Source organism: Equus asinus, chromosome 26 (assembly GCF_041296235.1).
Source record: "Equus asinus isolate D_3611 breed Donkey chromosome 26, EquAss-T2T_v2, whole genome shotgun sequence".
NCBI lineage: Eukaryota > Metazoa > Chordata > Mammalia > Perissodactyla > Equidae > Equus > Equus asinus.
The window spans coordinates 39,607,974-39,679,219 of record NC_091815.1 but is presented as its reverse complement, the minus strand read 5'-3'; the positions used below and the strand labels follow the sequence as shown (position 1 = coordinate 39,679,219).

General features: G+C 48.3%; 2 protein-coding genes across 7 annotated transcripts in view; one reads left to right on the top strand and one right to left on the bottom strand.

The window, feature by feature from the left end:
• The window catches only part of ZNF787 (zinc finger protein 787), a 29,419-nt gene extending 9,893 nt beyond the window's left edge, over positions 1-19,526 (top strand). For 3 of the 6 annotated variants that reach the window (XM_044759273.2, XM_070499585.1, XM_070499586.1), the window contains 3 exons: positions 6,334-6,452; positions 6,762-6,850; positions 18,321-19,526. In XM_044759273.2, coding sequence (XP_044615208.2) covers positions 6,772-6,850; positions 18,321-19,384 — 1,143 coding nt within the window. In that variant the 5' untranslated portion in view covers positions 6,334-6,452; positions 6,762-6,771 and the 3' untranslated portion in view covers positions 19,385-19,526. Of the gene's footprint in view, positions 1-1,438; positions 1,459-6,333; positions 6,453-6,761; positions 6,851-17,912; positions 18,168-18,320 lie in introns of those variants that run through there. The other 3 variants (XM_070499587.1, XM_070499584.1, XM_044759272.2) reach the window with 3 other exon arrangements.
• Positions 19,527-35,451: 15,925 nt separating this feature from the next.
• Positions 35,452-67,273, bottom strand: NLRP5 (NLR family pyrin domain containing 5). The gene is made up of 12 exons (XM_070498773.1): positions 66,943-67,273; positions 64,340-64,414; positions 61,762-61,818; positions 56,834-58,433; positions 52,724-52,894; positions 51,225-51,392; positions 48,604-48,774; positions 46,615-46,785; positions 44,298-44,468; positions 42,194-42,364; positions 38,875-39,045; positions 35,452-36,609 (listed from the first exon to the last, which is right to left on the bottom strand). The coding sequence occupies exons 1-12, from the start codon at positions 67,229-67,231 to the stop codon at positions 36,477-36,479; spliced, it is 3,348 nt and encodes a 1,115-aa protein (XP_070354874.1). The 5' UTR covers positions 67,232-67,273; the 3' UTR covers positions 35,452-36,476.
• Between the last annotated feature and the right edge of the window lie 3,973 nt (positions 67,274-71,246).

Below are 71,246 nucleotides of genomic sequence, written 5' to 3'. Positions count from 1 at the left end.
GAAGCAGAGGGCAGGTCAGAGCGCCCTCCCTGTACCTGCGGGTTTAACTTAGGAACATCGACATGCACAGCGGCTTGCTTTGGGGAGTGTCCTGCGCCCCTCCACCTCTGGCCAGGACTGGCCCCTCCTCCCTTGTGCCGGTGTCTCTGTGTGGTTGCCTCCCTGCCTTGTTTGGGACAGCGGGCTCCTGGTTCTCAGCACCTGCTGGGTGACAGGCACTCTTATTTGGCCACACGGCAGGCCGGCTGACACCTTGCCGTCCTGCGGACAAGGAGGAGCACCTCCATCCCGAGGTCTGGCCCAGGACTGCCCCAGAGCCTGCGGGTTCCTGGGAGGGAGGATGAGGACAAGGAGGGGGATGAGGACGGCATGGGGAGTGGAGGCTGACCCACCCGCAGCCTGGCCCGTGCCATCTCACTTCAGGAAGCCAGGACTGGGAAGTCCCTGCTTTTATTGCGTTCCACCTTAGTCGTTTTGGTGGAAACACATCACAGCCACTTGGCAAACGAGGTCGGACACAGAGAAGAGGGCAAAGGAGAGTCTCCTGCCCACCTCCTCAATCCGCAGACCTTATTCTGGGTGGCTCTCTTCTTTTTCTTACACATTTTTAATGTTTACAGTGTTGTAATCAGAGGGCCCTGTACAACTTTTTTCTTCTTGGTGAGAAAAATTGGCCCTGAGCTACCATCTGTTGCCAGTCTTTCCTCTTCTTTGCTTGAGGAAGATCGTCCCTGAGCTAACATCTGTGCCAACCTTCTTCTATCTTTTGTATGTGGGACACAGCCACAGTGTGGCTTGATGAGTGGTGTGTAGATCCATGCCCAGGATCTGAACCTGTGAACCCCGGGCTGCTGAAGCAGAGTGCATGAACTTAACCACTACACCACTGGGCCAGCCCCTGTAGGTCCCTGTGCAATTTTTAAAAATCTGTTTACTTTTTAATTCATATAATTCAAATACTGTGTAATTTGCCCTTTTACTATGTACAACTCAGTGGTTTTTTTTTTTTTTTTTGAGGAAGATTAGCCCTGAGCTAACATCTGCCACCAGTCCTCTTTTTGCTGAGGAAGATTGGCCTAGAGCTAACATCCGTGCCCATTTTCCTCTACTTTATATGTGGGATGCCTGCCACAGCATGGCTTGCCAAGTGGTGCCATGTCGGCACCCGGGATTGGAACTGGCAAACCCTGGGCTGCCGAAGCGGAATGTGCGAATTTAACTGCCATGCCACTGGGCCGGCCCTCAGTGGGTTTTTAACATGTTTGCAAAGTTGTGCAACCATCACCATTATCTGGTTCCAGAACATTTTCATCACTCTAAAGAGAACTCTGTACCCATTGGCATTCCCCCCCACCCCAGCCTGGCAGCCGCTTATCTCTGTCCCAGACGGTTCAGATCGGTGGGCTTGTGCTGGGTGGCGCTTTGTGACTGGCTTCTTCCACCGGGCCTTTGGCTGCTGTGAGTAAGGGTGCTATGAATGTCTGTGTACAGGTCTGCGGAGCCCTGTGTTTTGTTTCTCTTGGTGTACCTGGGACTGGAATCACTGGACTGTAGGGTGGCTCTGTCATTTGAGGAACTGACTGCGGCTGCGCTGTTTTCAGTGCCTGCCAGCCATGTGTGAGGTTCTCCTCCTGCGGTTTGCGTGTTGTGGGTGTAATCTGAGGGCCCGTACACCTCTGTATCCTGCTTCGCCCACTTAGCACCCAGTGAGTTCACCCACTGTGACACCTAGTTCTTATGGACATCCAAGAAAGGTCAACTTTTTTCTCTCATTGCAGAAGTAATTATCCATTAATGTAAAAAAAAAAAAACTGGGAAAATGAAGATAAACAAAAGGAAGAAACTTAAAGTCACTCTTCCTGTTATCAGCATGGGTGGCCACTGTCCACAGCATCATGACTGCTGTTTCTGAGGCCGTGTGACACCCGTGGACCCCTTCCCACGTGGTTCACACACTGTCCTCCAGTGGGGCCGATGGGTTCTCTTCAGTTCTTCCCCTGCTCTGAATCATGCTGTGATGAACTCTTTTTTCCTGCAAGAAGCATTTTATGAGGTTTGGGTTTTCCCCTCAGACCACTGTCTGGGGAAGCGGGGTTCCCCGGTCTGGGGCTGCACGCGCTTGTCCTTGGCTCTCATGCCATCGTGCTGGGTGGTGCCCGCAGAACCAGGACTGTGCGGTGTTACCCGAACCGCTGCACCGGCTCTTGGCCCTCTGGGTGTTGGGGGGCTCGCGGGGGCCCTTCCTGTGTGGTTCTCACTGCGTCCTGAAGTGAGTCCCACGTGGTGGGCTGGGCCAGGGGGACAGAGTTTGAGTACATCGCGTTCTGTCTCTCGAGTCTCCGTTTCATTCAGACCTGTTCATCTGTGCTTCACCCACCTGTTCTCAGCACCTGTCGGTGCCTGGCGCTCTTAGAGAGCTGGGCCCCCAGCGGGCTTAGGGCAGGGTGCGACATCATGGGGACCTGGGAGGGTAGATCTGGTGCGAGGAGGCCTCTGAGGAGGTGACCCTCCAGCAGACTGGGAGGAAGATGGCTGCAGGCATGGTACATCCCTCCCTCCATGGGTCCTCGGTTGGCAGAGAGGCTGTGGTCTGGGCAGGGAGGCAGGGCGGCAGTGGGCCTTCAGTGGGGTTTGGTCAGTCCCGTCTGTGTCCTGATGCTGGTCTCCCGGGAGTCGCCACTGCCTTGAGCCCAGCATTGCCGCGTAGAGTCCATTCTGCTCTGCTGTCGTTGCTGCTGTCCTAGTGCTCCTTGCCGTTGCTGCAAGAGACCCCCAGGACGTGCCACACCTGTGTCTGTGAGCCCCAGTTTCTACATCTGTGATGGGGCCTCCCTCAAAGGGACTGCTTGCTGCATGTCAAATGACTCCACAGTCCTCCGCCTGGCCTGCGGCCCTGCGGGAGGGTCTGCCCACTCCTGCGTCTCCAGCCTCTCCCCGCTGTCTGCGCTGTGCCTGGCCCGGCCTGCCTGCATCCCTCCCCTCCAGGCTTCTCATCCAGGCCCCTCCTGTGGTGCCTCCTGCTTGGAGATCCTCCCCAGGCCTCCCTGAGGGAGCTGTCCGTCCCTCCCCGTGTGTGTCTTCACGGCACTCCCACTGTCTGAAAGCACCTTTTTCATTCATGTGCTTGTGTGTTGTCTCCCACTTCACTGCCAGGGACCTCCCACCAGCTGGGGGCTGTGCCTCATCACCACGATGTTCTCCAGTCTCAGCAACGCCTGGCCCTTGGGGAGACCCCTGTGCCCGTGGGGGTGGGAGTGACAGGGAGAGGTGGGGAGTAAAGGGTTACATCACCTTCGCTGAGCGCAGTGCCCCTTGCCAGCCCCTGTGGAACTAATGTTCCTGCCTTACTGTCCATTAGGTTGCGATAAAGATCCGGTCAGAGAGCAGGTGGGGCAGGCCGTGGATCTGGAGCCTCTGATCCGTCAGGCCAGTCCCCGCCGCTCCCGTGTCACAGGGAGAAGCTTAGGTCAGTGAGACCCAAAGCAGCTGGTACAGCTCTGAGGCTGTGCTCGGAGTGAGAAACAGCCCAGGGAAGCCCTCTGGGCCTTTTCCTCACTGAGCCTGGGTGTCGACCCCACGTCAGCTCCCCATCCGGCTGTGATCACTCACATGGATGCTGGCAGGGCTGGGAGTGACGGCCCAGGAGCTGCCTGGCCTGGTCTGGCTCCTGAGGGCAGGCCCTGCGCTGACCGGCTCTGAGGAGGCTTGGATCTCGGTGTGGGGCCGACGGGGCCGCCCCAGGGGACTCCGACCGGAGCTTGTCCACTTGGCTGCTAGCCTCACCTCCGTCCACTGCTTCCTTCCCACCAGGCCTGCTTGTAGCCCTCCCTCACCTGCCCGTCTGGATCCCAGCACCACCTCCGGGGCAGCCACCTCCCCTCCCCTCACTCAGCATCCGCCTTACTCGCCTCCCTCACAATGGCCTGTTCACTGCTGCCATGCCCACTTCCCCTCCCTGGGGTCCCGGGGGCGCTTGCACAGCCCCGCTCAGAGGTGGCGCCCAGGCCCTGGCAGGCTTCCTGCAGGAGGTGCCCCTTCCCTCCCCTCCCATCCCAGCAGACAGGCTCATCATGCCCTTTGATGGGCGCCTGCTCTGTCACGGGGTCCCAGTGACGATTTGTTAAGTGTCCAGATGGCAGAGCAGTGAGAGCAAGGACTCTGCAACCACACTGCCTGTGTCCTTGTCCCTGCCCCTCGGTGGCTTTACCTCTCTGTGGGAGGTAGGGGAGGTAGTCGCACAGAGCCCGTGGGTGCGGGTCAGCGCCGGGCCGGGCCTGGCAGCTAGAAGGCTGGAGCCGGGTTCAGGCCAGCTCGCCCTGGGCACTGGAGATGCTGCCACATGAGCGATCGCCGGGCTCGCCTGCCGGTCTGCGGGCTCCACGGGCAGGGCTGGGCTCCCCTGTCACTGCCACGTCCCTGGTTTCGCAGGACGCGGTAAATGAGCACCGTGGGGGGACCGGGCCTGTGGGTAGCTGTGGTCTGCGTGCGTTGGAGAGGGGCTCCCCCTGGGGTGGGCCGGGTTGGGGCACCAGGCCGCTGCTGTGTGGGTTCTGGACAGCGACTTGAAGCTGCGACGATCTGCTTTCAGATCTCAGCTCTGCACTCCTGCCTCAGTTTCGTCATCTGCACAATGGGGGCGACAGTAATACCACCCAAAGGGCAGTGGTGGAATTGAGTGAGTTCTTGGCTTGTTAACCATCTAGACCAGTGCCTGGAACCTGTGAAATGGCGTGTCTGTGTGTCGCCTGAGTGAACGACATGGCACCTCTGGGAATGTTTGTTTACGTAACTGAACAGGCAGGTTCTCTGAGTTCAGGCAGACGTTTGCAGAGGTTACTGAGGGGCAGCGGCGTGGCTCCCTTTGGTGCCTGTATAGTGGTAAGCCCCTTGTCACTGGTCGGATTCAGGAGAATAGGGTCTGGCATGTTGCACCCAGGTGTGTGATGCTTTGGCGGGTGGATGGCCACCCTTCTGCATGCTGAGCTGCGGGTGCAGACCTGTGGCGAGGTTCCCGCATGTGGTATGGGAGGTGGAAGGACTCTGGGGCGAGATTTTCTCTGAACTGCATGCATTCAACTTAAGGGCCAAGTGGCCTTGGTTTGGAGCCTGAAGGGGGCTGAGCAGCACGAGAGGACGAAGGCCCCTTCAAGTCCCAGTCTGTTGTGTCTGGGATGCCACGCTGATTCTATCAGAAGTCCTGCTCACCTGCAGACTTCCTGCCGAGGAGTGATGGTTCACCTAGGAATAGGCCCAGAGGGACCAGAACGCCTGTGCCCCCAGCGCCAGGCTCTGGTGAGAATGAGCTGAGGAGCCCGCCTGGGGCTGGGCACCTGCCTGTCTCCCCTCCTGCACTGAGTCCAAGACACAGGGCAGAGCCCTACCCAGCTCCTCTCCTCTGTGCATCCTGGAGGCCAGGCCTGCAGCTCCTGGGCTGACTACCATGCAGAGGCTGAGTCGGGGGAAAGAGGGCTGCTGGGCCGTCTGTCCCAGGGGCCAGGCCCTGCCACATGGCCTGCCCCCTGGCGGCGGCGGGAAGTAGACAAGAGCCTGACCCTTGAGGCCGGTCAGGGGTCGGGGGCTTGGGAAGGGGAGGTTTTCTCCCCAGCACGGCACACTCGCGTGGGGTTAAGGGTGGGCTCTGGAGAAGTTCCACTCCAAGAGAATTGAAAACATTATTCACACAAGTACACGTACTCAGCTGTTCCTAGCAGCCTCACGCATCGTAGCCCTGAAGTGGAAACAACTCGGATGGCCATCAACTGACAAACAGATAAACCAAATGTGGGCCACCCACATGGTGGAATCTTACATAGCCATGGAAGGGAAGGGAATTCTGACACATGCTACATTGTGATGAACCTTGGAAACATGATATGAGTGAAAGAAGCCAGACACGAAAGTCCATGTGCTGTGCAATTGCCATTATGTGAAATGTCCAGAACCGGCAAATCCACGGAGACAGAGGCAGACAGGAGGGGGTCAGGGACCAGGGAAAGCAGAATGGACAGTCTCTGTGCTCTACCTGGCCCTGCCGTTCCTTGACCCCTGGCAGGTGGCCCCTGTTCCCTCCATCCCCAAACATCTGAGTGCAGGTGGCCTGGAGGGCCAGCTACCTTCCTTTCCCAGGGCCCCAATGTGGAGTCTGGCTTGACTCGAGCACATTTGAAAAGAGCCCTCAGAATGTGAACTCCTTAGATGACTTGTGTGCCTGCATCGGCTGTGGGTTCGTGGTGTTGTGGGATGCCATGAGAGGCCTGGCCCACCCTGTGATTGGCGGGGCGGGCCCTGTTGGGGCCTGGCTCCCAGGGCACTGACGCAGGGATGTGGATTTAGGGTTCCTTCGCTCTGGAGTGAGAGCTTCATCTGTGCTTCATCTCGTGGAAGCTTCATGGCACATCTGCAGGTGCTGTTGTCGTCCTCCATCTTACTGGAGAGGAAACTGAGGCACAGAGGTGGGTCTCACCCGGGCCCCAGCTGGTAAGTGGTGGAGCTGGGACACGAGCACCAGCCGGTGGCTGCAGCCTGTGCGCGTTCTCCTCCCCAAGGTCGTGTGTGGCCTTGGGCCAGTCCCTTGTCCAGTGGGGAGAAGAGGGCCACTTCTCTGTCATCCCTCAGGGACCTGTTGCCGCGTGCCTTCTCTCTGCCAGGGCTGTGCCGGGTGCTCAGAGCTCCAGCGCCGATTGGAGCCCACATGGTGCCCGCCCTCCATCCAGTCTGGCATCCTGTAAACTCTATCTTTCTGTCTTGTCCCCTTCTAACAGGGACCCAGACATGGAGCTGCGGGAAGAGGCCTGGTCTCCGGGGCCGCTGGATTCCGAGGACCAGCAGATGGCCAGTCATGAGAATCCAGGTGAGCTGGCCTCAGGCAGTTCTCTCAGTGGACCCTGAGCCCTCTCCCTGGACCCTAGCTTCCTTTGTCTCCCCCTCCCATGGCTCTGGGATCACCCATCCTTCCTTCAGAGGGCCCTGGGCACCATTAGCCTGGCTCGGCCTCGGCCAGGCCACCTCCTGGGCCTCTGTAGCGTCTCTGGGTTTCCTTGCAGCTCTATGTCCCTGGTGGCCCTTGGGGACCATCTTCTCACGGTCCATGTTGAGGGCACCCCCTTCTGCCTGTCCCTCCTGGCCAGGCCCCCTCACTCCCCCAGCATTCTGGCCGTTCTGCTGCCCTGTTTCTAGGTGGCCCTGTGATTTTCTCAAGAAGGAAACTCTTGACACCATGGTGACAAACCCAGATGCTGGCGGTCCCTGCACACTGGGGCTGGGGACAAACTGTGTGGGGAGTGACAGGCTACAGAGGAGGGTGTGTGCTGATTTTTTGGGGAAAGCTGGGTATCTGGGTTTTTGTGGGAAATCTTTCATTTTTTTAAATACTGGCGATGTGCTTTATATAATAAAGCATTATTTGAGTTGACTAACACTCATCTTTGAGCACAGGGGCCCAAGGTTTACTCGCCCAGACCCCACTCTAGCCCCCGCGTTCTCCATTCCCAGGGCTTTCACAGGCCACCTGAGAAGTAAAGGATGGCCTTTCCTTTGTGCTGCTTTTGCTGTGTCTCCACAGTGGGCATCACGATGGCACGAAGTCTGCAGACGTTTCTACTGTAAAAGGGCTGGAGGGAAGTGTTTGGGGCTTGGCAGGCCGAGTGCCCTTGCAACGCAAGAGCGGCCACAGGCAGTATGGAAACAGGTGGCATGGCCGTGTGCCAATGAAACTTTATTTACAAAACAGGCACCGAGTTTGCAGCCCCTGTGCCAACACACTGTCGTTGTCCAAGAGAAGGGTTGTGAGGACCTGGATGGAAGTGGGGGTAGATTTTGTAAGGCACCTCAGCCGCCTTCCACTTGGTTATTTCTAAGATCTGCCGAAGGAGAAGGAAGAGAAGCTCTCTGCGGGCAGGCCTGAGGCGGCCCAAGTTGCAGAGCAGGACACTAAGACGTGGGTTGAGTGCTTTGCCAAGGGCTCACGGCCACTGGGTGCAGCCCCTTGGCGCCTCGTTGCCTCAGTGGTGAGGACCCATCGCCCATCCCTGCCCGTGTTAACCCTCTGGGCGTCCCCCCTCCTCCTCCATCATTCCTCCTTGGCCTTTTAGCCTTTTTAAACATCAACTTTAAAATCTGTTTCATTGTGAAACGTCAAACATCAGTAAACAGTGTGGCGACTCTCTCCCGCGTGGGCCCAGCTTCGGCGATTGGCAGCACTCTCCTGGTCTGGTCGTCTTCATTTGTGCCCATTGTGGTTTTTTTTCCCCCCTGGTGTGTTTAAAGAAATTCCCAGACTTTATATCATTATCATTTCACCCATAAATTCTCTAACAGAGAAGGACCCTTTAATATACAACAAGAACAGCTGCAAAATGCTGACCTCACCTAACAAAGTGTTATTCCTTAGTTCCATCTAACGCCCAGCCTGTGTTAAAGTGTCCCCAAAATGGATGTTTGCCTTTGAGTAAGTTAATTGTTAATTTTACAAATCATCTGTTAATTCATTCCCCTCGTAAAACCTTTCAAAAGTACAAGTGCGTTCTCACGTCCTCCTTGTCCATCGGGCTCTCCCCAGCCCCTCCTGCCCCCTGGGAATTTGTTGGAAATCTCTGCTCTGGCCACTCCCAGCTGCAGTGCCGTCACTTGTGACATCCTCTTCATTCAGCTAATGAGCCATGTGGCCTGAATGCTTCTAAGCTGCTGTGCGTCCCATTGTTCTGGGCCCGCCCTGCCGGGCCCTGCCCATGTGCAGTGCCTCCTGTGAGGTGACATTGTGGCTCCTGCCCTGAGACCCCCAGATGACGTCCGGTGGGAGAGCAGCAGGGTTTGGCCCAGCCTGTCCTCCCACAGTCCATTTGCCTGTGGCCTGTTGGTGAGGGACATGGGATCCACGGGGCAGGGCAGGCGTGTGGAGGGGGCGCATTGGGGCACAGCCTGGGCTCCATGGAGAGGATCGCAGCCTCGATTGGCGAGCAAGCGCCACTCACATGGAGCAAGGTCAACCTGCGGGGCTGCCAGCCCAGCACAGTGGAGGAGCCTGGTCTTCAGCCGCCCCCAGCACTGTCAGCTGAGGAGAGTCCGGCTCCAAGGCCCTGCAGAAGGGCAGCTGGATGCACTTGCCCTGCCTCTGCGAGGAGGAATGCCTGAGGCGGAAGGAGAGGATTCGGATGGTGGAGATGGGAGGTGCCGGTTGGAGCTCCGAGGAGAAGGTGGACCTGATCCCCAGCAAGTCACCGCCATGTGGTACAGATGACCCTGGAGAGCACAGACAGCCCTGGAGGCAGAATGTGGGAGTCTCCTGGGGTCTCTGGAGTCTCCCTGGGCTCCTTCCTCCTACGCCTGACGTCGGTCCATCAGTGCATCCACTCCAGATGCATCCAGAATGTGGTCACTTGGCTCCAGTGGCGGCCATCGTCGTGTATCCAGATCGCCGGCTGCACTGACCTGCCTGCGTCCACCCTTGTCCAGTTGCCAGCGTGAGCCTTGTGAAATGGAGGTGAAGTCTTGGATCACTCCCAAGTGATACCTGCAGCCTGCACTGCTCACCTGCCTGCACCCACCTGGCACGTCTTCCCCAGCACGGAGATGCGCTCCTGTCTTCAGCAGGCTGGGCACGCGCTGCCTCACACCCTCTCAGCTCCTGCCCTGCCTGGGGCGTTCCTCCCCGGAGCTGCTCCCTCCCGTCATCCACTTCTGTTCTGGTGTCCTCGTGTCGCCTCCTCTGTGAGTGAGGGGCCGGGGAGAGGAGACTCACAGCCAGGTGGGGAGCCCTAACTCGTTCACGGTCACGGAGGGGATTCCAGTGAAGACTGCCTCACCAGAGGGTCCCACCTTGTTGGGGGCAGGGTAGGCTCCGCTGAGGAAGGGGCTGCTAGCTGGAGGAGATGCGGGTCACCGGATGGAGAGGGCAGTGGCCGGCCATGCCCCAAGGCCTCTGGAGAGCTTGAGTAAGGAGATGGCAGCATGGCAGGACCGGCAGGGACCCCCTCAGCTGCCCGGAGCAGGGAACCCACCCGATAGTGCCTTCAACTGCAGGGATGTTTAATGTTCTGGGGCAGCTGGCCAGAGGTGGGCTGGTTCCAGGGTTGGTTAATACAACCGTTGCCTGGAGCCCCTGATGTCCAGGCCCGGGGTGGCCTTCTCTGTGGCGTCCTGGCTGCCCCCACACTCCTGAGATGGTGCCTCAGCTCTGGTGGTCACGTCTTCATAGGAAACTGGAGGAAGGACAGGGCGGGGTGGAGGGGGATGCAGGGCTTCTCTTCGGCCGTCTCGCTCTCTGTCAGCCCCCAGCTTGGGTCTCACTGGCCAGACTGGGGACACATGACATAGGGAGGTGGCCTGGGGGTCACCATGACTGGCTTATCCTGGCTCAGCCCCGATAGGGGTTTTCAGGCGAGGGAGAGTTGGGGCTGACTGTGGGCAGCACCCAGCAGTGGCCCCCGTACAGAGAAGGGCGTCCCGGGGGCTCAGGAGTGCTTTAGAAAGCTTTCTCTGGCCGTTGTAGGGGACAGGGCCCTGAGCCCTGGGGCCCGTTGTCCTTCCCTGGAGGCCGTGGGCACACTTTGCCCAGGCCAGGGGCTGTCCTGGGCCGAGGCTCCTTCCCCATTGCCGTGCTTCGGTCTTCTTGGAGACCCTGGGCCAGGTGGTCGGGCCTCAGGGCTGGACGAGGAGTTGGCTTGGTGGGCTCCAGCAAATTGGGCTCCAGCATAAGACGTTGTCTGAAGAAGATCCCAGTCCTCTCTGCCCCCAAAAGTTTGACCCTCCCCACCCCAATGGCAGGAAGGCACCTTGAGAGACGTGGTGCAGAGGGCCACCCTGTCTGTCACCTGGGGCAGGCCTCGGCTCCCTCTCTTCTGCTCGGTTGACTCTAGAACACCCACGGCATGTTCTTCCCACTGCTGTCAAGGCCGGAAGTTGTTTATATGGCCACTTCCCAGGCCTGCACACACCCACAGCCCCATGTATTTATTTATATGGGACCAAAATAAAAGTTTCACAGAACAGTCCTCACTGTACCGACAGCACGTGCCATGTTTTCTTTTCTCCTCCCATCCTCTGTTCCCTTCTTCTGAATGCTGGTCACCACCCACTGAATCGAGGTGACCCCCACTGCTGGGCTCTGACCCACAGTTGGAAGCCTGCTGCTTGCGGGGAGGGGGCATGGTCAGTTGCCTGGCAGGCGCATCTCAGACAGTTCAGTGACTGAGACTGCAGAGAACTACGAGGTCCATTTTTCTTTCAGATGAGATCAGCTTGCCCAGGGTGTTTGTGGGACCTCAGAAGTTTTATAGTTTTTTTTATGTATTTGAATATTTGTGGGAAGGAGATCCAGATTCTCCATGCTAGTGCTGTTGCTAACAATGGCTGGTGCTCCATAAGCGCTTCCTGTGTGCCGTCCCGTGGAATTCTTGTGACACCCTGCAAGGTTGGGATGCTGATCAGAGGGTGCTGGGGCAGAGAGAGGCTGGGCCACACTCCCGGGGAGGCAGCCAGGAGCCAGTGTAGGGAGGAGGGGACAGCCAGAATCTCCTATACGGATTCACGGGTGAATTGATGATCCCAAGGAGGCGAGACTCTCTGCCCCAGCGTCAGGGCAACGCTTCCCGACCTGCTGCCTCCAGGGAGCCCCTTCTCCTGATGGCCCTGGCCTGGAGTTCCCAGAGTGGGATGGAGAGAGGCGTAGGCTTGGTGGTGCGTTGGGCACTGGGGTCTTGCCATGGTGGAGAGGGAGAGCCATCCAGGCTGGTCCTGGAACCTTAGCTATGGGGCATTCAGAAAGAGAAGCTGTCCAAACACAGAATACATAAAGAAGACGTCCTGAGCCTGAGAAGAGAGTTCTCCCAACAAGAAAGAGAGTTTTCAGCTGGTGTCCTGGAACTCCCCCGCGGGATGGGGTTCTGGCCTCCCTCTGGCTTTCACATGCCAGTGCGCTTTAGAGTCATCCTGGAGAGTTTGCCAAAAATGCCCCATCTGAACCTGGGACGACAGCAGCCCCTGAATCTCCCAGACCCCCATGTAGGAACACGGCAACTGTGACAAACCCACATCCCCGGGACCACACTGATGACAAGATGCCTTAGGTGCAAAGCTGTCCCCGTGAGCCCCAGATACAGCTGGATGGGGACAAACCAACAGCCGCGTGCCAGTGTGGTGTTGGCGTTGGGTTGGAGGGGAGCGAGGAAGAGCCCTGAATCGCCCTCAGGTGTGCCCTGGAAGGCTGGGGGGTGGTCACACTGAGGCCAGCACTGAAGATGGAGATGTTCTGTCCCAACCAGGAGCAGGGGGTGAGGGGCAGCAGGAAGGTCTGAGGGGCTGGAGTGGCCTGGGGCCCATGGGCCCTTGACACCAACCAGGTAGAGTGCCCTGCCAGGGTAGGACCCACGTGGAGCAGAGCCTGCCAGGAAGGCACTAACGATTGAGCAAGCCCCCGTCCTTGACCACAGGGAGGAGGGGAAGAAAAGGTCCAGATAAAAACAGGGTTGGCCGCAGAGCCAGGAGCCCTGGGAGGGCAGGTCACATGTTAACCATGATGTGAGGATGTGGGAGGAGGGGCCCTGAGAAGTCAGAAACGCTCCCCGGAACCCAGCCTCCTCCTGAAAGTTCAGGAAACTCACACTAATGAGCCACAGGAGGACACTGAGTTCAACCCCCCCAGAAAAATTACTAGAACAGCAAAGCGGGCAGAATGGCATCTCCACAGACAGGGCGGCCGGTCAGAGATACGCCCGAGACAGGTCAGTGTTGCTCAGAGTGACCAAGAGATGACAGCCTGTGAAGAGCCACGTAATCAGAATGGCTCAGAGAAGGAGGCAGAAGTCGGGGTGGAGAATTAGGAATATGAAATAAGTCATTTCAAATGGAAGACGGAAAGAGAAGGGACTCGACTGAAAACAGCACATCATTCCTTAGGAAGAATCGGAGGTGAAGAGCTGGGACATTTTAAAATCAAGAAGAAATGAAGAAAGATTAAAATGGAGTAAAAAAATACTGAAGTTAGGCAAAGAAAATCCAGCATACGAGTAAGGGGAATCCTGAGAGAAGTCCAGAGCAGAGGAAGAGAATGTGTAGTGAGAACTACAAATCCAGAGAACACTGCTGAAATTGAACAACAGGGATTGAAAGAGAAGTCAGAGATCTGAGAATATCAGCTCAGATGAACAAGGCACTCCATTCAGGTCACTGGACGTCAGAAAAAGGAGCAAATCTTGGGGCATCTGGGCAAAAAGTGCAAATGACTCGTAAGGCAAAGGAGCTGCGGTTGCCGTCAGCCTTTGTCACAACAGTTTTTGCTGGAAGAAGATGGAGTGATAGGCGTGATTCCCAAGGAGAAAAGGTGAGCCAAGGGTCTCATCTTCGGAAACCCTGACCTCCAGGTCTGAAGGGCACAGCAGGAGCTCAGTCAGTGGCTTTCTTGTGGGCCCTTGCTGAGCAATGTTAGCATGTGAGCCTCGGGTGGCCACGATGGCTGGGGAGAGCGGACGGTGAGCTGAGATGGGCTTAGAGAGGCTGAGAGGTGAAGTAGGTCAGGACTGTGCACCCGGGCGGTGGGGCATGGCCGTGAGTCTGAGGGAGCGGGAGTGTGCAAGACAGTTCTTTATTTGTGGCTCAGGAATCACAATTGGCCGTCGTGGAATTAGAATGGTTATCTGGAAACTGCACTGTGGGGTCAGCGGATGAATAATTATGGGATATTCAAACACTCTCCTCCCCTTTGGAAGAAGGGAGATGCAGATGTCCCATGGATAGGCTAAATAAAAACCTGAATTTGTATGGGTGTGTCAGTGTGAAGTCATTGGCATTTTATCTTTTTTTTTTTTTTAAAGATTTTATCTTTCCTTTTTCTCCCAAAGTCCCCCAGTACATATTTGTGTATTTTTAGTTATGGGTCCTTCTAGTTGTGGCACGTGGGACGCTGTCTCAGCATGGCCTGATGAGCAGTGCCATGTCTGTGCCCAGGATTCCAACCAGTGAAACCCTGGGCCGCTGAAGCAGAGCATGCGAATTTAACTGCTCCACCACAGGGCCGGCCCTGGAACGTTTTTTTTTTTTTTTTGAGGAAGATTAGCCCTGAGCTAACATCTGTGCCCATCTTCCTCCACTTTATATGTGGACCTACCACAGTATGGCTTGCCAAGCGGTGCCTTGTCTGCAGCCAGGATCTGAACTGGTGAACCCCGGGCCGCCGAAGTGGAACGTGTGAACTTAACCGCTGTGCCACTGGGCCGGCTATGGGGATTTTATCTTTAAAAAAAAAAAAGTCGTTTCCAGGTTTTGGTCTTGAAATTCATTTCCCACTGAAAGGAACCAGGGCGTCTTGGAGAAGTGGCTGGTTGTGGGTCTGGGGTAGGACGTGGAGGTCCCTGGAGCACCTTGTGACACTGGGTCGCTGGGAAGTTGTCAGGGTTCACCAGGGTCCTGGGCAGGACTCGGAGGCACTGGAAGAGGCTCCCGCTAGCTGAAGATGGGACACTTGGCTTCAGTAACCATAGTGATGGCAGTGGATTGAAACCCACCAAGTGTGTTTAAATCCAGAAGTTCGTAATGATGTTAAGAAACTAAAGACTATTTGGTTTTCTTTGAGGAAAGTAGGGAACCAGTTCATTATCTTGAAAACTAGGCAACTAAGGGAAACGAGCATTTGTCCTGCCATAACTATGAGATTTGCCACCTGGTACCAACTAGCAGATGATGACACGTCTGGAAATTATTCCCCTACTGAATGCAGAGGAAACAGCAGCCCCATGTTGCACCCCTCAGTGAATCAGTAGGTCTGAGCACTGTCTCTGGCTGTTGACATCACAGAAAGAGACACAACGAGGTGTCATGTGCCTTGAAAGCAGAGGATGGCACCTTCAGAATGACTGCAGGGGTCTGGCAGAGCCTGAGCAAGCCTCGGGGTCCAGTCACCAAGGGGCAGCAGATACAGGGGACAGAGGCACGTGCTGGACGTTCTAGGAGTGCGCAGTCGGCAACAGCCAGAAGGCCATGTGGCCCGGGTTCTTCAACAGAAAAATTGTAAGGAAGGGCAAGAAACGGGGTGGGGGGACACAGGACGACACGACACGACATGGACGGACTTGTGGATCGAAAGAGAATTAAAGACATACCGAATTAAAAAATAATGGACCAAACTGTAGTGTCTGGGGGTGCACACTTGGGTGACACAACCATGAAGACATGCGAGGGAATGGTTACTGCACAAGTCCGAAGGGCGGTTCCTTGGGGGGTCGGGAGGTGGTGCACTTGGGACGGGCGTGGAGGAGCTCCCGGTGGGCGGCCAAGGCCTGGGTCCTGACCTGATCGCTTATCTTACTGTGATTATTGTATTCAGCTCTGCATTCCACTTGTGGTGTTCTCTGCATCTGCCGTGTGTTTTACAACAGAAAAGTTACAGTGGAATAAAACAGCAGGTCCCCATGGCCGCAGAGGTTCTGCTTGGGTGGGGGGGATCCTGCGGCTGCATGGGTGGCAGGACACTTCCCGCCCAGCGGTGCAGGACCCCGCACGCCCTCGAGGCCTGAGCTGAGACCTCCTTCAGCGAGAGGGACAGTGTTGGTGTCTGCTGTGGGGTCGCACCAGCACGGGGCCTCCTGTCCCTGGAAGGGTAGCTGTTACGTCATCGAAGCGCTCAGTCATTTATGTCATTTTTATTGACCGAGTGCTTTGTGCTGGCTCACTGCTCTTCTCTTTCTGGGAATTTTTTTAGTCCTTTGAAAGGATAAACCAGGAGGCGGCGGAGTTGCTAGCCTCATATCCCTCGTGACTGCTGACCTGGTCCCAGGCCCGCGGCCGGCCCGGGGCGTCAGCGCGAGGCCGGACTCGCAGCCCAGTGCGCCCCGGAGCCCACCGCGCCTGCGCAGATCCCTGCACACCCGCGCGGAGGCCGCGGAACCTGCCTCCTCCCTTGAAAAAATAAGCAGTCTGTGCGATAACCAGCCACCGCCAGAAAGTCAGACGGCCTGAGGCTGGGAAAACCGGGCGCCCGGTCGTGCCCCCCTCGCCTCCAGGCCTGGGGACTTTCTCTCCCCGATTCCGGACGAGCCCTCTCCCTGCTTGGCCAGTTGCAGCTCTGATCAGCCGCTCGCTGCTCCCGGAGCTGAGGATGCGGGTTCAGCCCCCGCAGTGCCCCTGACTTAGTCACGGGTGTTTGACAAGTTTTGGTGGTCTCTATTCAGAATTTGTGTCCTCTGACTGTAGTTGAATCACATGATCTATGGTTAAACGTTCTTTGCTGACAAGTTTGAAAACGAAATGTTTATTTTAACTAAGGGACTACAGCACTAGGAGTGAGCCGGGTGGAAGGGCTGTTTCCCACGGAGCCCACCACCTTGCTGCCCGGCCACGCTGCCCAAGGCAGGCAGCTCCCCAGGCCGCAGCCTTTTCCTCTTGGCTGTCTCTACATCTCTACGTAATGTGCTTTCATCTCCGTTTCTTCGTGTACATTGACACCAAAATGGGCTCCCTGCCGTTTCTTCAGAAGCCCCTCCCCCGTGCCTTCCTGGATTTCTGCCTGGATTTTTTCGTCTGCCCCGAATGATTGCACATCCCAGTACGTTTCCAGTACAGGCCAGATGCCTTAGAATAGTGGATCCTAAAGTTCAGGTGCGTCCGAGTCACTTGGGGGGCTTGTTAAAGCTCGGAGGGCTGCCCGCCCCCTCCGCCCCGGGCCGAACAAGAGCTGCTCTGAGGGCCGGTTGGAGGAGTGCTACCCTAGGAGCGTGGGTGCTTTGTGGGACGGGGGGCTCCGGGTGGCCGGTCCGGGACCCAGACTCCCAAGTACACCTCGGTTTTGCTGCTTCCAGGTGCTGATTCCTCTTCCCAGTGCCTCGGTGTCCTCGCTTGTGAAGACCCGAATTCCATAGCGCCCACCTCACGGGACTTAAAGGCATTGAGGCTTATTAAGTTCATAGCGCCGCCCTCGTGCATGACAACCCTTCTTTGCACATTTGCCAGCGTTATAGCAGGGACAGCGTGAGCGCTGTGTGCTGCTCCTGTGGGGCCTACGGTCTAGTGATGGGGGGAGTGGGAAGACTGTTGGTGGTTCACGCTTGGAGAGAAACGAACCTGTCGGGTTCTCCTGGAGCGCCCGAGCCAGGGGCTGGGGCGGAAACCGAGGGGGCGGGGCTGTGTCCTAGGGGAGGGGCCTCGGCGGTGGGGCGGGACCGGAGGCCGAGGGGTGGGGCTGGGGCCCAGGGGCGGGGCCGGGGCCAGGCGAGCATCCCGGGTTGAGGCTGCACAGTTATCTGCTTCTGTAGTTCAGGCCCAGCGGGATGGGGAGACCAAAAGTCATGGCAGGTGCACACAGTCCAGTCTCGGAGTTGGGCAAGTTGGCGAGGAGGCAGGCTCTCGTTTAGCCTGGGAAACCGCTCAGGGCCAGGAAGTGGCGCAGACGTGTGAAAGGCTTTGTTGGGCAGCCCCGAAGTGGTGGTGTCCTCAGTTTGCAGACAGCAAGGGCACAGCCCCACTGGGCAGACAGGACCCACAAAACCAGAGACCAGTGCGTGGACGTCTGTAGTGGAGGCTACGTCGTGTGGGGGTTGCACTCCCGCTTGGTGGGGTCAGGACTCTCCCGCTGGCCTGTGATCCCGTTAAGCAGTGGGTTCCTCCTCGGCTCCACCTTACAGTCAGTATAGTCTTCCTAGAGCCCAAATGTGACCTCATCACTCTGGCTTGTACACCTTCAGGGCGCTGCAGCCCGTTGTCCCTGGGCGGGGGTCTGACGCCCAGCCTGCGTTCAGGTCTGGCCCTGCGCCCTCTCCCGGCCAGTGGAGCCCTTGCCTGTGGGCCTGGGCCGTCGTCCTCTCCCGGAACCTCCCAGCCCCCAGCCTGGTGCTTTGGGTTTCAGGTGTCATTTCTTCCTAGGAGCCTTCCCTAGACGTCTGTCCCTCACCACGTTCGTTTATGTTGATTCCTTTATTTAACAGACATTTCTGGAGTTCCTCCTGTGTCTCAGGCATTGTTCTGGATGTGGGGGAGACGGCCGTGAAGGAAAGTCCTAAGGAGTGGGTAGTGAGCAGACGAATGTGTAGTAAAGTGCCAGGGAGTGGTGGCGAATAGGACGAGTAAGGGGATGGAGACTGAGGATACATCCGCCGAGGGCCAGGTCTGTGCAGAGAGCGCGGTGCTGACTCGGCCCAGCCGCCACCCCCGAGGTGTCGCAGGGGAGCCTGAGCAGGCGCACAGAGGTGAGAGCTCCCCGAGGCCGTGCACTGTAGCAGGGGGAAGAGCCGGTGAAGACCCCAGCGCGGCTGGCCCTAGACCGCCCTCGCGCCTGGGGGCGCGCTCTGTGGAGTCTGGCCTCTCTGACTCGCCTCCCCTCCCACCCTCTTGCCTTCCAGTGGACATTCTCATCATGGATGACGACGACGTCCCCAGCTGGCCCCCGACCAAGCTGTCCCCACCCCAGTCGGCGCCCCCGGCCGGCCCCCCGCCCCGACCGCGGCCGCCTGCCCCCTACATCTGCAACGAGTGCGGCAAGAGCTTCAGCCACTGGTCCAAGCTGACGCGGCACCAGCGCACGCACACGGGCGAGCGGCCCAACGCCTGCAGCGACTGCGGCAAGACCTTCTCGCAGAGCTCGCACCTGGTGCAGCACCGGCGCATCCACACGGGCGAGAAGCCCTACGCGTGCTCCGAGTGCGGCAAGCGCTTCAGCTGGAGCTCCAACCTCATGCAGCACCAGCGCATCCACACGGGCGAGAAGCCCTACGCCTGCCCCGACTGCGGCCGCAGCTTCACGCAGAGCAAGAGCCTGGCCAAGCACCGGCGCTCGCACAGCGGCCTCAAGCCCTTCGTGTGCCCGCGCTGCGGCCGCGGCTTCAGCCAGCCCAAGAGCCTGGCGCGCCACCTGCGGCTGCACCCTGAGCTGTCGGGGCCCGGCGTGGCGGCCAAGGTGCTGGCGGCCAGCGTGCGCCGGGCCAAGGCGCCCGAGGAGGCGGCGGCGGCGGACGGCGAGATCGCCATCCCGGTGGGCGACGGCGAGGGCATCATCGTGGTGGGCGCTCCGGGCGAGGGGGCCGCGGCGGCCGCAGCAGTGACGGGCGCGGGGGCCAAGGCGCCGGGGCCCCGCTCGCGGCGCGCGCCGGCCCCCAAGCCGTACGTGTGCGTGGAGTGTGGGAAGGGCTTCGGGCACGGGGCCGGGCTCCTGGCCCACCAGCGCGCCCAGCACGGGGACGGGCTCGGGGCGGCGGGGGCCGAGGAGCCGGCGCACATCTGTGTGGAGTGCGGCGAGGGCTTCGTGCAGGGCGCTGCGCTGCGGAGACACAAGAAGGTCCACGCCGTGGGCGCGCCTTCGGTCTGCAGCGGCTGCGGACAGAGCTACTACCGGGCCGGCGGGGAGGACGAGGACGACGACGAGGCGGGTGGCCGGTGCAGCGAGTGCCGCGGCGGGGAGGGCCGGTAGGGGCGGGGGCCCGGGGGGGCAGAGCCCCTCGGGCTTGGCGGGGACGACGGCAGGACCCAGAGACCCGGGGAGACACGGACAGGGGGGTGCCGCGGGCCGGCGGCGGCGTGCGGGCTCCTTCCCTTCCCCGGGGCGCGCGGTCCGCGGGGCCGGGTGGGCCTGGGGAGGGGCGCCGCGCAGCTCCCTTGGCGCCCAGGCCACGCCCGCCCGCGTCCCGGCCCCGCCCTGCGCTTGGCCTGCCCCTTGTAGGTTCTCGGCCGAGCCCGAGATAGACAATGTGTGACAACTAGAGACCAAGACACGACAAAACCCACGAGCGAAAGCCCACTTGTCCTCTTTCTCTTCCCCCACCGGCTGGGGGAGTTGCAAGGATGGAGCGAAATCGGGCCCTTTCCATTTAGAGGGGCCCCAGGGAGGGAAGGGAAAGAGGGGTCCCTTCCTCTTTTAGAGTTTTCTTTTAATCCTACCCGCCCCCTGACCCCTCCCACCCATTATGTTTTCTCTTCCCCACGAGTCCCTTCGTTTCTCTTCGCCCAAGCCCTTCCTCCTCCTCCTGGATCTGGGGTAGGGGAGCAGTGATGGAGCAGAACTCGCCCCTGTTACAGGCGTACCCCGCAGAGAATGGGGTGCCCGCCTCTATTTGCTGGCCTGGGCGTGGTAGAAGGAGGGGTGCCGGGGGCAATAAATGGCACTATCCGATTGTCCCTGTTGTGCGTGGTTCTTGAGTTCGAGGGAGATGGGCAGGCGCATAAACGGAGGGATTTCCACGCAGCAGGTGCTTCGAGGGGACGCGGGCCAAGGGCTAGGCCCACCAAGAGAGGCAGCGGCCCCAGCGGCTGAGTCAGGCCGCGCTCATGCCTGGGTGCAGACTGAGCTGTTGTCCCGGAAGAGTGACCTGACCAGGTCACCGGCCCAGGTTCTGGGCTGCCGCAGAGGTGGCCATCACGTGTCCAGGCTTGCGAGGAACTGGGGCCGGTGGTTTAGAGTAAGGCCAGCTTACTGTTGCTGTTCAAGGGCACCCCACAGCGTCAAGAGCTTAACACGGGTGCTTCCTGGCTCACGGGACAGTGGCAGGTAGCTTTCCTCCACACAGTGAGTGAGGAGCCCACACTCCTATCTGTGGCTTGCTCCACCAGCCCCTGAGGCCCCTTCCAGCATCCAGGTTCCTGGAAGACTGGCCTGGAAATGCACACATCGCTCCTGCTCACATCCCACCAAGGGGGTGGGCTGTCTCAGGGTCACATCTCACTGCAGAGCGGCTTGAGACGTCTCTGGCAGGGCTGCTACTTCTCAGCGACAGAACTGTACCGTAGAGGGAGGAAGAGGGACTTTCGGGGGCAGATAGTTGTCTCTGCTACAGGGGTCCAACTGGAGGAGCTAGCTGAGGGGCTAGGGGACAAGGACAGGGGTTTTGACAGTTGTCAAGTGCTTCTTGTGTTCTAGGCACTGCTATGTGTCCGGTGGACATGGTCCCATAGAGTCATTGCAGCAGCCCTGCGAGGTGAGCACTGCTGGTGGGGCGTCCGTCAGGATGGGGCCCTCTGAGGCCAGTTTCCTGGGACCCACAGCCAGTCCTGGGGAACCGTGTCCCTGGGGCCTTGGGAGGCTGCGGTGGGCTTTCCTATGGGAAAAAGAGCCCTGCCAAGGGGTACGCATTTTCAACCTGGCTAAACAGCCATGATTCTGCAGAAGGAGGTTGGAGGAGGGGACCTTGTGTTCCCCTGACCTCCGCAGAAAAAGAGAGAGGAGTTAGTGGCAGAGGGGCAGTCAGAGGAGGAAGCGAGATTTCCAGTTGGAGCCCTGAATCTGCTGTCTGTGCTCTGCTGTCCTTGAGCAGATTACCCTCCCCACCTGGGAGCCTCAGGTTATCACCTGGAGAATTCGAGGCTCAAAACCAAGGTCACAGATGGATGGCCACCTGGCAGGCGGGGGCATGACTCCCTGGGAGGATTTATTAGAGCGTCTTGGGCCTGACTAGGTCAGAAAAGCACGTTCTCAAGTGGCCATCGCCTGGCTTGGAAATTGGTTGACGTGGTTCAGTTGATTCTGAGGTCTCAGATCACTTTAAAGGAGGGAGGGAGGAAGGGGCAAAACTGTGCAGAGAGGGCACGGTAAGCAGAGACATTGCCCAATGCCCACAGGTCCCCTGTGTTCAGCACTGACCTTGGGCACTGTTGGAGGTGGGGGAGGGAGGGAGGAGGAGGAGGAGTTGTGGGAGCCTGGGTGTCGGGGAGGTGCCCTGTCACTCAGAAGCCAGCGGTTGGGTTTCCTGCACCAGCTCCCGAGGGAGTCTGCTCACACCTGCCACATCCTCTCCCTGCCTCAGGAGGCGGTGGCAGGAGCTGACACCTGGAGCAAGGAAAATTTAGGGCCAATTTCCACTCTGCCTCGTTTAGGCTGTGTGACCCCGGGCAAGCAAACTAACCCCTCTGACCCTTGGTTCCTCTCTGCAAAGAAGAGCTTTCCCGTCTCATGTGACAGTTTCAAGGGCTACCCGGGGGTATCTGTGCGTGCCTGGTGCTCAGTCACTGATGGCTAATGCCTCTCCCAGGAGGGAGTGTAATGCAGTGTAGAGGAGCGGGGGGCTCAAATCTTGGCTTTACCAGGGAGCGCTGCTCACCCTCTCTGAGCCTCAGTTTACCTCACTTAATATAGGGGTTTACTTTGCTTAATAAACAATACAGAATTCAATGAGCTAACATGACCATGTAGTTAGACAAATGTCCCTTAGTGATTGTTAGTTAGTCTTATCATTACTGATGTCCTGATGCTTTCCAGAAAGACTGGAGTGAGACCGTAGATACGCCCGTTTACCCACAATGTCACAATTATACACAATGATAATAATAATAGTTCACACTCCGGGAGCACTTACCATTTGTGAGGCTCTGTTCTCAGCCCTTCCCAACTTTTACTATCTGTCTCCATTTATGCATGGGGAAACCAAGCAACAGAGAGGTTAATTAAATTGCCCCAAGTCACACAGCTCGTATGTGGAGCTGGGATCTAAACTCTGAACTCCCGTCCTTTCGGTCCCCACGCAGGGCTGCCCAGCCAGCCTTTGCTGTGTTGCAAGGTGCCAATTCAATGTCTCTTCATCCCAGGAAACTGTGCTCATCCACATCACCCTTGTTCATTTGCTTCACACACACATACTGTCAGACGTTAACAGCGGTGTGGGTACGCCCACGTGGAGAACCGACGCCCTGCACGAGGGAGACCAGGCTCTCTCACCTTCAGCACTATTGACATTTGGGGCTGGATCGTTCTTTGGTGTGGCGGCTGTCCTGTGCACTGTGGGATGTTGAGCATCCCTGGCCTCCACCCGCTAGATGCCAATAGCCCCCCTCCCCACCAGAGACAACGAAACATGTCTCTAGACATTGTCCAATGTCCCCTGGGTAGGGAGCAAAATTACCGCCGCTGAGAACAACCGAGTTAAACTGAAGAAGCGTCTACAGCCCTTGACAGCTTTCTCTTCTCACTGTGTGAACACTCCCCGTTCTTTCCTGCGGCAAAGCTGTGTTTCTGGCCCCTCTGCCACATGACTGATTTCCCGGCTTCATCTCGTGCTGGTGCCACGGTGTTTGTGTCCTCCTGGCCTCCTACCAGCTTCACCTGTGAACCTCAAGCTCAGGTTCTCCCAGGGGCCAGGCGGAGGACGGAGACGAGCGAGCGGTCAGTCTGCAGCGGGCAGCTGCTGCTCGGCTCAGCCGGCTCTGCCCCGCGGACTGCGGACCGGGCCCTGCTAGGTCTTCTGATTCTCCAGGAGAGATCAGAAATTAGGATTTTTTAAAATGGAAAATCCCCATTTTTTTTTAAGGTTGGCAACTGACTCAAAAACATTTTAAAGCCCTGAGTAAACCACCCTAAACACGTCTGTGGCCAATTTTGGTGTGTAGGGCTCCTGTTTCCAATTCTCTCTTTAGCGTTGATTAAAGAGAATTAAGTTGTCACCAAAAAAACAAAGTAAATGAAATAAATATGTGAGGTGATGGCTGCGTTAGTTGTTAACTAGATGGGGGAATCATTGCACACTGTATACGTATATCCACTCACCGTGATGTACACTTTAAATATCTTACAGTTTCTCAATGACACCTCAATAAAGCTGAAAAAAATAAAGAGAGAATTAAAGTTTTGGACGCCCACATCAGTAAGCTTTGTCTGCTTTTCATGATCTTGAGCCAGAATTTTATTTTTTCTCCCCAAAGCCCTAATACATAGTTGAATATCCTAGTTGTAAGTCATTCTAGTTCTGTGTGGGCCACGGCTACAGGACGGCTTGGTGAGCAGTGTGTGGGTCTGCACCCAGGATCCGAACTGGCGAACCCTGGGCTGCCAAAGCGGAGTGTGCAAACTTAACCTCTATGCCACCAGGCCGGCCCCCGGAATTTTAAATTGGAAGATGTTACATTAAAAAAATCCAGATTTCTGGCTTGTCTTGGGACAATGAGAAGTTCTGGCAACACTGGGGCTTCATGTTGCAGGAGACAGTTGGCTGGAGGGGTGTGTGTGTGTGTGTGTGTGTGTTACCTTCAGAGTTGGATGTACACCTGAAACCCAGAGGTAGGGACCTCTATTATGTTTGGTTACAGGACCCCCAAGTGGGTCTTTACAACTTATAGACCCACTACGTTTTAGGTTTCCCCTCTCAGCTGGTGGAGTTGGTTCTGGAGGGCAAACTGTGGGACAGAGCTGCCTGTGGGATAAACACTCCTGATTGCAACTGGGGAAGGCTGGAGTGGCCCACGATGCCCAAGACGTCTGCCAATGAACCAGGTCAATAAAGAATGTCTCTGATCGTCCCTCAAGAACTTGTGAAAATGCAGGTTCCCGGGTGGACTCTGTCACCTGTATTCTGATTCTCTAAGTTGAGGGTGGAAGCTGGGAACGTGCCTGTTAATGAGCTTTTCAGGTGAATTTGATGACTGCCCTGGTGTGGAAGGCGCCTGCTCCAGAATAAACTCAAGATGGAGAGGTGAGCCGGGACAGTTCCTTCTCCACTGGGAAGGGAGAGAAAAGGAGGGAGCAGTTGCTCTGCGTTGGGGCCTGCTGTTCTTGAGCTTTGATGGACAGAGGATGTAGGGGGCATTGCTGAGCAATCCCCATGGACCTTCCCCGGGGTTCTCATCCAGTGCCCCTGCAGCAGGGCTCCCCCATGCGCACGTATAGCAAGCACTGGAATCTGGGTCAACCTGGTGGATGGCGCTGGAAACACACCAGCCTATGCCAGGCCAGGCACTTGACATCTGCATTCACGCCACATTGAGCGTTTTATCCATTTATTCGTGTACACATGCATTCATTCACTTTCCCCTTCACTTATTCATCCAGCAAATATTCATTGGATACCGCCAGGCACTGCTTTGGGTGCTCGGGTAAAAAGAGAAATGCATGTTCTCTTCTCATGGCAGCTGCATGTAGTCCTCATAACGAGCCTATGCTGCAGCGATCCAGCCATCGCAAAGATGAATAAATCAAAGGCAAGCCACATTGGCGACCTTTCCATTCTGCTGAACGCATGGCGATTTTGGTGGTAGGAATTATGCTCCCTACCATTTATTTAGTCCTTGATTTGGCGCAAGGCACTGTGCTGGCTTCCTCATTCCCTTACTTAATCTGGCCCTCACAACAGCCCCTTGTCTCTAGCAATACTCCTTCTTTGCTGGTGATGAAATTAGTACAAGGAGATGATGCAATTCGCCCAAGAGCACCGTTTGTAGAGTGGTAGAACTGAGATCTGAACCCAAAGTCCCAAAGTTCATGCTCTTTCCATTGTGTCCACCAGCCACATCCTTATTCATGTTTATTGAGCGCGACTATGTGCCAGGGACCCTGGCAAGCCCTGGGGATGCAACGGTGAACACGACAGGCGTGGTCTGCCCCCCCAGAACTCACCCTCTAATATGTGAGGCAGGAGGGGAGTGACATACAGTCAGGGATCGATGTGGCGAAAGTCCTGGGGGTGGGGAAGGTGAAACGGGCAGTCGTCTGGAGAGGTGGGGTCTCAAGGGAGTGGAAGCCAGACAGACATGGACAAGAGAGAGGGAGACAAGAGGGGATTCTCCACCCAACTCACTTCCCATTCTGAATGCAGTGTTTATCTGAGGTGTCTTCCATATCTCCTCACGTCGACTCTGTTAAACGAACACATGTTAAGTGGAGCACAGGGTGCTGGATGGTGAGTCATGGCTCAACAAGACCACAAGAGAAATGGAAACAGAGAAGTTTATGACTCACAGGTCCTGGAGGAAGTCCCAGCATGCCTCGAGGGGCCACACGGGAGGTCAAGGTAGAGTGCAGAAAGAGAGGCAGGACCTGGGGCACATGCCTTTTTAGGGTCCACGGGTGGAGTGCTTTGGGGTTCCTGGGCTAGGGCTGGATTGGCCAATTCAAACCAAAAGAGTGAGGTTTTGGTGAGCCCCATGGGGGGTCTCATCTAGGGGTAGGATAGGGCATACAGGCGCTGGGAGGAGGGGGAGACTTGCTCACAAGGGTGTCAAGCAGGGAGTCATAGCAGGAATTTACATTTGCTTGTCACTCTTGGGACCTCTGTGTAGTGCATGTGCTTATATGAGGGGGCCACTGTCAGCTCAGGCCCCTACAAGGCACTTGGCCAAATAAAATGGATGCCAAGGCAGCGAAACCACAGAGTAGCTTAGCTAAACTCTTGACACCCCATTTCCCAAAGCATGCCCTGGAGAATATGGGTTCCAGGGAATATTGATAAGGTGCTTGGAGAAAACAGGGTCCCTTGTTCAAATACCTTGGGAAATGCTGGTTTCCAATTTTCTATCACATGGAAGACTGCTGGGTACGTGGTAGGCACCGAGTCAAGATTTTGTTCACTGAGTAAATGATAAAACAAGTGTTTTTGTTTGTTTGTTTCCTTTCAGGAGCCTTTAATTGCAAAGGTGGGGGCTGGGGGTAGGTTATAACATGCAGTATTTTCTGAACTTGTTCGATCATGAAATCTTCCATTCATAGAGCATCTTAGGGGCTGGTGTGTCCCAAGCCATCCTTAGAGAAGTGAATATTGTGTGTGTGTCCCTGTATGTCTGTGTGTCATGTGTGTTTCTGTATCTCAGTGTGTCTGTGTGTATCTTTGTGTGCATGTTATATGTGCATGTATGTCTCTGTGTATGTGTCTGTGTCTGTATCTGTGTGTGTATATGTGCCTCTGTGTGTTTGTGTATTTGTGTGTGTGTATTATACATCCACTCATCTTTTCCCTTCCACTTACCTCCCAAAGAAGTTGTGGGTAGGGAGGGGGTTGTTTCTGGCCTCATTGATTTCACCTCCTCTGCTACCTTGATGCGCAAATCTCCCACCTTCCCAGGCCTCTGGGGCAAGTCCTTCAGTACCATGGACAGAACCCCATAGCTGGGTCTCCGGTGATGGAGCTCAGCTTCATCCACAAGCATCACCTTCTAAAGCCCCCAACCATCTCATGAGGAGGTGTTACCGCATTTTACAGATGAGGAAACAGAGGCTGGGGAGCTGAAGAGTTTTCCCCAGGCTTTCTCAGCCAGTAATTAGCAGAGCTTAATGGTCAGATTAGAATGCCCACACTCGCACTGGTCTATACTTCATGGAGTACTTGTGACATGGATGTGGCCACCAGCTAGCAAAGCAAAAGACTATTTTGATGGATAAAGTCATTATGATCAACGGGGGCTATGCTAGGGGAATTTGGGTCAGAAATCCATATGTTTGGTCACAAGATTTTTAAAAAGAGGAATAGATATTTGGAGGAAAAGGTTACTTACCGAGTCTCTTTTATACCAATTCCCAGATTCCTCATTCCTCTCCCTACATTATACTTTGAGATACTCAGTGAATATACAAGTGCCTTTTAAAATTAATTTATCCAATGGGAGCATACCATGCACATTATTCTGCCATTTGCCTATGTATGTATGTATCTATAACGTATGTATGTATCTATCATTTATCTATCCTTGTATCTTTCTGTGTATATATGTATGTATCTATCATCTCTTCACCTATTTATCCAAGATTTTTCCCAAGAGGCTCAGATACATCATCTTATTCCTTTTAATATTTTCAAAACATTTCCTTGTGGATATAACGTCTTATTTATCTAGTCCCAGTCCTATGCACAGATTGTTTCTTGCCTTCTGCTACTATAACAACAAGACTCTTTATTCGGCATTTATACAAAAAAACTCTTTCTTCTTATCCTGGCATCTGGGAGCCGCATGGAGGGGGATCTGTATTTGAATTCTGACAGATAAGGTCTCTCTCCAGAGGTGAGACTGATTGATTGTGTCCCCAACAGTGTACGAAGTGAGTACCTCCATCTGCCTTTGGCAGTGAGGGGACACACGAGTGAGGGTTTTGAGATGGCCGGTATCTGAGAGACTCTGGGAAGGCAGATCCAACTTAATGTGCACCTACTATGTGCCCAGCGTCTCATGGATATTATCTTGTCTAATCCACACACTATGAAGTAGCAACTATTTCCTCCACTTGACAGAGGGAGAAGCAGCCTCAGAGAGGTGAGGCCACACTTCAAAGATTTACAAGGAGACACAGTACTGCAGGGATTCAGCCCCTGGATTCTGCTGGAGGCTGGATAGATGTGACTGGACTGTGTTAATTGGTTAAGTGAAGCCACTCGCCCAAGATCTGTTGATGGATTGTGGTTCCCAATGGGATGGAAACACGGCCCATGACCCCGTCTCATTCAGCAGCTTCTTCCATCCCGCCCCTTGGTCCTGGACCTCAGCAGCCCCTCCCTCTCCTTAGCTTCATTCCCTGCTGTGGATAAACCCAGAACAGTTTCGCGATAGCCTTCTGTTTGTCGACTCTGTGATCGGTGCAGAGCAGAAACGCTCCCTGCAACCTGGTAAGCTGGATCATCCCATTCTGGAGCCTCCTCAGGGGCCCGCTAGGAAAACATTGTCTCTGCTGCCACCATCCGGATTTTTTTTTTTAAGATTTTACTTTTCCTTTTTCTCCCCAAAGTTCCCTGGTACATAGTTGTATATTTTTAGTTGTGGGTCTTTCTAGCTGTGCCATGTGGGACGCCGCCTCAGCATGGCTTGATGAGTGGTGCCATGTCTGCACCCAGGATCCGAACCAGCAAAAACCCAGGCCAGTGGAAGTGGAGGGAGCGAACCTAACCACTCGACCATGGAGCCAACACCTACCATGTGGATTTCTGAGAACAGCAGTGTCCACGAAATAATGAAAAGATACACTTTGGGATGAGGGGCAGTAGAGTATCTTACAGTCACACGCTGCCCAACAACTTTTTGGTCAGTGATGGACCGCATGTTTGACAGTAGTCCCATAAGATTAGTACCACAAAGCCTGGGTGTGTAGCCGGCCATACCACCCAGATTTGTGCAAGTGCACTCTGTGATGTTCACACAAAGACAAAATCACCTAATGATGCGTTTCTCAGAAGGAAGCCCTGTCGCTAAGTGATGCATGACTAGTATATGGCGTATTACTCAAACGCAGGGTCTGAGTTAGAGCTTGTTTTTTTTGCTTATTGAGGTAAAATGCACAAACATAAAATTAACTAATTTTTTCACTTGTTAAATTGTTTTTTAATAAAAAAATTAGAACAATATCCTAGACCATACTATTTTTTTCTACTTTATAAAAAGTATAAAGGATCTCGTCATGACCTCATCTAATCCTAATCGCCTCCCAAAGGCCCCACCTCCTAATACCATCATCTTAGGAGTAGGGTTTCAACATGTGGATTTTATTTTTGAGGAAGATTAGCCCTGAACTAACATCCGTGCCCATCTTCCTCTACTTTATATGTGGGACGCCTGCCACAGCATGGCTTGCCAAGCAGTGCATAGGTCTGCGCCTGGGATCCGAACTGGCGAACCCGGATTACCGAAGCAGAGTGTGCGAACCGCTGCGCTACCGGGCTGGCCCCAACATATGAGTTTTTGCTGGGACACCAACATTCAGTTCATAACAGTTGCGGAAGGAGGTTTTTTTTTGTTTTAAATTGCTCTCTGAATTCTTCTCCCTCCCCTCCCTCTCAGCGTTTAATCATGGTCCCTAATAATCTGGGGCAAAAAATGAAGAAAAATCATTTGATTGACACAGGCATTCTCAGGCCATAGAAATTAAGGAGGGGTCCACTCCCAACCCGACTTGGTTTTCACCAAAATTTAAGACCCCTGCAGTTATACTCTTTTCTTTTTTAAAATACTTTATTTTTTTCAGAGTACTTTTAAGTTCACAGTAAAATTGAGAAAAAAGTACAGAGATTCCTGGTATACCTGCTGCCCCCACACATGCCCAGCCTCCTCCTTCTCCACACCCCCACCAGACTGGCACCCTTGTTACACTGATGAACCTGCACTGACATGTCATCATCACCCAAAGTCCATAGTCTACCTTAGGGTTCACCATTTTTTTTTTTTAGTTTACAGAGCTTATTATCAAAAGTGCAAAGATATTGACAGCTATGGAAATAATTGTTAAAAGCTTTTCTTACACAGAATTTGCATTGTAGGGTTCGTTCTTGGTGTCGTACATTCTGTGGGTTTGGACAAATGTATAATGACAGGTATCGGCCATTATGTATCATTCAGAGTGGTTTTACCATCCTAAAAATCCTCTGTGCTCGCCTGTTCATTCATTCCCTCTTCCTCTCCAACCTCTGGCACCAACTGATCTTTTTATTGTTTCCATAATTTTTCCTTTTCCAGAATGAGTCAGAATCCTACAGTATGTAGACTTTTCATATTGGCTTCTTTGACATAGTAATATGCATTTAAGTTTCCTTGATGTCTTTTCATGGCCTAATAGCTCATTTCTTTTCTTTTCTTTGTTTTTGAGGAAGACTAGGCCTGAGCTGACATCCTCTGCCAATCCTCCTCTTTTTGCTGAGGAAGACTGGCCGTGAGCTAACATCCGTGCCTATGTTCCTCTACTTTATTTGTGGGATGCCTGCCACAGCATGGCTTGATAAGTGGTGCATATGTCCATGCCCTGGATCTGAACCAGCAAACCCTGGCTGCCGAACTGGAGCACTCACACATAATCCTATGCCACCGGTGGCTCCCAGCTCATTTCTTTTTAGTGCTGAATAATATTGCATTGTCTGGATGAACCACAGTTTATTTCTCCATTCAGCTCCTGAAGGGCATCTTGGTTGCTTCCAGGTTTTGGCAGTTCTTGGGTGTCTACTAAACAGCTGTCCCTTTCCTACAGAAGAAACAAAGAGTGGCCACGTGCCGCTATGGGATTGCCTGTGAACCAGTCCCGTTCAGTAGGGGATGGGGAAAGCCCCGGGGGTGCTTCTGAGGGAGCTTTCCCCTCTTAATGCAGAGCCGTGGATCTCAGGCAGAGGCAATTGTATCCTGCACGTAACATCTGGCAATGTCTGGAGCCACTTTTAGTTGTCACGAGTGGGAGCCCGGGGGTGCTACTGTTATCCAGTGGGTAGAAGCCAGGGATGCTGCTCAACATGCTACAATGCATAGGACAACCCCTCCCCTGACAGCAAAAGATTATTCAGCCCCAGGTCAGCAGCACTGAGGATGGAAAACCTGCCACAGACACGGGAGCGGATCCTTTCTTCTCCATCTGCGCATGAATGAAGACAAGGATGACACTCTACTGCCACCTAGTGAGCATCAGGGGAAGTCCAAGGGAATTGCGAGAGGTGGGGTCAGAATCCTGGCCTCCCAGGGCTGCTGAATTAACTAAACCTGGAATTACCCACCCACGGACTCGTTACTGTGTGAGACGGGAAACTTCTATTCAGTGCCTGCAGGTCAGGGGTTCTGTTATTTGTCGTTGAAAGTATCAGAATTGATGTGGCTTCACCCACCGCACACACACATCCCGTTTTACCCATCTGCAGAGTGTGGCAGGGCGGGTAGAAGTGGAGTCCGTATCATATGACATGAGGAAAATGTCCCAGTGGAGAAAATGGCAAGTGAAGTTTCCAGAGTCAGCAAGGAGGCAGCATCCCCCAGCCCCCGGCCAGATTTACAAGGTCAGGGCAATACTGCTGGATTCGTCAAGGGTCGTGATTCAGGAGAGGGTCCTTGCCCTCTAGCTGCTTTGCATTCCATGGTGCAAATATAAAAATAAACGTGCACGTGGAGAATGAACAATCGGGATGTGAGCACCAGGCTCTTTGAGTATAAATATCAGCTCTTTGGGAGATAATCTGAGAACCCCTGTTACTTTTCAGAAGTCGGTTTTGGCTGCCAAGGTAAAGCACTCCTGTTCCCGTGGTGGGGGCACTGAGGCTCCCTGGATCTGGTCAGTTTGCTGTCAGGCTGAAAGCCTGATAGTGACTTCCCACTATGCTCAGAATAACACCCAGGGTCCTTGAACTGGCCTCGCCTGTCCTTACAGGATCTGGGTCGCACCCCTCCCTGACCACATGCCACTGTGTCCCATCCTTCTTATATACTGGCTCTGACCTCAGGGCCTTTGCACCAGCTGTCCCTGGGCCCAAAAACCCCTCCTGAGAGTGCTGCATGGTGAGCAGCTTCTTGATATTCAGGTTTCTGCCTAAACCTTACTCCTTGTGTTAGGATTCTCTAGAAAAACAGAACCAACAAAATATATAATAAACTACGTAATAAAATGTCATAAAATATCTTCATATATGTGCATGTGTGTTTACTATGAAGAATTATTTATTATGAGCAATTGTGGAGGCAGAGAAGTCCTATGATTTGCCACCTGCAAGCTTGAGACCCAGGAGAGCCGCTGGGGAGGTTCGGTCTGAGTCCTCAGGCCTGGAGACCAGGGGAGCTGACGGTGTAGATTCCCCGCTGGGTCTGACAGCTTGAGAACCAGGAGCACCGAGCCGGGAGAAGATCAGTGCCTTAGCTCAACAGTCAGTCAGGAAGGCCGAATTCTTCCTTCCTCCGCCTTTGTGTTCTACCCAGGCGCTTCACAGGTTGGAGGATGCCCACCCACACTGGGGAGGCAAACCACTTTACCAGTCCACTGATTCAAATGCTAATTTCATCCAGAAACACCCTCCCAGACACACCCAGAAATGCTTAGCCAAATATCTGTGTGCCCCACATTCCAGTCAAGTGGACGCATGAAGTTAACCATCACGCTCCTTAAGAGTGGCCTTGTCCAGGCCAGCAGTCGCCAGGGAATAAGAGTAAGGGAGGAAGTGGCTGCAAACAGGCACGAAGGGACTTTTTTGGGAAGATGAACTGTTCTATATATTTTGAGGATGGCTGTCCAAGTATTTGTCAACACAGATCATCACACTAAGGAGGAGGAAATTTCTACTGTATGTAAGTCATACACCAAACCTGACTTAAAAAAAATACAAACAGTGCAGAAAAAAAGTGGCCTTCTTGGGCTCCAAAGTCAAAAACAGCCGTCCCATTCTCTTGCTAACACGTCTTGGTCTGTTTTTCTTATAGGATTGACTGTCCAGACATTCACGGCTCTTGCATTTGTCGCCCTGCCGGAATGCAATAAGCTTGGAGAGAGTGGGGATCTTGTCCGTCTTGTTTGTGGCTGAACCGTCAGCCCCAGACCAGTGGCCAGCACACAGGGGCTGGGGATTTTAAAGAACCACCACGATTTCATCCTCTCCTTTTGGAACTCAGAATCAAATGAGAAATGAGTTAGATATATAAATCAGATTATCACCTCTATTACTCAAAGCTCCATCAGTCCAATGGCCTGCATTTGCAGCTTCCTAGCACTTCACCATCATCCAGGTCCTTCAGCCCCAGAAGATTGCTGCATGGAGGACGAAAGAGGGCATGCAAACCTTTGGCTGCTTGGAAAGAGCGCCCAAAGGGGCTAAGCCACACAGGTCCAGTTTCTGCCTCCTGGTCTTATGAACTAGGTAAATCCCTCCTTCTCTACGCTTGGAGAAGGCTGAAGGGCGCAAGAGAAAGACATAACGCTGCCCTTTCCAACATGCAGAAGTGAGTCAAGAGTGGCTCCTCCGCCCCTGGCAGAGAGTAGTGTATGGGACAGACTATAGGGCGGCCCATGATCCCTTCCTCCTGGTGTTCACACCCTTGTGGGACCTCCTCCCCTTGCATGTGGGCAGGACTTGTGACTTGTAGCCAAATAGAATATGGCAAAGTTGATGGGATCTCACGTCTGTGATAACATGAAATTGTAAGTCTGTTTTGCAGACAGACTCTCTCTCTTGCTGGCTTTGAAGAAGTGACCTGCTGTGGTCATGTGACAAGTGGCTGGGAATGCCTTCTGGCTGACAGCCAATAAGAAGCTGAGGTCCTCAGCCCAGCAGCCTGCAAAGAAAGGAACGCTTCCAGGAACCACTTGAATTTGGCAGATGTTCCTTCCCTGGTCGAGTCTCAGATAAGACCACAGCCCCACCTGACACCTTGTGGCCTCGTGAGACCCTGAGGCAGAGGCTCAGCTAAGCCATATCTGGACTCCTGACCACAGAAACCGCGAGATGATGTGTGTTTCAAGCTGCTAAGTCTGTGGTTATCTCATGAACATCTATAGATAACTAACGCAAGTAGCTACTTAATAAGCATTGGTGGAATGAGCGAAGTTCCAGCTGCTTCAAGAGCTTTTTCAGTAAGTCATCTTCTCCTCAAGCCAACCACAAGAGTTAGGTACTATTTTTTTTTTTTTAATTTTACAGAGAAGGAAACAAAAGCCGATGGAGGCTGACATTGTCTAGTGTCACAAGAAATCATTTAGTAGAAAAGCCAGGATGCTATCACAGGTTTGAATCAAAAACTTGTTGCCTTCATTTTTAGGCAGTAATTTTCCTAAATGGGGTACACATACTATTGGGGGGTCAGGCGGTGGGCATTGCTCAAGATGCTCCATTGGACACAGAAGGAAGGCAGCACGTATTTTTAGCTATATAAGATATAAGGTGAATTATCTAAAAAGACTAAAATAGTAATGCTTTATTAGTATTTGACATAAGCATCAATGGTGGCTGCCTCACCTGGTCTGTATGTCAGATGGTTATGTGTCCCATGTGGGGAAATAGTATTCAGGAGGAAGTTTGGGACTCCTCTAACTCAGAACGACCAACTGTGGCACACCTCTCCCCCACATTCACCTCACAAAAACCACGTCCCATTGGTCCAATGTACAAGCATTACATAATGTGAACTAACTTCCCCAGAACATGTAGGTGTTTAACAGTATTCCTGGAAGGAAACCACAGCTTGAAGATAATGCTAAGAACATAAACCCAAGTAAACTTACAGGGCTGACATTTCTCCCGTGCCTGACATAAACTTCTCATCAGCCACATTACAGGAGCAAGTGGAGGCAGATCGATCACTGTCTGATTTAAACAAGCCTAAAAACATGTCCAGATCTGAAAAACGATGCTTGAATTTGACGATCAAATGAGTTAATTTATAGATAGTGCTTGGAACAGAGCCTGAACACATGATAAAGGCTGTGTGTGTCAGCTCTCATCATCATTCACCTTCATCCTCATTGTGGATTAGAGAAATAAATATAGAAAATCATAAAAAGTACAGACGGTTAAGAACACAAGAATTTCCCATTCTCCTAGGAAGAGACTGATTGTTCTGTACCCACGGCAACAAGAAGCTACCCAAACGAATTTAAACCCATTAAATGGACCCAAGACAACTTGCCTCAGTGAACGCGCCATTACGAGACAACCAATGATTCCCCTTAGCTACTGAAATTCAGTCAATCAGGGAGGGATTCACTCTGAAAAACACACCTGTGAGTGCCAGTCTCACCCGAGTAACTACATGTCAACTCAACCCGAAGATCCACCAATCCCTGAACTCTTCCCTTCTCCAAATCACTACCTGCATGAGAATAGCACTCTGCTCTACTCAGACCATGGCAGATCAGTTCTCCTTTACCACACTAAGCAATAAGTTCAGCTTTGTGTTTCTATTTCAGATATTGAGTGACACTTATAACATCCTTTGACATTCAGGTACATGCTTTAACTTTTTATTATTTTATTTTTAATTTTTTTGGTGAGGAAGATTGGCCCTGAGCTGACATCTGTTACCAATCTTCTCTTTCTGCTTGAGGAAGGTTGTCCCAGAGTTAACATCCATGCCAATCTTCCTCTACTTTGTATGTGGGATGCCTCTACAGCATGGCTTGATGAGTGGTGTGTGGGTCCACCCTGGGATCCAAACCTGAGACCCCTGGGCCGCTGAAGTGGAGCATGCGAACTTAACCACTATGCCACTGGGCTGGCCCTTTAGGTTTTTTTTTTTTTTTAAAACCAGTGGAGTTGTATTATTGAAATCTGGGGACCACTTTTTTTTTTTGGTGAGGAATATTGGCCCTGAGCTAACATCTGTCCCACTCTTTCTCCATCTTTTTTTTTGGAGGAAGATTAGCCCTGAGCTAACATCTGCCGTCAATCCTCCTCTTTTTGCTGAGGAAGACTGGCCCTGAGCTAACATCCATACCCATCTTCCTCTACTTTATATGTGGGACGCCTGCCACAGCATGGTTTGCCAAGTGGTGCCGTGTCCGCACCCAGGATCTGAACCGACGAACCCCAGGCTGCCAAAGCAGAACGTGCACATTTAACCGCTGCGCCACCAGGCCGGCCCCTCCTCCTCCATTTTGTATGTGAGACACTGCCACAGCTTGGCTGACGAGTCAGTGGTGTGTAGGTTCAGGCCCGGGATCTGAACCCACGAACCCCAGGCCACTGAAGCGGAGCATGCAAACTTAACCACTACACCACCGGGCAGGCCCCAGGGGGCCACTTTTAAGAAACTAAGTTGTCCCACCTCTGCTCTTGCATCATATCCCTCCGGGTCAAGAAGGCCACTGGACACTTTCTCCCAAGGCTCTCAGGGTTTATTTGATTCTCTCTACACAGTCCGAGGTAGGACAGACGTTTTGTAGATACTGAGGTCCTATGACTTGAAGGTCAGAAGCCTACAACAGAGGCAAATGCAATAACCAAGTTATGTTGGACACACAAGGATCACTACCAATAAGGGCTTTGTGAGGATCAGAAATCATTTTCCATCTTTGGGAAGGAACTTTCGGGCACAGCTTGCCCCTGAAGACAGCTTTTAAAGTTCCTCCATCGGGATGGGTGTGGTGGGGGAGGGTTTTCATGTCTTCAGTTTTTCCACCAATACCGATCATCTCCATCGAAAGAATACCAACCATCATCAATGATTATATGCGGCTTGAGTAGCTGCACCTCCTCCAGCATCTTTCGTACATGAGCAGGAAATTGCAATTTCCACAGCCTGGGGAGGCAGAAAGGGGACTGATTACTCTGGGGCTTTGCTTCTGACTCTTCTCCCTTCCTCAAAATTCCTGGAAACCCCATCAAGGATCTGAAGCCTCTTCTCGAGGAGCAGGAGCATGTTCTCCCACAGAGTCAAAGTAAATCCCTACATGGAAGGAACTCTTATGTGTCAGATACCACACTGAGCTGTTATGGGCAACTGCCCCTCACAAGAAACCTAAGAGGCAGGTACGATTGTTCATCCATCCGTGAACTCCTTCTCCAGGACTGACTTTAAGCCGGGTCCTGCTATAGGGTTTGGGGGCAGAGTGATGAACAAGGCAAAGTCCCCACCCTCATGAAGCTTATATTCTAGGGGAGGAGAGAGAAACAGGTATTCAAATAGATACATCGCATCAGCCCCGTTTTAGAGATGTAGAGCCAGGCTCCTGAAAGGTCAATTAGTAACACCCAGGTCTGACTCTTCTGCTCCACCTCAATTACTATGTCCCATGGTCACAAGCTGATCTTGTCAAAGGCTATACCATCTCCTGAATCATTGGTAAAAAATGCTGTCTTTCAAACCTGCCCGTCTGCCTTTTCAGCTCGTTTGCTGAAGTGATCACTCTAACCATTCTCTTTGATCACATCAAGATCTCCCCATCCACTGAGCCACAATTTCCCATCCATCCCCCCCGTCCACCTTCACTTCCCCCCTGTTCCCCTCACATCCCACATTTCAACCACTCTTGTGTTCTTTCTGGTTACATCCATTGCCAAAACTTGATCCCTGGATAAAGCCAACTGCTGAGAGCTGGACCACAGAGGAGAAAACAGTTACTCAAATAGGAAGTTTGCTACTGATGCAAATACGTCACGACCAACCTGAGTGGGCTGTCTATGCTGCAGCCCATGTTTCTCTAGTCCAGTCTTTACTTCCCCCATCCTAACTGTACTTGCTCACTCCCAGGGATGCCCCTAACTTCTCTTTTGTCTGTGAATATGGGGCGCTAAATGGCAAATGCTCTTTCTACCATCAAACATAGAAACTCCATCTCTAAGCCCTCATTTGCACATGAACGAAGCACCCTAATCTTAAAGGAGAGTCCTACTTAATCTTTTGTGACCTTTACCAATCCAGTGCTCCAGGACGTACAACATGGAACCTTTAAGTTTCTTTTTCAACTGCTTGCTCTAGAAGACACAGTGGAGCACGTGCTGATACTCACTGTCTTAAAAGCATCTTGACTTGAGCCTGCACCGCCTCCAGGCCGACCCACTTCTTTTCTCTCCTCTCCAGAGCAAAAACTTTCTTAGTCTGCACACAACGTTTCCACTTCCTCTCTCGTTCGTTCTTCAGTCCAGCTCAGCCTGACTTATGCTTTCACTGTCCCACCAGAACTGCTCAAAGTGATTAATCAGCTCCAAGCTGCCACAGCCAGCAGACTCTCTTCTCTTCTCTTCTTTCTCCATCTCCCAGCAGCATTAGACGCAAGGCTTGCTTACTTCCTTCTTAAAACCCCATCTTCTCTTAGCTTTCGTGAAGCCACATCCCCGTTTTTTTTTTTTTTTTTTTTTAAGTTTTGCCACTACTCCTTACCCTCCCCTTTGCTGGCTTCTCTCTCTTATCCTTCAAATAGAAAGACAATACTTTAATGTTTCTCGTGTTCTAAGGAACTAAGCACTTACATGTGTCAACTTATGAGGATTTGATGTGACCTTTTGTGTCTGGTTTCTTTCACTTAGCATAATGTTTCAGTTTATCCACATTGTAGCACGTACTAGGACGTCATTCCTTTCTATGGTTGAATGATAGTCCATGGTATGGATAGACCACATTTTATTTATTTGTTCTTACGTTGATGGACATTTAGGCTGTCTTCACCTTTTGGCTATTGTGAGCAATGCTGCTGTGGACATAGGTGTGCAAATCTCTCTTCGAGATACTGCTTTCGATTCCCAGAAGTAGAATAGTTGGATCATACAGCAATTCCATTTTTAGTTTTTTGAAGATAAACATTTTATTTGTATGTTTTCTCTCCGCTCTCCACCAACCCATCCAAAAGTAAGCCCCATGATATCAGGCACCTTGACTCTGACTCCACACCCCTGTATCCCCAGCACCCAGCACAGTGCCCGGAATATAGTGAGCACTTATTGGTTGAATAAAGATCTTGTTGCTGAGTGATGATCTCAACTTCTCTGATAAACTGCTTCTCCACCAACTAGCATGCCTGTAAGAGAAGGAGGTTTGTATCTCAGAAGACAATCACCATTGACTTACCCAATTATTTGTAGATTAGATGTGGGATGTGCAAAGGCTGAACACAGCTTCATCATTCCTCCAGGACTGAAATTGTTCCGTATCAGGTTTAGGCTGGTCAGGTGCTGGTTGCAGGAGAGGGCCGAGGAGAGCACCTCACAACAACCAGAAGTCAATTCACATGCCTCCAACCTGCAGGGCAAGCACACCCAAGAAATAACCCCAAAGATCAATGATCCATCCTTCCTTCAACCCATTTGACTTTCACATCAACGTTTTAAAAAAGGGGAGTGGCATGGTTTTGTCTTTTTTACGGCTGAATAGTATTCCATTGTATACATCTATGTAACACATCTTCTTTATCCATTCATCTGTTGATGGGCACTTGGGTTGTTTCCAAGTCTTGGCTATTGTGAATATTGCTGCAACGAACAGAGAGGTGCATAAATCTTTTAAAATTAACATTTTCATGTTCTTTGGACAAATATCCAGAAGTGGAATAGCTGGATCATATGGTATTTCTATTTTTAATTTTTTGAGGAATCCTCATACCGTTTTCCATAGTGGCTGTACCAGTTTACATTCCCACCCAGCAGTGTATGAGGCAGTCTATACAGAAGTCGAAACAGAAATGATGTACACTTGAAATTTATATGATGTTATAAACCAATGTGGCCTTAATAAAATAAATTTAAAAAAGAAATATAAAAAATAAAAGAAGAGTGGTGGGCTCCACCCAGAAAGTTTCTGGTTCAGTAGTTCTGGGGAGGGACCCGAAAATTTGCATTTCTAGTGCGTTCCCAGGCAATGCCGTTGCTCCCGCTGGTTCTCATGTTGAGAGCTGCTGGATGACTCAATTACAGTTGTGGAAAAAAGCAAAGATAAAGGTGGAGGAGCATGCAACAAGGGAAAGAAACAAGGAACATGGAGGGGACTTGCTGAGAAAGTGACATTTCACCTAAAACTCAAAAGAGGAAGAGAAGTAAGTTATGTTAACGGGGGTAGTGTTGCTACACGGTTAAGAAGTTGCACGTACACCGCCCTTATGGAAGGAAGGGGTGGACGTGTCTGAGAAATGGAGTATCAACCAGGCGGCCAGAGTAGAGTCAGAGGCAGTGGTGTGAGACGAGGCTGGACATTATAGGTCACATTAAGGATTTAGGGTTTTATCCTAAGAGCAATGGAAAGCCAAAGAACATTGTTAGACGTACTAATGGTATTGTAGCAGTGCTCTTAGACTTTGGAGATGCATTGTTGAGGTGCTTAGGGGTGGAACGTCAAAATCTGTGTCTTGCTATGAAATAATTTGCCAGATAGGTAGTTTAAACTAGGTGGTGGGTATATAGATTTTAAACGTCCCAATGAGTCCCAAATGCGTATTTTGGAATTCTTTTTTGTTTTTTTAATAAAGGAAGACAGTTGTTTTTTAATTTTTTAAATTATTTATTTTTTTTTTTGTGGAAGATTAGCCCTGAGCTAACTACTGCCGATTCTCCTCTCTTTTCTGAGGAAGACTGGCTCTGAGCTAACATCCGTGCCCATCTTCCTCTACTTTATATGTGGGACACCTGCCACAGCATGGCTTGCCAAGCAGTGCCATGTCCACACCCGAGATCCGAACCATGAACTCCGGGTCGTCGAGAAGCAGAACGTGCACACTTAACCGTTGCGCCACTGGGCCGGCCCCAAGGAATTCTTATCACAGAGTAAAATGTCTGTGGGATGCAACTCAAGTAGATTTAGCCGCCTATAGCTAGATGGTGAGATGGGATTGAAGGAAGTTTTATTACTATTATTGGTTTTACCTCTAAAATATCTAAGCATTTATGAGGACAGAAAATCTCTAGTAGGGAGGCTGAGGGTAGAGGCAAGGGGGAGGTGATTCAGCAATACTATAGGGCACTTCATAGATGGTTATGGGATTCCCCATATGGGTAAAGCCAACCTCAGAATTGTAGGGATGCTCCCTTTATTGTTTCAGAAAGGAGGTAATGTGGGTGCAGAGATTAATTGGTTTCATGGTAGAAAGTCTAGAGCTTTCCTACGAAATGGTTTTATATTGATTTGAAGGGGATGAGGTCATTTCTCAAGCATCAGAAAGAAGAAGTTCAAAAGTTTCCAGAGAATACAAGTGGTTTGAAATTTGTTTCTGGCAGTGGGTAAAGCAAGTTAACCAAAAAAATGCAATACAGGAAAACAGAAATTTACATCAATGACCACTGACTGCACATGATACCAACCTGCCCTTGTTTGTCTATTTTTGCTCCTGCAATTCTCAGCTACCTAAGTGCAGGTGCTCAGAGGGTGGAGAGTTGGGCTCTTCAAGGCCTGGAGTATTTTTAGGTGGATGCAGCCAAGTACAGAAGGCATAGAACTTGGATGCTAAGAGGGATGAAAGGGAGCTGGAGGTGGGCATGACTGCACAGAGAGAAGTGGAGGAGGTGAGAGAACGGAGGTGGCGATGAGCTTAAAGAATGATGTGTGATTTAGAGAAGTAAACGGTTCCTCAGATTAAGCCCTTTGCCTAACAAAAGAGGAATATTACCCATCCCTCCAGTGTCAAGGGGGTTATAAATAATGCATGCATGATAATGCTAGCACATGGTCGGTGCTCGATAAATAGTTCCATATACCACCTTCTAGGGGAGTTCGCAATGTTGTGCGACCACCACCTCTATCTAGTTCCAACTTATTTTTATAACCCCAAAAGGAAATCCACACCCATCAAAGCAGTCCGTCCCGCCCCTGGAAACCACTATTCTCCTTTCTGTCTCCATGGATTTTCCCATTCTGGATATTTCATACAAATGGAATCAAACAACATGTGACCTTTTGTATTTGGCTTCTCTCACTTAGCCTAATGTTTTCAAGGCTCATCCATGTTGTAGCGTGGTCGACAGTTCATTCCTTTTTTATGGTTGAATAATATTTCATTGTGCATACCAGCACACTGTTTTAACAAGCCTCCCGGGTGATTCTGATGCTTACTAAAGTTTGAGAACTGCCAGTGTTATCACTTGCTTTTTGGCCCATCTTTCTCACTAGACTGTACGTGCTGCAATGCCAAGGTCTATTTACCTCTGTACTGTCACACCTGGGTTGTCCAATAAACATTTGTTGAGTGCTAACCACCTCTGGACCCTGTTCTCAAGCACTTGCCATTTCATATATAGGACCCCAGTTGGAATTTACGCCTTAGTCTATTACTCTGTCAGTGTTGTATTCTGTCTAATTTAATGGAATTGTGAAAGTCAGAATATCGTCTTTGTTCAAGCGACTTCACGCCCTGGTCCCCCGTCCTCTGTGCCCAGCCCTCAATGTGGTGATCTCAGGAACTCACCCGAGTCTCCTCAGAGAACTCTTCCGTTGCTTCAGTCCCTGACACAGAGCCACAATCCCCTCATCACGCAGGGCGTTGGCAGCAAGATCCAGGCTCCTCAGGCGTTTGCTTGTTGAGATCATACGGGACAAGTTCTTGCAGCAAGCGGCAGTGAGATTACACTTCACCAATCTGCAGGAGGAGGGAGGGAGAGAGAGAGAGAGCGAGAGCAAGAGCGAGAGAGACAGAGAGAGAGAATGAGAATGAATGAACGTACCTGCACCTTTTGAGGAGAGAGCTACAGTAGGATAATTTTAGAAACATTAGTGGGGATTTCCTTTATTTTTCCTAACTGGTAAGCTTTCTGTCCATCCCTGTGAACAGCTTAGACCATGTGGCATCCACTGGCTCAGGAGAGGGAGGACAGTGGAGAGTAGAGAGCAGGGACAGTGTTTGATGTGACTGGATGCATCTCTGGAAGAAGAAATGAGCACATCAGAGTTTGCTTCCCACCTGAAGATGGGATAGAGATTCTCCATGATGGAGGGGGAGATAGACAGAAAAAATGTGAGTGAGTAGAAGCTGGTATGGTCCCCAACAAAGGGACAGAGCACTGAGAGGGAGAGAAAAGATGACAGAAATAGTTGAAATGCTAGACAGGGTTTGGGATCCAAAAGGAGAGGGGTCTTGTGCTTCTGTTCCCAGGTCAAGTGGGGTGGGAGGTGGAAATGGCCCTGCTGTCATGACTGGATGATTCATCTGAGTAGAAATGATGGAAACAGCTTCAGAGCCTCATATCTGATGCTTAGTATGCTAAGAATGGAATGATCCCATTGGGGATGAGAGAGTTCATCTCCATGAGGCATTCACTTCAAGAATGAGGAAGGATTCCATTGTGAGTACTCACACCTGAAGATCAGGTGGGAAGGGCCAAGTCTTAGATGCCAGCATGGATAAATGATGATAGTGAGGACCACATAATCTCCCAGAACTTAAATGCAATCCCAAAGAAATGACATCTCCAATTGACTAAGCTTTAGTTTCTATAACATGCAGAAGTAGGGCTTGAAATGCCAATTTCGTGAAAATAAATAGAGGAATTAATACTTGAGGTGCCTTCAGAGGTTTGTGGACTATGATCTCCATCCAATTCCTTTCTTGTGTTCATGATTGGGGAGGGAAAAGATCTCAAAATGGTCCCACTTTTTGGCCTATTAATTCTACCTTTGTAATTAGTCATAATACTACCAAATACACAAAGTTTATAAGGTACACATGACTAAAACATTGGACATAAGCTAAGTGTCCAGCTTCAGGGGATTTTTAAAGTTATGATACATCATTCAATGGAGTACCCTACCATGATTAACTTGCTATTTTGATCTGCATATCCCCAAGGACAGAATGTGAGACCAAGACAAGGTTTGGGATTCTTGGGAGTTTTAGTTCCCATCTGGTGTATGATTGGTGGGGGGACTACATAAGACTAGAAATGCAAAATATTTAGAGCCTGTGCCGGCCATGTGGTAAGAATGCTGTAAGCGTTAACTGCTAGGATCCTTCCTTTGTAACATTAAATGCTCCTTATGCATCCAGAAGACATTTACCAAAGATTAACAGTGATTATCACTTGGTTGTGAGATTGGAGATTTGTTTATGCTCATTGAGATCTTTTAATTTTTCTACAGTTTGCTTAATAATGGAATAGTCCTTTTGAATAGAAACATTCCAATAAGGGGTGAGGAAATTTGATCCCCAGAGAGAAAAGGGATTAAAAGATAGATAGTCCCCTCATCTCCACCCCACATACAGTTTAAACAACTGAAGATTAACTTGGGGCAAGAGACACGTTCTGAGAAGCGAACAGGTTTTAGAAATTAAGGGTGACCTAGAACTCCATAGATCCTGCCATGGGGCTCCTGTTCAGAATAATCTCTCTGTCCTTCCCACTCTCATTGTGGCATCAATGCATCAACTTACGAACAGTGTTCACTGGAAAAAATGAGCACCAGTTGACCCTGGAACTAATTTTTGGTACCAGTCTCTCTGCTCATCTCTCTCAATCTTCTAGGAACCCCAGGCCTCAATATGGTAGAGTTGATCCCCAACAACCATGGGAACTTACTCTAGGTCCTGGAGGTGACAAGATGGTTCCATCATGACCTCACACAGAAGGTTCACTCCAGCATCTTCCAAGGGGTTCATGCTAAGGCTCAGATGCGTCAGACGTCTGTTGCCCACAAGTGCAAAGCCAAGAAAGCCACAGCTAGCGATGTCCAAGTTGCATTCATTTAGTCTGCAGGGCACACACAAGGGAAAGAGAAAAGTGACCCTCAGGCTTCAGTGTGATCTTAGGTATGCAATTTCTCTTGGCCTTAGTTTGCTCCTCCTTTGAGAAGGGGTTATGTTTGTCTTTAAGAAGGCCGTTGGGCTTAAATGATGGAATGACTATGAAGCACTTGGCACAACGCCTGCATAATGCATGTGCTGGATGCTACTCGAGATTCTCTGACCATCTTTTTAATTTTCCTTCACAGTCAATGCATTAGTCTCTTACAGCTGTAATAACAAATTACCACAAACTTAGTGGCTTAAAACACACGTTATCTTACAGTTCTGGAGATCTGAGACTCATTGGGCTAAAAAAATCAGGTGTTAGCTGGGCTGTGTTCCTTCTTGAGGCTCTCAGGGAGAATCTGTGTCCTTGCCTCTTCCCGCTTTTATAGGCTGCCCACGTTCCTTAGCTCCTAGTCTCCAGGCAGCAATTGCATCACTGTGACCTCTGTTATTTCGTCTCCACCTCTGACTCTCCCACCTCCTTCTTTCCGTTATAAAAACCCTTGATTACATTGGGGCCACCCAGATAATCCAGGACCATCTCTCCACCTCAAGATTCTTAATCACACCTGCAAGATCCCTTTTGCCATGTAAGGTAATGTATCCACAGGTCCCAGAGATTAGTATGTGGACATCTTCGTGGTGGGGGGGCGGTTTACTATTCTATCTACTACAATCAGTATTTCCCCATCACTTATTTACTGGGAAACCTTAGAATTCATCATAAGGTAGACATAGACATTAAAGTTATATTCTGTAACAGAATTTCTGGCTACAGGTATACCATTAATGCATGAATATTTTTCACTCATATGAAGTTATTGGTGGACTCATTGGTCAAAATGACGACATGGCAGAAAGCAAATTCTTCCTGATGGAGCAAAGCACAGAAAGTTGATGGTACTGAATGAGAGTAACAAAAGTCTCTCATTCTCACTGCCAACCAAAGATTTGGGATAGAAGAGAAATCTGGCAACATGAGGAGGCAGTTTTTAAAACAGTGATAGAGACATCTTATATGATAGCTAGAGGACATAGCATCCTCCAGGTGTGTGCACGGTGCTCCCAGAACTGCGTAACACAGACTTTGTGGCTGTTGGCCCTGCATCACCATCACCATTGTCTGAAAATCATATTGTCAACTCCTCCTCACCAGAATTTAACCTATGTAAAATAGGGACCACATCTGTCTTTCATGTCTGTATCACTAGCAACTAAGAGTGTTTGCCCAAAGTAAGTGCTTAATAAATAGTCGACCCTCATTATTCATAGATTCTGTGTTCGTGAATTTGCCTACTTGCTAAAATTTATTTGTGAGCCTCAAAATCAACACTCGTGGTGCTCACTGTCCAAGGTAGCCACACGCGTGTGCGGAGCAGAGGAAAATTTGAGTTGCCTGTTGCTCACGTTCCCAGCTGGGGTTGAACTTGTTTCGGCTTTCAACCATAAACACGTGCCCTTTTTGTGGTCCAGGAAGCGCTATGATTTTTTGCATTTTTGTTTTTGTTGGTGATTTTGTTTAAAATGGCTCCCAAGCACAGTGCTAAAGGGCTGTCTAGTGTTTCTAAGTGCAAGAAGGCTGGGATTTGCCTTATGGAGAAAGTGCCTGTGTTACATAAGCTTCCTTCTGGTGTGAGTTATAGCACTGTTGGCTGCAAGTTCACTGTTGACGAATCAACAACATGGATTAAAGAAGGTGTCTTTACACAGAAACAGACAAAAAGAGGTTATGTATTTGGTTGATGAAAATGTCGTGACCAGAGGCTGCAGGAACCTAACCCTGTATCTACTTTGGGAGCAATGGTTCCATATTTGCTAATTCGGTTCTTGCGGTGACTTTATAGAACGTTGCAACCACGAATAATGAGAATCGACTGTATATGGATGAGTGACGACCTCCCTCTGTAAGAAAACACAAAGGCAGAGATAGAATTTTACACAGAAGGATGAGATCCAGGAGATGACTGGTAGGGACGGGAGGTAGCACTTATCAGCTCCCTTCATTGAGACAATATCCACGCTCCCCACTGCTTAGCACTTTGAGAGCAGCACGTGCTCTTTGTGACAAAGCGATAAAGTCCTCGAAGGCCACGAGTTGGACTCACATCAGCCTCTGCAGCCCACAGTTGGGAAGTTTGATGGTTCGATACAACAGATTCATGCCTTCACTCCCCAGGCTGTTGCTGGACAGGTCCAAGTGTGTCAAGCTCAGGTTGCTGATGAGGCTGGAGGCCAGATCCTGGCAGTCAGCAGCCGTGAGGCCGCAGTTGCCCAGTCTGCAAGGAGAGAGTCCCCAGAAAGGAGGTGATGAGCTCTGTTCTTAAAGTTTCATCTCTGCCTCCCTTGCAAGGAAGAGAAAGAAACATCAGCCCTGTAGCTGACATGCCCTTGCAGATGGTGGTGACGTCACATTGTGTTGTGACGTCACATCGTGTCTGTGCTTAACTTGTGAACTCAACTCTGGTATTTCAGTCCAAAAAAATACTCTAAATATCGTCAGTGATTATATCTGCCATCAGCCACAATGGGGAACACACAGGCACTGTGAATCTGTTCTCCACTTGGCTGTTTTCCTTCCCCCGTATGCTATGGTGTGAGGTTTTGCTGAGATGTGTGACCTCTCTATTTAGGAGTACCTACATTTAGCATGTCGTGACCCTTACACATAAATTAGATATTCCATCTGTTTCTCAAAGCTTAAGAAAAAGTTGTACATGAAAAATAAGAGTTTGACAGTGCTTCTGTCATGGGGTTGTGACAAAGTTAAACGAATTAACATATCCATAGTGCTTAGAGCAGTGCATTGCATATGGCGGCACTTACTCCTTATCACTGATGGTTATTTCTTTCAACGAAGGAAGAAATGCTGCCTGGGTTGGACTTGAAGGGGATCTGGATATGCCAGCTCCAAATATGGCACTTTAACATAAGGGTTACTTTGAACTGAAGACAATTGAGAAAAAAATCAGACACAAGAAGAGCTCTCTGTGCTCTGCCCATCAGCCTAAAAGCAGGGCATAAACTTCCTTGTGTAGGTGTCCCCCCACCTCCTGTACCAGGGAGAGAACCACCCCTATCACCAGAGACAGAGATGGTCCTGAGATGTCTTCACATTACCCTTATCTACCATAAGTTTCCCCCGTGTACTCGCTAGTCACCTTACCACAAGTTATCAGTCCTAGAAGCCCAAAATCTCTTTCCTTTGTCTTGTCCGTTCTCCACAATTTATCCCCCTTTGTTAAAATGGTATATGAGCCCCTGAGTCTAACCACTTCTCTGGATTTTTCACTTCTTTTCTGTGAAGCCCCCATGCGTGTTAAAAAAATTATCAATAAACTTTGTATGCTCTTTCTCCTGGTTAATCTGTCCATTGTTAGTTTAATTTTCAGGCCCCAGATACTGAACATAAGAGGGTAGATGAAAGTTTTCTCCCACCTCTCCTACAGACTGATGGAAGGTCTGTTGGCTTCTACTGTGATTTTTCCCCCTCTGGGCCTTAAAGGGCAATTTGTGTTATTTGGTTTTCAAGTTTTGCTGTGACTTTAGAACCAAACTCCTGATGGAGGAGGGATGCTACTGCTGTGGCAGGTTTTAGAAGAATGGGACTAGAACACTTAACACGTAGCCTGGTGCTCAAGGGACGCCATAGATGGCAGCTCTCCCTACAAGCCTATGACTCCAGGATTTCAGCATCGATGACACTTTCAAGTATATAACATGGTATTGTTAACTATAATCAGAATGCTGTGCATGAGATCCCCAGAGCTTATGCATCTTATAACTGGAAGTTTGTGCCCCTTGACCAACATCTCCCCACTTCCCTGACTCCCAGCTCCTGGTAACTGCCATTCTACTCTCTGGTTCTATGAGTTTGTCTTCTGGTTCCATCTTTTACATCAGTTCAGAGCTCAGTAGCAAAGACAGAGATGTTATTTATTGGGTCTTTCTTAATCCTCAACATTGGGGCATTCTCATGAGGTCACAGCTCCCATTTTAACCCCCGGCTCATGCATCAGCGAATTCCCTCCACTTCCCCGTCACTTGGACCATCTCAGTTAAGAGAAGATAACCCCTCAGAGAGAAGCGTGACTCACATCAGCCTCTGCAGGGTGCACTGGGAGACCTTCAAGGCATCACAGAGAGGCTTCATGCCCTGGTCCGTCACCTTATTTCCTGCCAGGCTGAGGGACTTGAGGTTGATGGACGTCATGAGGATTTGGGAGATCACCACACAGCAGGCGTGGGTTAACCCACAGTGATCCAACCTGCAGAGACAGGCAATATGGAACACATCCTTGTCTCTCCCAAAAAGCAACCCCTTTCCCCTCACTCACTGAACACCGGCCACTCTGTCCATATTGCTGATTCCTGGACACTCTTTGCTCTGGCCTTGGGGGTCTGGGCATTTGCTGTTCCTGTTTGCAACATCCCTCCTCACCCCCAATCCCAGGTCTTTATATGGCTCAATTTTTCATTCCGGTCTCCTGAACATTGCCTCTTCTGAGTAAGCCAGCCCTAACACTTTACTTAAACTGTGCCTGTTCCACCCCACCCTACTCCCACCTCTCCAGGATTAGTTTATTCATAGCAATGATTACCAGCCAACATTGCATATATTTATATTGTACTTTTAAAAAAACTGAAATATATCTGACATATAACATTGTGTAAGTATGAATAGCAGACTTTCAGTCCTCTCCAAAATGTCCAGAAGACATTTGGTCCATGCATGACATTTGGCTCAAGCGTCTTCTGCACATTTTGGACAGGACCGAATGTCCTGCAAGGGTAAGTTTAAGGTGCAAATATGTTGATTTGATATATTTACATTGAAATATGATTGCCATTGTAGCATCAGCCACCACCTCTATCATGTCACCTAATTAGCATTTCTTTTTTGTGGTTGGAATAATTAAGTTCTAGACCCTTAGCAAGTTTGATGACTATAATACCACATTGTCGTCTATATTCACTATACTGTACATTAGATCTCCAGAAACTATTTATCTGCTAATTGCAAGTTTGTACCCTTAAACATCATCTCCCCAATTCCCCCACCCCCCAGGCCCTGGTACCCACCATTTTACCCTCTCTTTTTATGGGTTTGGCTTTTTTTAGATTCCATATACAAGTGAGGTGATATAGTATTTGTCTTTCTCTGACTTGTCTCACTTAGCATAATGCTTTCACAGTCCATGTTGCAAATGGCAGGATTTGAAAGTCATATTGAGGAGGTTGCAATCAAAATGCTTCACAATCTGACCCAATCTTTCAAAGTCATCTCCCACTCAGAGAGTTACCCAATCATCCCATGCCCTCTTCCATCTAGTAGACATTTGGGGAAATAATACGGGCCAGGTGCTAGGAACAGAGCAGTTCTAGGCTCTGGGAATACGGCAGTGAAGGACACAGAACAAGACTCCTGCCCTCAGGGATCGCTGGGAGGCAAAGTCATTATGGTTCCAAGAAACAGGCTATCACCTCCCACCATATGACTTTGCACTTTCTCTTTCCTTGGCTCCTCTTCTCTGATGTATCGTATTTATTTTTTGAACCCAAGCTCCAATTGCTCTATTTGTGAAGCAGCTAGAGAGAGAGAATCGGCAGCTGCTTCCTCTTTGTTCCCAGAGAGGACTGTAAAACCACATGGTCTTGGGCAAACACAAATGCATGTCCATCCTGCAAGGACTCCTATGCTTTGGCTGGTTTCCTTGGGTCACATTCTTAAAAGTGCAGCCTGTGGGTTACAGAGCAATCACACTGTTGTGCAAAGCAAACTACTTTTCCAAGTTGCTGTGTGTCAATGCACAAAGCTCGAAACAGACCTTGAGCTTCTCTGTCTCAGAATACCAAAAGCATCGAGGAGCTGTGACTTTATACCAAGCTAATCCAATCAACAAAACGCATGCCTAGGATTTACAAAACTGTAGTAATAGCCCCAAACTGGAAATGGCCAAAACATCCCTGGATAGGTGGATAGTTACACTAACTGTGGCGCATCCATATCACCGGATAGCACTCAGCCATAACAAGGAACATGCTATTGATGCACAGAACAGTTTGGATGGACCTCAAGAGCGTTTGTTGATTGAGAAAAGCCAATCTCAGGGTGTGACGTGCTGCATGGTTCCATTGTGTAGCATTGTTGAAATGACAAAATTGTAGAGATGGAAAATGAGTTATTGCCAGGGATTCAGGATGGTGGGGCTGGGAAGGGCTGTGACTATGAAAGGGCAACACAAAGATGATGGCGTTTCTGTATCTCAGTAGCAGTGTGGTTTCATGAATCTACACATGTGATAAAATGACAGAACAACATACACACATTGCCCAGTGTCGACGTCCTGGTTTTGACATTGTCCTGTAGTTATGTAAGATATAACCATTGAGAGACACTGCCCGAAGTGTACGTGTGACCTCTTTGTAATATTTTGTCTTATCTTTATGAAACGTTGAAAGTTACTTTTTTATTGTGGTAAAATACACAGAACACAAAATTGGCTATTTTAACCATTCTCGGTGTACAGTTTAGCGGCATTGAGTCCGTACACACCATTGTTCAACCACCGCCACCAACCATCTCCAGACTTGGTCACCTTCCCAACTTTCTCTAATATTTTTGCAGCTCGCTGTGAGTAATTATTTCAAAATAAAAAGTAAAAACAACAACAACAAAGACAAAATCATAAAAACCAAAACCATAGCCAGCACTCACCTCAAAGACTCCAGCAAACAGTTTGGGTGTCTTAGTGCTTCACATGCCATCCCTACATCTTCATTCTTCAGGCGAGTCCTCTCCAAGTTCAGGTATTTAATATTGCGGTTGACAAGAAGAGTCATCCAGAGATGACGGAGACCAAGGGTAATCTGGGCACCTTTAAATCTACAGAAGAGGAAAAAAGAAAATGCTGATTAGACACTGGTGACATAGAGTTGTGTCCTAATTTCTCCTTCTCACTCTTCTCCCATTCCAACTCTCACTCCTCTCATTATTTGCATTTATTTTATTTTAAAGTGACAAATACTTAAGCATCTGTGATGCACCAGGTGTTGGAAATAGAGTATTAAGCAATCTTAATAGTTCATGCTCTCATGGAACTGAATCTAGTGGGGGAGACATTTAACAGTCAAACAAAAGAGTTATGCTTAAGAATGAAATACAGTATAGTCCTTTAAGAATAGGCTAGAACTACAAACAGATACGTAGTCAAGTTCAGGTTGAAGGAAAAAGTGTTAGAACAATATGTATAATGTGAGACCATTTGGATTAAAAAATTCACATACCAATATATACATGTAAATGTATGAAAAATCTATAATATGTGAAGATAGCCAATTAGGGAAATACAAAGTTGAAGAGGCAGAAAAAGGTTTATTTAAAACCCTTTGTAATTCCTGATCTCTTTACCATTACCGTGTATGACTGTTGTCTTACAAATACAGTGGTGATGTGGATTAAAGGAAATTACAGGTTATGATGAGAGCCTCAAATAGGGATAGCTAGTGGAGAGGGATTCCCAAGGTGAAAACATTAAGATAAGAGCTGACAGAGAAGTTTGGTGTAGGACTTAAGGTGAACAGGGCATTCTTCATTATTCTGGCATCACCAAGCTCCTTGGCACAGCCCAGTGTAAGGAAACTACTTAGAGAAGCAACAGAAGTGACAGGAAGGAAAAGATGTTTGCAACCAAGATCTTGACTTGCTCTAGTCTTGGGTGTCACATGTGCTTAGCTTGATCTTGGAGGGAAGAATAAAGAACAGAACTTTTGAAGTAGAACTAGTACTTAATCTCCTACTTCAGGTGCCTGGTATAATACCCTGGGATCTACAACAGACTCAGGAGCTTACTGGGTGTTCAAATATTTGTTACTTTATTAATTAGCCTGATTTGAATGGTCCCATAGATCATGCACCTTGGTCTTGCCATTGCCTCATGGCCTACCATTTGCCTGAAATGAGCTTTCCTCATCTTTTCCCCTACTAACCAACTCCTATTCATCCCTCAAGACCCACAGTAGATGAGCCTGCCTCAGTAATCCCTTCACAAGGTCTTTAGTTACTCCTCATGTTTTGGAAACTTGGTTCCTATACCTTCCTCAGCACTTATCCCCTCTGAATACATTTTATAGACCAGTTTTCTGTCAGTAGGCAGGAGAGGAGAGCCCCAACATAGACATGCAAAGGGGCATGTACCAGGGGCTGGGCAGCCTTACATCAGATTCTGTATTTTACAGGTTGGCTGCCTCAGCTTGACACAGAGGGTCTTTATGGCCCACTCATCCAGGACGCTGCCACTCAGGTCGAGCTCTCGTAGGTTTGGATGGGTGCTGAGGACGAAGCAGAGATTTTCCCACGACTTATCAATGAAGGTCTTGGTCTGCATCCTATGTTGGAGAAGGAAATAAACATTTGCTTACACAGGATGGATTTTAATACAAGCAATGGCCACATCATCAGAGGAGAGAAACAGTCTATTAGGGCAAGACAGGGATGGCTACAGAGGCTCTGAGGACAATTTAGTGATGTCACCTTATGCTTTGCATGAGTGCTCTCGTATCGACCCTGTCTCCTGAATATTTCAATACCCTGGGGCATAAATAGGATGATTTGGAGCCACCAGCTCTCAAATCAGATTTGTGCTTAAGTTCTAGCTCCCCTTGTGTAAAATGGTGTGGTCACTATGGAGAAAAGCATGGAGATTCCTCAAAAAATTAAAAATACAACTACCAGATGATCCAGTAATCTCATTTACACAAAAGAACTGAAATCAGCATCATGAAGAGAGATCTGAACTCTAATATTCACAATAACCAAGACATGTAAACAACCTAAATGTCCACTTATGGGGAATGGATGAAGAAAATGTGATATATATACACACACACACATACACACCATGGACCATTGTTGTTAGTGCTGTCAAGTCGATTCTCGAGACGCTGTGTACAGCACAGCAGAATGCTGCCTGGTCTTTTTGCACCATCCCCTCAGCTCCTGGCGCTATATCAGACAATGGTCTGCTGCTATTCACAGGGTTTTCATCTCCAGTGTTCTTGGAAGTGGGTAGCCAAGTCCTTCTTCCTTGTCTGTCTAATCTGGAAGTTTGTCTGAAACCTGTCCACCATGGGTGACCCTGCTAGTATTTGAAATACTGGTGGCATAGCTTTCAGCATCACAGCAACATGCAGTCATCGCAGTATGACAACCGACAGGTGGGTGGTGTGGTTGCCTGACTGGGAAACAAGTCCATGCCTCAGTGGTGAGTGTGCTGGATCTTAACCACTAAACCACCAGGGCTGGCTCATGGAATATTATTTAGCCTTAAAAAGAAAGAAATTCTGCCATATGCAACAATGTGGCTGAACCTGGAGGACGTTATACTAAGTGAAGTAAGCCAGTCACAGAAGAACAAACACTGCGCGATTCCATTTCTATGAAGTGTCTAAAATAGTCCAACTCAGAGATGCAGAGAGTAGAATGGTGGTTGCCAGTGGCTAGGAGGAGCGGGGAATGGGCAGTTATTGTTCAGTGTGTATAAACTTTCACTGATGTAAGATGAATAAAGTCTAGAGACCTGCTGTACAGCACAGTGTCTGTATTTAACAATACAGTATCGCGCACTTAAAAATTGGTTAAGAGGATAGATCCTATGTTGTGTTCTCACCACAGTTAAAAGAAAAATTCTAGCTCCTTCTTGGCTAGGCAAGTCTGTGGACTCCTTAGCCTCTATTTTTCCATCTGTACCACTGGAATGACTAATTGTCCTTATTTTAGACTCCTATTTCTCAACCAGAGGACAATTCTCACCCCTGGGGACATCGGATAAAATATGGAGACATTTTTGATTGTCATGACTTGGGAGGGAATATGCTACTGGCATCGATTGGAAAACAGCTAAATATCCTAATATGCACAGGACAGCTCCAACAACAAAAAAATCATCCAGCCCATTGTTAATAGTACTGAGGCAGAGAAACAGTGCTATGTAAGGTGGTGAGAGGATAGAGTGAGCTATGTTCCTGCCTCAGGGCATTTTCACCTGCCACCCTGTCTTTCTAGAATGTTCTTTCCCCAAGTACCTGAAAGGTCTTTGTTTAAACATTCCCTTCTCTAAGAGGCCTTTGCTGCTTTTCCCATCCAGAGCAACATCTTGGTCACTGACCATTCTTTTATTCTAGTTTTCCTTTAAGGCAGGTACCACCACCTCATGTAATCTTCTCGCTGGCTATCTCTGCCTGTGAGATACAACATTCTGTGAGAACAGGGACTTCCGGTTACTTCTAGAGCCGTGAATGCCTAAAATACTACCACATGGGCACCCAACCAACCTTTGTCAAGTGAAAGGATGCTTATAAAACACTTAGCATCATGCCTGGCACATGTTAGGTATGCAACACATGGAAGTAGTGGCCATCAGAATCCATGGTTACCGACTACACAAATTCTGGGTCCTAAAAGCAATTGGTCTGCTGTTCTTGGTTGTCATTTCACCTTTGAGTGTCCATTTCTACGTCTGCGCACAGAGAGCTGACCTATCGCACAGGGTTGCCTTGAAGATTAGAAGGAAGGGCATAGCAACGTTCACGAAGATTGCATTGTGCGATAGCTGTGATTTTTATGATTATATATGAATACACCTAGCTCAGTGCTTATCCTGGCATATTGCACACATTTTCAGCCAATCTACAGGAAAATTTCTCAGGTCATGGACTCCCCTGGCCGTGGAAAGGACGGAACAAGGTAACAGCAGTGTGCTTTCTTTCCTTGTTGACACGTACTCTTCCTTAAGCAAAGCTTCAGGATTTAACTGTTTTGCTGTGACAGTATTCTTAACCAATATCTATATGTTAACTAAGAACAAGGCAGTTCCTAAGTGCTTCAGCTGTATAAATGAACTGCCTCCTAACAAGTAGTAGGAGGGTGGGTAGGTAGGTAGATACCATTACCTCCATTTTACAGATGAGGAAACTGAGGCACAGAGTGGTTAAGTAACCTGCCCAAGATCACACCCCCAGGAAGCAGCAGACCTGGGATTTAAATATTGGCAGATGGTTGGCGATGTTCACATTCTTGGCAGGTGTATCATTCTGGGTAACAGGAGGATGGATGTGCAGACAGACAGGTAAGGCACATTTTCTAGATGTGCCCATTCCATCCAGTAAGCACTAGTCACAGGTGGCTATTTAAATGCAAATGAGTTAAATGGAATAAAATTAAAGATTCAATTCCTCAGTCTCCCTTGCCACATTTCAGCAGCGCAATAGGCACATGTGGCCAGTGGATGCCATATTGGACAAGGTGCTATGGAACATTTTCATCACTGCAGAAAATTCTACTGGATGGCACTGCACTGGACTCTTCTCTAGACAAGTAGTGCACAGACCTGAATGATCACATTGATAAGAACAAACAAACTACATCTCCACAGGTTCCAAACCCAGAGCCTTTCCTTTAAAAGTCTTGGGTGGGGCCCAGTATTTTGAAATAGCTTATTCAGCTATCAACATTAGCCAGATTCAAGTCCTACCATTTTAGCTAGCTGGACAACATCTGGGTGATTCATCCTTAAAGAATTATCTGGGACCCTGATGTTTTTGAAAATCATATCAAATTCCAGCAATAAGGATATGTAGCCTCTGTAGCCAGATCTGCACCTCTGTGTTCATTGCAGCATTAGTCACAATAGCCAAGATATGGAAACAGCCTAAGTGTCCATCAAGGGATGAATGGATAAATAAAATGTGGCGTGTGTGTGTGTGTATATATATATATATACACACACACACACACACACAATGGAATATTATTCAGTCTCAAAAAAGAAGGAACTCCTGCCATTTACAATAATATGGATGAACCCAGAGGACATTACGCATAGTGAAATAAGCCAGTAACAGAAAGACATGCATGATCTCATGTATAGAATCTAAAATAGTCAGACTCATAGAAGCAGAGTGTACAATAGTGGTTGTTAGTGGCTTGGGGAGGGGAAACGAGGAGATCTTGGCCAAAGGGTACAAAGTTTCAGTTATACAAGATGGAGAGCTAATGTACAGCCATGTGACTGTATTTAACCACACTGTATTGTATACTTGAAATTTGCTGGGAGGATAGGTCTTAAGTGTTCACACCATACACACAAAAAAGAAACTAGTCACTATGTGAGGTGATGGATATGCTAATTAGGTTGATTGTGGCGATTATTTTATGTGTATCAAAACACCAAGTCATACATCTCAAATATACACAAGTTTTATTTGTCAATTATACCTGCATAAAGATGGAAAGCAGAAAGAATAAAGTTGCAGACATGCAGTACTCACCCTTCGGGAATCATGGGCCATGCCTCGGTGAGCTCATCCCTTGAGAGGATCTCTCTGACATCCATCCGAATTTTCCGCAAATACCGGCAATGCGGGAGACAGAAAGAAGACACTATTAAGTCCATTCGCCGGTTCATTGGAAGCCGCACTTCTTGGAAGCTGTTCAATGCTAAGCGAACAAACTCCTCATCTTGAGTCTCAAAAAGACAGTAGAAGGCATCCAGGAAGTCTAGAGGGGCAGTGCTGTTGGCCTGTTGACCTAACAGAGAGATCCAGTGCAGGAGCTTCTGCTTTACCACCACGGGAACAGGACATCCAAGCAGGGCTTCCAGAGTCTTTATCACCTCTTTGCTCATGAGGCCAAATAAGAATCGTTTCATCTGGAGCAAGTGGACACTGATGCCAAACTGTTTGAGCTCCGTCAAACTCCCTATATTCTCAATGAACAGAGGGTAGAGATCTCCCTCTCTTTCTAATCCTACTAGAACGTAGTACAAGGCAGCACAAAACTCTTGGAGGCTGAGGTGAAGGAAGGAGTAACACCTTTCACAGTGGCTGTCTTGGAGAAGGATGTTCATGTGAAACAGAGCAGAGAGCTCAGACTTCCTTAGCCCGTGAACGCCCAGGTCATCGCCGTAGAACACAGACTTCATATTCCACATTCCCTCCACAGCCAGCCGGCACACGCCCTTCAAGACAACTCTTTCTTCCTGACTGAGAGCGCGCGGGAATGCATCTTGTGGAGTGAGCTGATGGAACACAAAGGTGGCATACAAGCCCGTGAGAGTTTGACAAGTAGGAGGAGGGCCCTTTCCTGACATTTCTTGCAGCTTAAGAGCCTCACAGATGAGCGAGCACACAACGGAGACCTGGCACTTGTCAAACAGCAGATGGTTGTCCACCACTGATTGCAAGACTTGCATCTTTTGATGATCATTCTTAATGTGCTGGAGGAGCAACTGAATCCTTTTTTCAACCGAGATCCCCTCAAGTAACAGGTAACGTGGAGACATGACAATGGATTTGAGCTTTTCTATGCCCGCGTCTCTGACAGTGATTATCAGGGAGGACTCGGGGAGCAGGACTTTCTTCAGCAGACTATACATTAGGATGGACATGGGTTGTTTTTCTGCCCAGTCTTCACAGAGATTTATGTCACCATCTTTGAAGACGAAGTCCAGGTCATCAAAACCATCAACAACAAACAAGAGCCTTTCTGGTTGGGACATGATCTCCATCACTGGAACTGGGGAGTCTGGCCACTCCCTGGAAATTAACTCTGCGAGAGTGCTCTCTCTTATCTGTTGTATTTCTCTAGCACAGAGGAAGAAGGCATAGGAGAACAAGTCCTGGTAGACTTCACCTTGTGCCCAGGACAGCAGGATCCTTCTGGCCAGAGTGGACTTCCCGATTCCTGGTTCTCCGTGCAGAACCACAGTGCGAGGCTGGAAACCATTTTGGTCTGGTTTAAAAGCACCAAGCAATGTTTGCATTTCTGGGTGCTCAGAGGCAAAGTTTTTGAAACCATAGCATGCATCCAACTTCATGGCAAATTTTGTCATCACGTAACTCTTGTAGTACCATTTGTCATCTCCATCGCCTAAGTCAGTCAGGAGAGGGGAGAATAAAAACAGGAGACAAAGTTTGAAGAAAGCCTGGATTTTAATTAAAAAAACAACACACCACCAAAACAAAAACCCTGGACCTAGACTCAGTGGATCTTAAGTCAGAGAGTCTATGTACATGAGTCTGTTGTTTCTTCCTAGTAATATACTGATAATGAGCTCCATCCCTCATTCCAAATCACTTCCTCAAAGCTTAGGAACTTTCCACTAAATAGCTCTATTTGTCCTTAAACCCGATATCTCTTTTCAGCACTTAAGATTTGACACATTGCATTTTTGTTTGCTTATTGTCTGCCTCCCCCTGTTAGACACTATGCAGTGACTTTCTTTTTCACTGTGTGTCTTCAGTATTTAGCTCCCGGCTCCTGGCACTCTGTGGACAATCAAATATTTGTTAAACGAATAATCTACACCAAATGCTCATACGTGGTCTCTGAAAGACAAGCTTGGGGGAGCGAGGATGTGCGTGCCATGGCCCCCATGTTCTACACCTGTAGGATAGACGTGCACCTCCAGTTCCATCCAAGTAGTTCCGGGTTCTATGGAGAAACACCTGCATGTGATGGAGAATGCTGCTCCACAGAAAAAGGCAGGCACAGCCCTTGAAGTTAGACAGACTCTGCTTGGAATCCAAGCTCTACTTTATAATGTCTCCGTGATTTGGAACAAGTTGCCCCATTCTCTGGGCCTCAGTTTCCCCACTTATGAGATGAAATTAACATCCTCTTAAAGGGTTGTAATAGATATTTAAGAAAGAAGGTGCATTCAACAGTTATTGGCACAGGGCCCGGCAGAAATGATCAGTGGCCACTGTTATCATTACAAACCATAATTCTTTTACATGATCCTGTTTTATTTTTATCCCAATATTTGTCGTAACTGCAATTTTTTTATGCATTTGATTGTCTAGCTCCTATCTCACAATGTAAGTTCCATGAGAAAGTGCGTTGTCATTTTACCTCCATACCTGCAGCCTCATCAACAGTCTCTGACATCCTATAGGCACTCAAGGATGTGAAAAGACCCCCCTCTACTCCTGGGTCCTTACAGTCTTTACATTTGCTGGTACTACCATTATCTTTAAAAAGGACAAAACTCTCTCCACACAAGTGTATGAGATGATTATTAATTCTATGTAAAATCTTTGCACAAAAATTCTAATCTTAAACTTCATTATTCTGTATCAGGCAAAGACATTAAGAGACATGTATTAAAACCACAGGAAGCAGAAGCTGAGATCTGAACAACCTCTATTTGCTGAGCTCAGACTGATGCATTATCCTCAATGGACAGACCGTGCTCCTGGGTTGTAGGTTTTTACAGGGTCGGGAAACCCCAGGAAGTCAGTCTTCAGTTGAATCCTGGTCTTTCTGCTTCTTCCTTGGCCACCTCTTCTTCTTCCATGGATTTATTCAATTATTGTGTCTGAGCTTAAGAGTTCCAGTCTCCCTTTCTAGTGCTGACTTCTTCTGTAAAATTCCAGGCTCATGTGTCTAACTCATCACCTTAAAGTGTCACAGGGACCTCAAATTCAATGCATCAAAAACTCATTTTGTGTTTGACCTCCAACCAAAAACTCCTCGTAAGTTTCCTATAAGTGATGACCAGAGAAATAGCTTCTATATGAGAACTTACTTTCGAACAGATATTTGGCTCATTGTTTTATACATAAATCTAGTTTTAGCCTCATATCAACCCTCTCTGGTAGTTTGTTCATCTAGAAGATGGGGATATTAATACCTCCTTTATGAGATTGGCATAGGATGCTATGGCATAATCACAACATGTGGAGGACAGTGCCTGACCCATAGTAAGTATTCTAGAGATGTGATCAATATTGGTATTTGTTACTACTTAGAGCTCGAATTTCAGAGCTTGAAATTTATTTTTATTTTTTTTGTGAGGAAGATTGGCCCTGAGCTAACATCTGTGCTAATCTTCCTCTATTTTATGTGGGATGCCACCACAGCATGGCTTGATGAGCAGTTCTAGGTCTGTACCTGGGATCTGAACCTGTGAACCCTGGGCTGCCAAAGTGGAGCATGTAAACTTAACCACTACACCACTGGGCCAGCTCCAACAGAGTTTGAAATTTAAATCATCGACTCCCAGCCTCACCACCCATCACATTCTCTAAACAGAAAGGTGGGAGTCATTCCTGAAACTTTTTTTCCCCTGAAACCCTAAACACCAATTCTATTACATATCTCACAAGTCAAATCACTTCTTTCCATTACCACTTCCTTCTAAATAAGTGTTAACAGCAGCGTTAGTCGCAATGGCCAAAAAGTGGAAAGAACCCAAATGCCACTTGTCTGATGAATGGATAAAGAAAATGTGGTTTATTCATACAATGGGATATTATTCAGCAGTAAAAATTAATGGAGTATTGATATGTGCTACAACATGGATGAACATAGAAAACATTATGCTAAATGAAGTCACAAAAGGCCATACATTGTATGATACTGTTAATGTTAAAGTTCAGACTAGACAAATTCATGGAAATATATAGTGGTTGCATAGGGTTTGGGGGAAGAAGAAATGTGGAGTTACTGCTAATGGGCTCGGGGCTTCTTTTTGGGAGAGAAAAGTGTTCTGGAATTAGTGGTGAAAGTTGCACAACCTTGTGAACATACTACAACCCACTGAATTGGACACTTTAAAAGGGTGGCCTTTTTGGTATATGAATTATATCTCAATAAAAAGCCTGAAGTACTATTTCCTCGGGAAGACAGCTGCCACTTCCTTGGCTGGTCAACTGCCATTTCACACAATCATAGCACCTGGGATCTCGTCTTCATTTTATATTTTGTTTGGTTTAATTAATGTATAACTCTGGACTGTAAATAGTATGAAGGCAAGAAATGTATGTATTTTTACCACTATTCCCATTACAGTTCTTCAAATGGTAGTTACTCACTAAATAGAGGTTGATAGAAGGAATTGAGGGGAAAAAACCACAACTATTTAAGTAATTTTGAATGAAATACACAACTACTCTTGACTCTATACTTAGCACCGATCAAACAAGCTTGTGCTTGATGCCAAAGTTCACTGGAATCACAGGTCTTTGGAATTTGTCTTCACAAAAACTGTAGATAAATGCAGTGAACCTATGTGACTCTATCCACGGTGCTGATTCCCTGAGCGCTTAGGGAATAGACTGATACACCAGGACAAATGAGGATTCACAAAAGGAGAGTGGACTCCCCTGCTGTCTATACTTCATAGACTGCTCTTTCACCCAATTTCATTCAGGATGGCATAAAAACAAAAAATGAGTGAATCAGATTTATTTACCTTGTTCTTTTGTCTCTGTTGCTGTGGCACCATCTTGTTCCAAAACTTGTGAAATTTCTGCAAAAAAAGAGGAGGAAGAAGAATAAACTCCCACAAACTTATGTGAATTATCCAAATCAGAGATGGCACAGATTCACAAAATCCATGAGATAAGATTTGCAATGCCAGATTTCATCTTCTGACCAGTTTGGAACATGGCAACCACTGGATTGGCTGGAGGGGCAGGGAGCACATAAAATGAGCACCAAATCCAAAATCAGAAGATATGAGATTCTGGTCTCACTTCCGCTCTTTGGAGACCTTTGGGCAAGTCATTAAAATGAGGAGTAAAACCTTGTGATTAAGACTCTGGAGTCAGACACAGGATTTAAATGTGAATTCTCTCATTTACAACTTATGAGGTCTTAGTCAACTCACTGGGCTTACATGCTTCCGTAGGTTCATCTATAAACCAAGGATAACAGTTCCTATGTTGTGGAGTTGTTCTGAAGATTAAATGAGGTGACTTGGTGGAGGATTAGCACAGCCTCTGACATACAGTAGCTACTGCTTATCGAGAATAACCATTTTGTGTACTTGTTAGGAAATAGTTTCCTAGTACAGCTAAGTACATAGTGTCTTAGGTGATGTGGGAGTGACCTCGCCATATTTAAAGAATAGTTATAGGGGTGGTGTTAGTCTTGTAAATTACAGAAAAAATTGTATTCTTTATCACAAATGTAAATGAAAAACCATTTAAGGATTTTTAAGCAGAGGAGTAAAGTTACCAGATGTAAATTTCTAAAAGATATCTTGGTTGTTATTGTGTGGAAAATGGATTGCTTGTAACCAGAGTGGAAACACATTAGAGGTTCAAATGAAATGACTTTCATATACAGGATATGGAAATAAATGTGTAGAAATGGGTAATACTTTAGAGATAGGTCTCATATGATTTCCTGATTCATTAGGTAGAGGGTAGAGAGAGGAAATAAATAAATCAGACGACAAAACGACTAGTATTTTGGTTTGAATAACAACATGGATAATGTGCGATTTATTGAGATGGAAAACAGTGGAGGCAAATATATGGAAAATGCTCCACCCAATAACAGCAGAATACACGTTCTTCTGACATGGAACTTTCTGCAAGACAGGCCATGTGTTAGCCCATAAGACAAGTTCCAAATTTAAAAGGGTTGAAATCATAAAACTTATGTTCTGTTACCACATTAGAATGAAATCAGAAATCAGTAATGGAAGGAAATTTTGGAAATTCTCAAATATGTGGAAATTCAACAAGACAGTCATAAATAATCAAAAGACCAAAGAAGAAATCATAAAGGAAATTAGAAAATACTTTGAGATGTGTGAAAATGAAGCACAACATACCAAAGCTATGGTATACAGCTAAAGCAGTGCTTAAAAAGAAATTTAGAGCTGTAAATGTCTATAATAATGTAGGGTTTTGGCATGCCATTTAGCCTCTGTGCCTCAGTTTTCTTTCTGGACAACTGGAATTACAGTTACAACCACACGGGATTCTTTTTGGAATTATGAGATAAAGCACTTGACAGTGCTTGACCCATGAGGTCTCAACAAGTGGCAGTTCTTGTGTACAGTGGTACTTTGGAGGGATTTCCCAATGTGGCTGGTGATAAGATCCAGCTTCTGTCAATTTTGCTTTGGTCCTACTGCCAAGATTAGTCTGTTAGTGTCTCTATTTCATACCGCTGCTAAACCACCACTTAGTAATCTATGAAACCTGTAAGATACAATTTTATCACTAGAGAGATAATAATATATAGGACTCACCCTGTTAAGCCTAGATTTACATTAAACTTGGAACAATTTATAACCTCTGGGACTCTGAGATTCTGTGACTCACATCAATTCCTCAGACTTTAGCTTTGAAGGGTGATCTCCTATCCACAACCTGAACAAAGCTGCATCCAAACAAGGTTAGTCCAGACTCCTTCTAGGTGTTAAACTTTGTGGTCAGTACTGACTGCTGGAGATCAGCAAGATACAGGTGGTAGGGTGGGTAATGCGGGGAATGCAGTCTATACCAGCCTGCACCTCTCCCTCTATGTTTTGGCTTCACCAATTTGATCTTATTTGTTCGTCTGTCTTCCTCCTCCTTCACTGAAATATAAGCTTTCGAAAGCAGGGGATTCACAGGTACTTTCCACGGATGTATCGTAAGTATACAGAGCAGTGCCTGGCATGTAGTCAGTACTCAAATATTTGGGGAATTGTATTGAGTCTGGTTTCATGCTCCCTGGGTCTCTCCACTAAAGCTTCCGCAATAGATAATTAGGTGAGGCTTGTCCCAGTAGTGTCGTGAAGTTGCCCAAAGTGAGATGGGAAGCCCAATGAGTTGCAAGAAATCCTTGAGATCACAGAACTCTCTTGGACGTAGAATAAGAAAGACCATGATTTCCAGATCCTCAGAACATATCCAGTCAGCTAATGATAGGATGCTAGACTATAAAGAACACTGGGCTATCAGAAGTCAGTGTTCTAGTCCTAGATGTCCAACTAACTAGTCACCATGTAGCTTTAGGCACGTCCATTTTTCCACCATGCCCACACTGACCTGGTACTTCTTCCATGCTTGGTTCTTGGTCAGTCTTTGGTGTTGAAGCTTTTGGTATTTCAGCCAGTGAATATTCTGCAACAGAGAGTAGATGAGACAACAGTCTCAATAAGTCATAGCAATTACCCAAACCAGGGATGAGAGCATCCCCTACCCAAACTACTGAGGGGAACCAAGATGAGCCCAGGATCTCACAGTTTATTCCATGACCAGCTTGTAGAGGAGACAATGGAGTCAGATCCTCAAGTGCCACCATTACATCTAAGCAGTAGAGATTTATATAGTAAGAGTGCTCCAGTTTTGAACTTGTAAATTTCAGTCCCAGTTTTGCTGTATGGCCTCAAGTAAGTCATATAATGAGGCAGTATATTAGAAATATTAAGAGTTTATCTTCAAGAGTCATCCTAAGTGCCCCTCTTAAACTTCAGACTAGTTAGTTAACTACTCACTAGATGTCTGTGAGATATTCAAATAGAGATATCATAAACTCATGAAATCTAACATCGACTACTCTTCCCTTGCTCTTCCCTTGGTCTACTTGCTGGAAAACATCTCTTCCAGTGTTTTCTGGGATGAGAAAGTGGGTGGATGGGGTTCCACTCATGTCAGAAACTTGAGTATCATACTTGACATCATATTCTCTTTCTGCATTTAGTCCTCAAAAACTATCGTGTCTGCTTCCAAAACATCTTACAATTCCATTTCTACTCTTTTCTCTAACTGCCATCATCACCCCAGTCCAGTTCACCTTTATTCGTCCCATGGTATACTAGAATGACCTCCCAGCTGGTCTCCCCGTATCTATTCATGACTCTTTGTGGACCTCTCAACACTTCAGCAACAATGCTGAAATGTCTATTTGATTATTCTTACCTCCACCTCTTTTTTGTTTCTTTTTAAAGATTTTATTTTTCCTTTTTCTCCCCAAAGCCCTCCAGTACATAGTTGTGTATTTTAAGTTGTGGGTCCTTCTAGTTGTGGCACGTGGGATTCCACTTCAGCATGGCTTGATGAGCGGTGCCATGTCCATGTCCAGGATCTGAAGTGGCGAAACCCTGGGCCACCGAAGCGGAGCGCGTGAACTTAACTACTTGGCCATGGAGCTGGGCCCCCTCCACCTCTTTAAAACTATTTAATTGCTTATCCTTGCTATTAAAATTGTTTTCTAGATGCTGTGTTGTCTGATTTCTAGTCCATCTCTCCATCTTCATCTCCTGCCACACTTTCTGCCATTCTTCATGGTCTAGCCAAGCTCTTGGAAAGACTTCATAATCGTACTATCTTTTGCTCAGAATCTTCTTCTCTAACATGCCCAATTAACTTGGCTAACTCTTTTCCTTTGTTTTTTTCTCAGCCTAAACCTTACTTCTTCTAGGAAGTGATGCTAGTCTTCACTTCCCTGTAGTCTGGAACAGGAATCTCCCATATTGTTCTACACCATCCAGTTAAAAAATTGCCCCTTTATCCCTCTTCCCTACTGCACTGAAAGCTATAAATGACACATGGTGCATGATCATCTAAAGATATGCTAAATGAATGTTAAATAATGAGTCTAATCATCTTTGTCATGTATTAGCTTATGAACTTGGTCAAGTTGAATAACTTGGTGGAACTTCTATTTTAGCTTCTGCTGTGAGGAACCTATTTCATTGGGTGAGTTTGCAAATCAGTGACAGGGTACATGAAAGTTTAAATATGGTGCCTAAACTGGAGTACTGGTTCAGTAAATATTGGCTGTCATTTTAATTTTATAACCCTCATTTCCTGTGAATAATATCAACATGTTTTCCATACAGCATTTTTATTGAAGCTCAGAAGGGGTAGCTTCTCAAATTCCTTTACAGCTATAGCTGCTGAACTGCATCTAGGCATGTAGTACCTGTAGTCTTTAGGGCCAATCTGACTGCTCACACTTGGGCCTCTTTAAGTTTTCTGTCCACAGTTGAAGAAGAGAATTCCTCCTAATAGAGGAGAGCTAATTTTTTTCTACTACCTTTCTCCTAAATACCCTAAGATAATCACATCATTTGATCTCAGTACATTACTATAATATGGACATCAACAGCCCGAGTAAGGTCAATTCTTAGAAAGGTTCCTTGAATCTCAGTCCCTCAGCCTGGGGCAAGAAATAAGGGTGACACTCATTGTACAACCACCACAGTATTCTCAATAAATGAAGATTTGTTAACCATTTTCCATATATTATCTCATCGAACCTTTGCAATAGCACATATAAGCATCATGCTTACTGTTCCAGGATGTGGACTCCAAGGGCCAGAGTAGGAGGGACTTGCCCAAAGTCACGCAAATAACAAGTGGAAGCTCCAGAGCTCGAGCTTGGCACTTTTGACTCTAAATTTTGTCTATTAACTTCAACCAAATTCTGTCCAGGTAGAGGGTCTGTCTACCCATTTCTCTCCTTCATTGTTTCACAGGCTACACTAATTTTCAGCCAATGAGTATGGCCAATAAGTTACTTCTCACAGTTCAGACTCACGCTGTAGAGCTGGCCCCAATGAGAAAAGCGTACCTTCCCCATTCCCATGGCAACTTGAGATCCCCTCCTTTCTCTCCTACACCAGATATGCCCAAATCTTACTCACTTTTCATCTCATCCCTTGCCTTCTCAGAGAGTGCTGACAGGTTCATCTTTTCAAAGATGTTAATGGATATCTTCCAGGCAAGAGATCCTCTATAATGCTCATGCAAGAGGGAGGCTAGATGTTCTATATTGGCGTTATTCACTTCAACCCACGGAAAGGAGCATGCTTCCAGTTCTGAAGCTTTTTCATTTAGTAATTCTTTAAATGTCTGAAACTCTTCTTTGCTTAGCTGCTTGAAACACCATTGCAGTCCGTAGTTGGAAAGGGAGGGTACTTTGGCTTCTTCCATCTTAATGCAAGGCTGAGAGCTCAGGTTTTGATGGAGAAGTAGATTCTTTGGTTACTTGGAGCAAGTGGGACCTGTGGGAAGAGTGACAAGATTCAAAAGAGAATCCTGCATCAAATTCTCAAGTTCCTATAACTAACCGCTATCAACTCACTATATGGACAAACATTCTTTATTTCTTTTTGAAAGATACTGAAGAGAAGCCCAATTCACAGGTAACAATTCTTCATAGACTTAAAATTACCTGGCATTCTGTCTATCTTGTTACTAGAACACAAACTCTGGGATATTTTGCTGCCTGTTTCCCTGGTTCCCGAAACAGCATCTGGCATAGAGTCAGATTCAAAACTCTTGTCCGTGAATGCTCTTGGCTAATATACCCTACTCAAGGAAACTGGCGGATAGGTTCCCACCACTTACTAAAACTCAATCACATGGTTTTTAGATCATATGATTCCTATTGTGTCCTTAATGTAATATCGAGTTACACAAACACAGTAAAGAGATTTGGTGTAAAAATAAACTGACAAATATTTGAAAATCATATCTGATAAGGGACTTGCATCTAGAAAATACAAAAACTGTTATAACAAGACAAATCACCCTATTAAAAATGGGCAAAAGATCTGAATACACATTTCCCCAAAGAAGACATACAAATGGCTAATAAGCACGTGACAAGATTCTCGACATCATTCGTCATCAGAACAGCTTCTATACCCTCCATGCCTAACTAAACTTGTTCTATAGGCATACACTCATGGCCTGTGCTACGCATTGTTTCTCAAAGTTGTCTAGAAGGCTGGTGAATGGTGACAAACATTTGACACTTGTTAGGAATGCTCCAGGAATAATTCTGAAATCTGTCAAATCTCCTCTTTCACTATTATACGACCTCTATAAATAGTGACAACTAATACTAATTTGGCTTTTGGGGCTTCTTTGGTCTTCCTCAACTACTACTTTGTGGTGGAAAATAAAGCAATCCAAGGGACACCAAATAATAAAACACCTTAAGGACTCAAGTAGATGGTGACTTGCTTTTTTCCCCAAGGAGCAATATTGGAGTGGAAGTTACTCTTTGCTTGACATTTGTACATTTATAGTAGTTCTCTTTTAAGTTTGACTTGTAGATACACAGTGAGGTTCTGTCTAGGCTCCTTCCTTCCTGGTACTGGGAGCATCCCACCAAGGTGCAACCAGTCTGCAAGGGAGAAGCCCTGTCAATCACTGATTTTTTCTTCTGCTACTGCTTCTTAGACCAGGGCATCTACTCTCTGCTTCCTTGATCTACAGGCACAAACTGGCTCCTAGTTGTTGGTACCTGTCTGCCCTTCTGCCTGCCCTTCACTGCACAGGGAATTTTTAAGAGGAGGTTGCTAAGATCACTTCAATTCATTATGAGAGAGCCAGAGGATAAAGAAACTGAAAGATTATAAAATACATGGAAGGAAACACTGAAAGAAGAGTTCTAGGGGTGATAGAGAGGGGAACAAGGAGATGCCATCAGGACAAAATTCCTGCTTTCCCAAGTTTGAATATTTCAAACTTGTTTTAAGAGATGAAGTGGTCTGTGTGGTCACAAGCTTTTTTCCAGGATGTTGGGAATGGTTTATCATGAATACCCTGTTTATGGGAAGTGTCACTCAAAATAATTCAGATATGGCATTCCCTAAACAATTGTTGTGGATTGACCAACTGCCTGGAGAAGGTAATACAGTTTTTTTTTCTTGCATTCTTCCATTTTCTCTTTCCACCCCAGGGAGTGTTAGGCTACCATGAATTGCTAATGACGATATTGTGGCAGAAGGCAGCTAGTGCAGTTGTTTAGATCTGTGTACTCGTGGTAGCAGAACACTGGAATCTAAGGAAGTCGAACTCATAGTAACAGGGGGAAGAATGGTGGTTGCCAGAGGCCGGGGGAAATAGGGAGATGCTGGTCAAAGGGCACAAACTTTCACTTATAAGGGGAATAAGTTCTGTGGATCTAATATACAGCATGGTGATGATAATTAGCAATACTATATTGTGTACTTGAAACTTGCTGACATTAGATCATAAATGTTCTCACCACACACAAAGTGGTAGCTATGTTAGGTGATAGATACGTTAATTAGCTTGATCGTGGTGATCATTTCACAATGTATAAGTATTCCAAAACATCAAGTTGTATACCTTAAATATATACAATTTTCTTTTTAATCAAGATTAGCCCTGAGCTAACTGTTGCCAATCCTCCTCTTTTTGCTGAGGAAGACTGGCCCTGAGCTAACATCCGTGCCCATCTTCCTCTCCTTTTTTTTTTTTTTTTTTTTTAATATGAGGGATGCCTACCACAGCATGGCTCACCAAGTGGTGCCATGTCCGCAACCAGGATCCAAACTGGCGAACCCTGGGCCGCCAAAGTGGAATGTGCAAACTTAACCACTGCGCTACAGGACCGGCCCCTATAATTTTAACTTGTCAATCATACCATAACCATGGGCCCTCTAGGACCAGTTCAACTGACCCCACCTTATCAACAGACTAATTAAGAGTGTTTTTTCACTGAGAAACCCCCCTTGTCCAGTTCAGGCTGGTTGAGACCACCAACCCATCAACTGGGCCTGTGTAAATGCCTAAGTGACCATTTTGATGTCAAGAGGCTGAAAATCCCACCCTCAGATCATGCTAACACCATCATTTTCTGAACATGCATCCTATGAACAGCCATGAAGCTTGACTATGCTTGTGCAGATCATCAATTACCTCACTTCTTCTTACTTCCAATCCTGTCTCAACACTTCAGACAACCCTGCCCTTCATCCCATAAATTTTGCCCCAATCCCTGGATCAGGGAGATAGATGTGAGAGCATATGCCCCCTGTCTCCTTGAAGATCAATCTAGCAATAAAGCTGTATTCTTTTTCCAAAAGCAGATACCATAATAATTGGCTCTTTATGTGCATTGGGCAAGAGAACCCCAACTTTGTGCAGTAACACTATTTCAGTAAAGCTGGTGAAAAAAGATTTCACATGTGTAATTCGACTTTAAGAGGGTGTATAGTCCTGTAATCACAAGCAGGCGCTCCCAGATAGTGAAATCTCCAAGTTCAAGTCCTACCTCTGTAATGTTCACGATACATCCCCTGGGGCAAGTGATTGAACCTCTCAGAGGTTGGGTGCTTTCTCCTCTGGAGGATGGGAATCAGAGTACCTACATTTCTGAGGGCTCTTGTGGGCTTTAGTGAAGTAACACAAGAGAAGCAATCAGAGGAAGGACTGGCCCAGAGCATGCATTCGAATCCTGAGTAATATCTGCTTTAAAGATTACGTGCCAGGAACGAGACTTCCTAAACAAAATAGTATGATATGTAAAAGAATGTTCAGGGCCACGTTTAGACTTAGGATCTAATGGATTAAATTTGTGGGTTTGTGGGTGAGGCTAAGATAGCCTTACATTTTGGTAACTCTGGAATGTCTGAAGATTAGGACATAGGATATTTAAGGTCAATCTAATCCAGTCTTTGGAATTCCTAATTAATTTTGTCAAAAGAGGCAAGATTTCTTTTTGAAAAACGCTAACAGATAAAGAACTGAAGAACACAATACCATTCACAATCACAACAAAAAGAATAAAATACCTTGGGGTAAATTTAACCAAGGAAGTGACAATGAAAACTACAAGACTTTCCTGAAAGAAATCGATGATGACGTAAAGAGATGGAAAGACATTCCATGCACGTGGATTGGAAGAATAAAGAGAGTTAAAATGTCCATACTACCTAAAGCAATCTACAGATTCAACACTATCCCAATCAGAATCCCAATGACATTCTTTACAGAAATAGAATAAAGAATCCTAAAATTCGTATGGGGCAACAAAAGACCCCTAATTGCTAAAGCAATCCTGAGAAAAAAGAGCAAAGCTGCAGGCATCACAATCCCTGACTTCAAAACATACCACAAAGCTACAGTAATCAAAACAGCATGGTACTGGTACAAAAACAGGTGCACAGATCAATGGAACAGAATTGAA

What these genes read in the sequence shown, in the direction of transcription:
- NLRP5 (XM_070498773.1), bottom strand. Translation starts at nt 67,231, where the DNA reads ATGGAAGAAGCCAAAGTACCCTCCCTTTCCAACTACGGACTGCAATGG. An exon ending in GGCAAGGGATGAGATGAAAA is followed by an intron (nt 64,415 to 66,942) that starts GTGAGTAAGATT and finishes TCTCTGTTGCAG; the next exon opens with AATATTCACTGGCTGAAATA. An exon ending in AAGCATGGAAGAAGTACCAG is followed by an intron (nt 61,819 to 64,339) that starts GTCAGTGTGGGC and finishes CTTTTTTTGCAG; the next exon opens with AAATTTCACAAGTTTTGGAA.